Source organism: Acipenser ruthenus, chromosome 17 (genome assembly GCF_902713425.1).
Source record: "Acipenser ruthenus chromosome 17, fAciRut3.2 maternal haplotype, whole genome shotgun sequence".
NCBI lineage: Eukaryota > Metazoa > Chordata > Actinopteri > Acipenseriformes > Acipenseridae > Acipenser > Acipenser ruthenus.
This window is the reverse complement of record NC_081205.1, coordinates 2642305-2714393: the sequence shown is the minus strand read 5'-3', so window position 1 is coordinate 2714393 and position 72089 is coordinate 2642305. Positions and strand designations below refer to the sequence as shown.

Genomic DNA, 72089 nt, shown 5'->3' with positions numbered 1-72089 from the left:
ACAAACACTAAATGAGTTACAATCATCACAATAACCCCTGATCAGGCTGTGTAAAGTCCCCCCCTTATCATCACAAGGAGGTTATCTGTCCGATTGGATTCCCGGGCCTTGCTTGCTCTTTAATTCAGATTGCCTCCTTCAGCCCCTGTCTGCGCTCTGCACAGATGTTCTGTGTTAGGAAGTGGCCTCATATGATAATTTATGAGGAAACAGGCGTCTACACTTCAAGGCTGAAATGAGAAGGCAGCCTTGCTCACAGGGTATTTGACTGTCTTCCCTCAAGCCTCGGGGCCGAATACTGGATTAGTGTGACTGCAGTTAAAGCTTTAATATTAGAGACAGATGGAGTTTTACTTATTTGTTTATTCTAAGATATTTATAGAGAAAAAGCCTTTGAGTTCTGCATGCTCATTTCTAACACAGCCCAGTCCCTGGCAGTGGTGCTACCAAAAAAGAAGGGGAGAGAGAGGAAGGGGGGAAGGGGGGGGGGGGGGGGGGGGTGAGTGTGTCAAAGGAGAGGAAAGTTGAAACTCTCCACCCTCTGTATCCCCTACTCCACCACACTCTAACCAGAGGAAAGAGTCAATTCGGTATGGCTCATAATTATTATTAATTTTTTTTTTTATGTGACCTGATCCCAAAGAAGTACCTTCTTTCATTTCTAGCTGTGCATACAAAAACAAATACTAAAGCATAAAAGAAAATCACACCACTGACTGGTACAGAAATGCTTCCAAGATACAGTCACACATAGCGTGTACGCCTAGCGATGGTCCTAGTAAGATGTATGCCATACATACAGCCTCTGATGCATGGCCTTCTCTGCACATATTATCCTTACATTCCTCTGCGATCCCTGTGGAATACACTTTAAAACCAGGATCAGCTTTGCAGGAAATGGCAGCCCCTTCGGGAATAGAATGCAGCCGTACAGTACTTGACCAAAGCACAATATGGGAATTCACAACCAGCACTGTAGAGACAGAGCCGTGCTATGAGTTTGCAATCTTCAGGGCAGCAGAACTGTAGGACTTCTGCATCGATGCAAAGCTTGCACCCCTGTTTCTAAAAGAAAAACAGAACAGATTGTCTGTAAAAGGGTTACTGTTGTGAACTGTGTACAGTACAAGCATAATACAAGCCTTGGTAAGTAAGGGTGAATTGCATAGAACTTAAGAAAACAACGGTAAACTGCATCATTTACTAAGGAAACTTCTGTAGGGATTTGGAGAGCCCCATGAAGTAAATGTGAAATAAATCTCTTAAACATTTCAATTCAAGGTTTTCTCGTAGCGCTGGCTGTGATACAAGCATGAAGCCAAGAAATGCTGAGTTAAAAGCCACCAGCTATTGTATAGCCTAAATTGTTATTATTATCATTATATCTTTGGTTAAGATAAATGATCTGGATAGCTTTGGGATTATTGCCAGCCACTGCTCTCTGTACACTAAACGTGTTTACCAAGCTGGACCTTTCTGTCTTAACAATAAATGCTCAGACCTGCCTTTGACTGACTGCAGCCCCCTTTGTATCCAAGCACGGCCCCTTCTCCACTAGGATTAACATTTACACAGCAAACCGCACAGCGCCTGTAGCCTGGGATTAATGATCCCTTCACACCGCTACTCAAGAGATAGAAACCTAACCTGTGGGGTCAGCAGGAGCACGCTGTAACCTCACTAAATAACCGCAGGTTGTGAAGTCAAAGGCAGGCGTTTCACTGGTTCTGTTCAGTAGCTTTAGATGAGGATCACGGGGCAGGGTTTGATTACCTCTGTCTGTGGAATGTTCAGAAGACCTTGAGGTTTCTTGAGGGATCTGCTGGAACCATCTCACAGCTATGTCTTTGACAGCCTGACGCAGGCAGAGAGCTCATGGGCCCATCGGTCAAGCGACATGAGCAAAGGTAAGATCCTGCTGCTACGCTACTTTCCAAGAAGCCCACCGCAACAAGTGGAGAAAGTAGATGATGGGGGTTCAGCACCATGGTAATTCATGCACGGTATTGCATCCACGGTATTGCATGCACAGTATATAGCTCTTCCCCATGAATTAAAGACATGCTCAATACAAGCTCTTAACATCCTTTTCTGGCACATTCAACATTAGGAACAGCCAGCTTAAATTTCTCTCAGGAAGTTTTTAAAAATGTTTTAGCAGAAACGGGGGCGTGAAAAAGTTCCTGTTTTACTACCAATAGGACATATTTTTGAATGCATTATTTCCTGTGAAATTTACAGTGGAGTAAACACTCAACTTCTTAATGGACATTTACAGCAGGTATTTAAGATACTGCACTGAATACAGACGAATACTGCAGGCTTTCTAATTCAATAAAGTAACATCCGTTTTGTTAGGTTTAGTTGGATGTTCAAATAAACATGTATTTTAAATGCACACGAATACAGTAATGATGTACATATGACAGGCTTATAACCCTTATACATGTTTACTGTGTATACAATGGTGAAAGCATGGTAAAGCACATCAATACAGTATTTTCTTATTACAGAAATTCTTGCATACAATACAGTATGGGTGGCAGTAGATTTGGTATGAGGGAAGGTAAACATGTTTGTTTCAAATGCACTATTTACCAGCTTGGTGTGTTTTAACCATACCCCATCAACAGAGACATGTGACATTTTTATTAGTCTTATCACCGCAGCTTGGCTCTCTAGGGTTGCTCTGGCCTCTCATTTGAAACAGATTGTATTGGCGCTCAAGAGTTACCTCCATGTGAAGTGATTTAGATAAGGGCAGGGATGCTGGCCTCAGCAGTGTTTAAACTCCTCACCCCTCTCAATCACTATGCATGCCTTATTAATACATTTACAACATATTAAATATCTAAAGAATTGATTTTAGGATATATATATCCTAAAATCCCGAGGTCGATTTTGAAAGGCGCACAATTTCCTGTCAAATCAGTGGAAAATCACGAGTCTTGGAAGCAAAAAAAAACGAGCAGCAGGCTGCCGTGACTGAGCTCCAAACCCACTCTGTGGCTCTCACCACAAATTGAAAGCAGCCCTGTTGAATAAACAGGATCCACATGGACACTGAACAAATATTAGCTGTCATTATTGCATAAATCTAGGGAAGAATAGAGTATATTAACATTGCAAAGGAACTCTTCTGCTACCACGTGCTGATTCTTGCATACATCTGGGTCAGAACCACAAATGTGTCTTCTGAATATTCCGTAACACTTTATTTAAATCGGACACTATGCACCAATCACAAGACCTTTATAAAGTCTACATAACCACAGTAAAACTGCTAGCGGCATGCACTTTCAAATGCAGGTTTTGCTCTTATTAGGACTGAAGTCATTGTATTTTGTATCTTGCTCTTAATTGTACTATAATTCCTGATATGTATTTTTTGTATACAACTGTAAGTCGCCCTGGGTAAGGGTATCTGCTAAGAAATAAATAATAATAATAAATAATAATGAATACTGATCTGCATGCTTTTCAAAGTGGTTATGAAAGATTATATACATAGTTACATCTCCAAGCACTTCCACACCCCCATTTATTATGCTATACAAATAGCAATCTGAGGATCTGTTTTTATTTGCTTTTCCTCAACAAACCTTCCAAGGAAAACAAAATCCTGGTTAATGGGAGCTTTTCGCCTGTGTGGGGATTTCTCAAATGAAAGCACTGCACATAGATTGATTAAGCAACCACTGAGAAGAAGAAGAAGAAGAAGAAGAAGAAGAAGAAGAAGAAGATGGTAATGCCAATCGAAGGGGAATAAGTAGCACAAGAGTAGCTACCATGGCACAAGTCATTGGTAGAATGGTATTATATTTTCATATACCACATCAAGTACAAATTTCTTCATGCATGATCAGCTTTTACATGGAACAGGCTCTCCTCCCTCTCTCTCTCTTTCACTCCCTTTCTGTCTTTGTTGCAAACCGTGTTTTATTCTGAGAATTGTTGGACAAACACAATGGCATGTATGAACAGGGCAAATGCAAACCAATCAACTTGTAAAAACTTTTACAAATTGAAAACAACTGCCTGGCAGATCTCAGATCTGGTCCATGTATGGGAATGAGAGCACTGTTTAAGATTTACATTTTCCAAGTGCTTGGCAGGTGTTGCTGACTGTTTCTTGGACTAGTGACAATAGCAGTTGAATGCACCCTCAGGCATTTCAAAGTTAGTTACAGCCTGCTTTATTTTCTATTAGAATTAAATGGGCTATTGGAACACTGCACCATTCTTTTATTTGCATGGCAGTTAGGGTACAGTTTGCAGCCAAATGCTACGTTTTCTTTTTCATAAAAAGAACATAAATCATTTTGTTTTCCAGATTCCAAAGTGGCACAACTGTTCTAATGGATATCATGTGTTATTTCCAGTTCAAGGCTGCTATGCTAGAGCATATCACCCTTCCACTTTTGTGATGTAGTTTTATAACTTGCCTATCGAGTCCTCCCAATTTATAATCAAGTCGTTTAATATTTCTAACTCTTTTTTAATCTGCATACTGGCCAAAATATTTTAATTAGGTATGGAAAAACTGCCTTGCAATAACAGATAAACCAATACACGTAAAAATGTAAGCGAAGGTGGACTTGGACAACTGGGAGGCTTGCATTTGACTTAATCTTATGGGTTAACAAGCCCATCCTCTCCCCAAGACTGTGCGTCGCCTCCCTGCTTCCCTAGAAATTGCTGAGCTAAGGGGAATTGTATTGGATGCATTCCTGGATGTTGAGGGAGGGGTTCCAGTGTTTATTTTGAACAGAGTTCCCTGTGTCTGAATCCACTGGGTGTTAAATTCTTCCAGATTTCTGGCTCGGGCCTCGCTGGTCAGATGGGCAGGTTTGTGAGGCTCTGGAGCAGATTCACAATGCCAGAGTGTGCTGGGCACCTCTGTACTGGTCAACAGCAGCTCTGGAGGGGTGGAGCATGTGTGGGAGGGGGGGAGGATGGAGGGGAATTAAGGGGAAAGTTTTGTATGAAAGTCATAAAAGAAAAACTGTTTAACAGGATATCCCCTGACCACCTGGGGCTGAATGGCCCTCATTAGTGGCTTGACCTCTGGTTACAATCACTAGGGGAAACGATTTCAGCTGCCACATGTGTTTCCTTACTACTTCAGCATTTTATTAAAAGTTTATTTGATTTAGTTCAGGATATTGGGACAAATACATCTAGGTCTGGAGATACTGCACTGTACCATAATGAACTGTACCAAACTGTTGCTATATTAAAAGCAAAACTTCTTTGACAAACTAGACATCTTTCTCAATGCAATGCAATGCAGCTGCAGTTGAGGCAGCTGTGTTTATATGCTCCTGGCAGTTTATTGCAGCAATGGGGCTGGAAATGAAGAGTCCTGGTAAAATATCAATAGTTTTGGATAAGCCACCGGCACTGCGCTTGTTTTGGCTTGGCCTGTGCAATCCTGATATTCTCCTGCAAAGACCTTGAGAAGATTCAGACGGCTTTGGCTGTAGAATCTGTTTCACACAAGGCTGTGCCTGACAGTTACAGGTGGGAAAGGGGAAAGGGTTCCCTCCATCCATCACCTCTCCAGTTGGAGGACACCCTGGTTTGATAGAGACATCTTTGCTGGGAGCTAATTCCCATCCATCACCCGGCGATGGGAACCCCCTCGCTGCTGGTACCCATCGCGTACCCTGCATTCCTTCTCCCAAATTCATTCGATTCACTCCTGCCTGTGAGACTGCTAGGATTAACATGCTGAACACCATGCTGTGATGTTGATGGATGGAGAAGGTATAGGTCATTGATGGATGGAGAAGGTATAGGTCAACATCACACCCCCCCCCCCCTTGCACTCTATACCATACTGGGATACAGTATGGTCTAATAGCAAAGGACGAAGCTGGACTACTGATTAGACTGGTTCCAAGACAGCGTTTTTAAAACCTGTTTTACTTCTATGCAGTTAGAGACAAAACTTCCCTTGACTGCTGTTGAATACTGCAGCCAACCGCATGGATTATGTGCTTTAAACAGGAGACAGGGTTTATAGTCTTGCAATACAGATAGTGTTTCACTGGAGAGACTTGTTTAGAAACTGCAGCTTCATCCCAGAGAAATTCAAAGAAAAACAACCAGTGTTTTCAATTAACCTCTTAAAAACATGAGCACACGCATACGGAAGGATGCAACCCTTACAAAGGTATACGGGTATACATGCATACTGTAGATGTGTTGGATTTGATGCATTTAGCCACCTAGTGCTTCTGTGTTGAGGCAAAAGCCCAGTCAAAGAAGTTAAGTTAGAAGTTTTGGCCACATGTGGTGTGAAAACAAACAAACAAACAAAGACAAATCATTATGTTTCATTTGAATAAGTACACTATAAACCATTCATATATACATATATGTATATATAGTTTATAGTACTGGGTTCCCCACTTAGAAGTATCCTCTTTGTGCTCCTCAGTACCTTTCTTCACACAATTGATACTTACAATTGAAGTATTCATAGACAAGTATTAAAAAAATCCATTCATTAATGTGTTGATTTCAAAACAGGAAAAGCTGTCCTTCCCTCACCTTTAGTACCAATCAATGCTAACTAACATCCGCACTGAATGTTTTAAAAGATGATTGAAAGCAAGTTTTCCTCTCATCCGGGTCGCTGACATTTTTACTGCTGCACTGCAGTATCGAGGCTGTAAACATTAATGAATGGATTTATTTAATACCTGCCGATAAATACTTCTTAAAGGCAATTGTGAGTATGAGCATGAGTATCCACACAGCCGTACTGATTAACTGCTTAAGGTATCAGGATTCTCAGCTGTTAGGATGAAAAGTACTCATTATTAGTTATGTGAGGGCTTGTGTGGTTGTTGTTGGTCTTCAGCCACAAACTTACTGTCTGTGTCAGCATTCCCTGCTGTCAGCGGACCTCTCAAGCTGTGGGATGCTCACACAGATGTTGCTGAGTCTCTGCGGAGCCCTGTGAGGTTTGAGGTCTCAATGAAATGATGTGGTCTTGTGGTAACAGCTGAGTGAGGAGCCAGTATAGCTTCAGCCACTGACTGACCATGCGACCTTGGACACGAATCTACCTTGTGCCTCGATCCCTAAAAACACTTTGCCGACCCGAACCCTAACCCTAACCCCTCCTAAAATATTTGGCTGAATCTTACATACAGTAGTAATATATTTAAACTATATTTTTTCACCTTTGTACTAGTTGTTTTATAGCGCACAGCGTCACCCTTTTACTGAATGTTGTGATTGCTGCAGAACGGATCTCACAAAATGTAGTATTACTGCAATACAATTTGAAACCGATTTGAAACAGATATGGATCTCAAAACCTTTGTTTCTGTCAAGAGAAGCTGAACTGTTGTATGCAATACAAAGCTGCAGCTTCCAGACACCCCCCGTCTACCCTGAAAGTGACCAGGCAAATCAGCCTAGCAGGTGGATAAATAATTCTTAGCAGGAAGCTTAAGGTTTTATTTCATTCTTTTTTTTTGTTGCTTAATGCATTCCATCCTTGTGTATGCCGGTCAGGCCATTTCAAGGCTGGACTGGATTGTCTCTTACTGCTGTCAGCTCACTCATTAGCCTAAACCTCCCAGCCAATCAGGTCTGGCTTTAATATGAAGTCAATTGTTATTGCAAACATCTGGCAAGCCCTTGGGCTCATGGGATCTTGGCCCGAGCTCAGATTTTTATCAAGTGGCTGAACAGCAATATGACTGAATAGAAAACTCTGACAACAAGGGCAGACAGAGACAGAGGAAATATTCAACGAGAGAGTTAACCTTTGTTAACAGCAAAAGGGGGGGGGCTGTCAATGATTTATTCATGATGTTCTCCACAGAGCAATACCCAACAATTCAATGCTTCGACTCCAGGGTTTGCAAGGTTGACCCAAGTATGTTGATCACAGTTCATGAACTGTACATGCATTCATTTCAGTTTGAATGTCTTAAGAGAACCACAAAGACATGAGGCATTTTTACAGGTTGTGAGGGGAACACCAGGGCCCGCAAGAGCTGAGTAAAATGTCTCTTTATTCAAGAAGTGAACTATGGTTGGATGATGTCATCTTTTCACTTGCTAGAGGTGATGGACCATGACCTGTAGTCTTGTATTCAACTGGTATCGGGACAGATGAATAAATACCGGGTGTTTGGGTTGGGAGTTTGTTGCCTGTCCTCTTACCCCAGTAATTGGGCTTTAAAGACTTTGAATTGCTTTATCTGTCTTGGCAGTCACCAGTGCAGAACTCTGTTCTTGCCAGCACCTGAATACCTGAGGTGCACAGTTAGTAGTGTCTTGTTCTTCACATCCTGATGGTGCTCGGATCTCTGTTTTAATGCTCGATCAATGATGGAGATTTTTAGAGGTAAAAATTAGGCATGAGAGGAAATAGCTACCGGTTAAATTGCCAAGAGAAATTCAAACTTCTTTACAGAGAAGCAGGGCTTTCTCCTGTTCTCAGGGAAGTGAGGTGGGGACATTTATGAGTGTTGCACTAGGCTTCACCTATGCACAGTGCAATGCTAATATGCTTCCTTGTTCTCTCTTTGGATAACTGTATGAGCTGGCACTGGTGGCACAGTAATTGTGTCAGACAGTTCACAGTCAGTAATGCCAGGGGGAAGGTTTATAATCTGGGTGGTAGGAATTTCCTCTATAAAAATAAAAGCTATGTTGGCATGTGATAATCGTTTGGGACAGTATGTTTTAACAAGTAGTTTGACAGATATACAATGGAGGATTTATAGCATGGTTTTAAAAGGGTGCAAAATAAAATGTTTTTTTTTTTTTTAGACCTTATTTAATTAATCAACAGTCACTAAAATGAGGTTTGTGGTTTGTACTCACCACGATTTCACGGCCAAGCTGAGCTTCTTAATCCAATGAAAGATAAATATGTTACAAAAGTAACTAAACAGAAAAGCACAAAACTATGTAAATTCTCTAGCGACTTTTAATTTTAAGAAATTGAGAGAAAAAAATATATATCCTTTGCTCTATTTATGCACAGTGACATTGTCAGATTCCACATTCTCCAGCCCTGAATCAACTGACTACACTGGCATGATATCAACCAATTGATCCGGGGGTGGTTTCAGTACAGCTTACTGGCTCCAGTTTCCTACCTTCCAGTCGGCTTGGGTTGAAATGAATTATACACTTGCGAGAGAGAAAAAAAAAAGACTAAAATACCCCCCCCCCCCCCCCCTTTCTTCTGAATAGTGTTTTTGTCGATTAAACTTTCATCCTGGCAAGTTTAATCGAAAGGGAGCCTTTTGTGAGAGCAGAGGAGTACAATGCAGTCCCACAGACTGCGTTAATGTCAGTGTTCAGTTCTCATTTATCGAGTAAACAACAAGTTTCCTATAAATGTCCATTCTGTGAGGGCCGCTCTGTTCAGCTGTTAGAGTTATTACTCGCATATTGGGCCCTAAATAACTGTGCTGTGTAACCTCATGGGAGGTCCTGCGGTCCGAAGGCCATACTGCCTTGACAGCAACAAGTACCTTTGAAAAAATGTGAGCATATCTATTAAAGCAAGATCACTCCATTGTACCCAGTTATTCTGTTTTACCATTTTTTCAGCCAATAAAAGAACATAAAGAAAAAATCAGCTTTGGTGATCATAAGAATGTGGTCTTTGTTTTTTTTTTTTTGTTGCCATTTTAGCAAATTCCAGACCACTCCCCACATTAATTTAAATATTTTTTTTCTTTAAGGGCTTGCTTTGCCTATTATCCAGAATATTTAGCTAATTTTGGCCAACCAGAACCCACATAGAGAATGTAAAATTAGTTCAGCCAAGGAGTGCAAAGGTGGAGAAAGGATGCAAACAAGGGAACTCACTGAAATCCTGTTTATTATATATATAGAAATACACATCTTGTTTAAGAAACAAGTTTCATTCTAACTCTGAGAGACATGATTGAAATGATTCATCCAGTCACAGAGCAGTCTCACTGAATCATCCTTTCCCAGACACACTCTTCTCTAATAGCAAGAGAGCTCAAATGCACTTCAGAAGGTAGTGTATGACAGAAAATAAGCCATTTTGTATGACTTACTCTAGGTTTCAATTACTGGTTTGAATGAATGCATGTTTGCATTTGAACTATTAGGGTTCCTGTATGCATACATGCCAACAGTCCCTATATGGTCTGGACTGTCCCGATTTCCTAGCAAATGTTGTGCTCTTCGTGCGGCTGACACATCTGCTGATCACTAACTTACCGGTACACAAAGGTAAGAACGCTTCATTGTGTCTATGTTTACTGTCATGCTGGCCTTGTGGTGTTAAGTTGAGGGGATATGTCTATTATTATATGACAGATTGTTTTTTTTGTGTACGACCCCTCCCATGTATATGATGTGTATAAACCACCCCCCCACCCCCCCCCCCCAGGTGACGAACGTCCCGCTGAACAGTTTCCAAATGTTGGCAAGTATGCATGTGGACGGGGAGTTGACCTTTATGAAACACGGTTGAGTCGTGTAAGCAAGACTGACCACTGCACTATCCCTTTTTTGCTTTTGTACTCTTCTTAATATCACATGCTCTCTCAATAATGCCTTCTGAACCCACTTATTGTGTATTGTCAATTATTACACCTAGCTTTACACTCGCGGAAAGGCTGCCAAATCATGATGCTCTTGTTTTGGTTCCTTCTTGGCTTTCTCCACTGGTGTGGTTTGTAATGTGTGCAGGTAATGTGAACTGAAGCTTGGAAAATGTAACTTTTCCTCACCTAAAACCTCTTTCAACACTCTCGCTTTCCATCTGTCAGAGGGATCAATCTCACCCACCTGTAGGAAAACAAGCCGGAATAAAGGAGGGCATTAAATCCTTGGCGAGGAACAGAATATAAAAAAAAAGAAAAAAATCAACAAATCTTGGGTGGCCAGGAAGGCAGAGATCTGCAAGGGCCTGCAATGTGTTCACAAGATCTTCTGAAAAGTTATGGTTCGTTTCTCAATGATTACTACCATCTTCAGGGAAGGAAATACCAACAATGGCCTGAACTGGTGTTGCTGGGGTGCCCTGTGGGGTTAGCAGGGCTCCAATGCTGACTTGGGCTGGCAAGCCTAGCTGTCAGTGACATATTGTATGGTAGCAGTGCTTGGATGATGTCAGGCCGCCTGGGCTGTGTTGCAATGGACGCAATGTGCAGTTCAGCAGTCCCCAATAGAATGGCATCAGGTGGAATCTGTGAGCCTTGCTGCTGCCAGATCTAGATGGCTTCCCAGCTGAGATTATTTTCCAGTCAAAGGCTGCAGATGATCACGGGGAGGCCATGGCTATGGGTGTTAAAGAGACTTTAACACCCATAGCCAAGCTTTATTATTATTATTATTATTATTATAATTATTATTTATTATTATTATTATTATTATTATTATTTATTTCTTAGCTGACGCCCTTATCCAGGGCGACTTACAATTGTTACAAGATATCACATTATTTTTACATACAATTACCCATTTATACAGTTGGGTTTTTACTGGAGCAATCTAGGTAAAGTACCTGGCTCAAGGGTACAGCAGCAGTCCCCCCACCTGGGATTGAACCCACAACCCTCCGGTCAAGAGTCCAGAGCCCTAACCACTACTCCACACTGCTGCCCTGCCCATCACTGGTTTTGAATGCTGTATACCACTGTCAATGATCAGTATTTAGTTAGGGTACTACAATGGGTACTTATTGGGACTGCAGCTTTGTTTACAAATGTTTTCTCATGTTATCTTTTCCTGTCACCTAGAAACAAACTCAGGAAACAGAAGTGCGCACACCAGAGCCCTCCCTCAGTCCCAGTCCTGGCTAGCGTACACAACCTACGTTTCTGAGACAGTGAGGGGGTTACACAGAGACCATGCTGCACAGGAATCCAAGCTGGGGCCAAAGGGGAGGAAAGGCTACAACAATAACTGTACTGGACAGCAGGCAGTTTCAGGTGAATGTGAGAGTCTCTTATTAGCTTTGGAAGTGTCGCAAGGAGGACCGGCCTGCAGAGAATCTCCAGAGAGCGAGACCAGCAATGTAAACAACCAAGGCCTGCCATCACACACAAGCCCTTGGAGTGGTCCAGCTACTGACAGAATCTTTCAGAGGGTTATTTTCTGCTGAAAAAAATCCTCAGTACTCTGGACCAGCGGTATTCCTGGACCTTAGAGAACCACATACAGACCTGTTTCTATTTTAACATGGTCTTAAAAAAAGAACACCACGTAATAATGTAATAGAGATTGTTATAGAATGGGAAAAAAAGTAAAGAAACTTTTTTCAAAAGACACCTTGAAAACATTTGTCTTCAGGTTTGTTCCGTACAGAAACAAGGCTGCAATGTCTGAGTTTCGCAGCCAATGCTGTACTCAACAGCAGGGGAATGCAAGCTTGGAGGCAGCATTGCCAAGCACTTGTGAAGAATGCTGTACTAAGAGGGATGGGCATTTTTAATGACAAAGCAAAAGAGTTACTGCTGTATCAGAATGATATTAGAAAACATTTTGGTTGTAAAATACAGTGGGGTCTATCATATTACCTCTGTTCTTTAACTCTATTATTATTATTTGTTTATTTAGCAGACGCTTTTATCCAAGGCGACTTACAGAGACTAAGGTGTGTGAACTATGCATCAGCTGCAGAGTCACTTACAATTACATTTCACCCGAAAGACGGAGCACAAGGAGGTTAAGTGACTTGCTCAGGGTCACACAATGAGTCAGTGGCTGAGGTGGGATTTGAACCGGGGACCTCCTGGTTACAAGCCCTTTTCTTTAACCACTGGACCACACAGCTTCCTATGGTGTGTTTGTTGACCCACTTGTTAATCTTAGTACTTACTGTAAAACAGAAATACATTCAAGTTTAGAAATATTAGGGTGGTGGAATTTAGATACAGTTTGGTTATATTTAATATTCAAATGAAAACATGCAAAAAATGCATCAAGACAGGTTATTGAGCATTAGTGGGTTCAGATGAAATACATATACAAACAGTATACAGAGAAAAGCTGTTTCTATAACTTTGCCTTGTTGCGTTGGGAGCTTGGTATGATGTCAATGTCTGGGGTAGGCGGGCAGTAGGCAGGCGCATTGATGCTCAGACATTTCCTAGCTCAGTGTCCAGCAGAATGGTCAAGGCTGGGCATACAAACACAACGTCTCATTGTCTTCTCCTGTTGTGTACAGAGCTGGGCAGTGTGGTCACATCCTTTGTGAGCTGTAGTGGTGAGAGCCAGCCTGAGCTAGTCCGCACCCACTGAAATGAGAGAAGAGTGGGACAAAACGAGACTCTTAAAGGCAAACTCCTCCGATCTATACTTTGATTTATGTTCAATAAATTCAGGTAACCCTGTCTTAACAGTCAAGGAAAATGTATTATTATTATTATTTTGTCATGTTTTATGACTATATACTATACCGTACTAAACCACCAAACATGTTTCAAGTGCTAAAATTGGCAACTAAAAGGACTTATCTAAAACTACTCATGGAATGTTTAAGATGGTATTAAAACACTAGGCTTCCATAAACCAGAGCAACTGTCCTTTGCCATTGCATTCTGTTCTGGTTTTAATGACAAGTATGGCTACTTAATATCTCTAATAATAATAATAATTATTATTATTATTATTATTTGTTTATTTAGCAGACGCCTTTATCCAAGGCGGCTTACACAGACTAGGGTGTGTGAACTATGCATCAGCTGCAGAGTCACTTACAATTATGTCCCACCCGAAAGACGGAGCACAAGGAGGTTAAGTGACTTGCTCAGGGTCACACAATGAGTCAGTGGCTGAGGTGGGATTTGAACTGGGGACCTCCTGGTTACAAGCCCTTTGCTTTAACCACTGAACCACACAGCCTCCTATATAATAATAATAATAATAATAATAATAATAATAATAATAATAATAATAATAATAATAATAATAATAATAATAATAATAATAATAATAATAATAATAATAATAATAATAATAATAATAATAATAATAATGCTGCACTAGTAGACTGACAGGAGTGGTCCTGTGTGTATGGGGGGCTGCAGCTGTTTCAGTCTCATCTCATTTAGCAGGGGTCAATGCACTGCATTGGTGTTTAATGAATTGGAACAAGGGAAAGGGAGTTGATAAAACTGACCAAAAAAAAGATAACAATAATGAATGGCTTTAACATTTGTTTTCACTTCCCTTAACCCCCCAGTCTTAATTCGGATAGGAGGCATTTCCACCCTTAATCCCACCCTTGACAATGGGTTGCCTTGTACATTTTAGGCAAGCGTGTCTAATCTGTGGGACTCGGAATCTGTGTAGGATGCTTTCACTGCTTAGGGTAGATAAATACAGTATGAACTTATCGCCTAGCTCCTATACACTAACTCCATTTTCACACTTACAATAGGACACCCCTTATAAAAGTTTACCATAGAAAAAGCACAGCAAAGTGCAATAAAGAAAAGTGAAAGTACGACAAAACACGGGCAAGCATTGTAAAGCATAGAGAGGTATGGTAAAGCATAGATAAGCATTGTAAAGCACAGAGAGGTATGGTAAAGCATAGGGAAGCATTGTAAAGCACAGAGAGGTATGGTAAAGCATAGGGAAGCATTGTAAAGCACTGAGAGGTATAGTAAAGCATAGGGAAGCATTGTAAAGCACAGAGAGGTATGGTAAAGCATAGGGAAGCATTGTAAAGCACAGAGATGTATGGTAAAGCATAGGGAAGCATTGTAAAGCACAGGGAGGTATGGTAAAGCATAGGAAAGCATTATAGGCACAGAGATGTATGGAAAAGCATTGGAAAGCATTGCAAAGCACAGAGAGGTATGGTAAAGCATAGGCAAGCATTGTAAAGCACAGAAAGGTATGGTAAAGCATAGGCAAGCATTGTAAAGAACAGAGAGGTATGGTAAAGCATAGGAAAGCATTGTAAAGCTACAGTAGTATGAAACCCCTTGGAAAATGATTTAAGGTTCTGGTTTTTTATATGCATTCATAGCTTGTATGTAATGATCATACAGTAATATCTCCCATCTATTCTTCTTATTGGAGCAAAATCTATTTTAATATTCAGGATTCAAACTGGTTTATTGGCTAATTAAAGGAATCTGCATCAGCTGTAATTAAATCAGGCTTGAATGCAACTCCTTTGCTGACTATTAGTTTAGTTTAATTTATTCACTTTGTGCCCATTTTTCCATTTTGCATTGCAAATTAAATTGCAATAGCAATACAAACAAAAGTTTTGTCCACATTTTGTTAGCAAAAATTTGATGTAGGTAACATAAAAATAATAATACCTAATATTTAGCACTGTCTGCAATGCTTTTTATGTTTCCATATACTTATTTTCCATGTGCACTGAACTTTATATTTCAGATCTTTTGTGCAATCTCAAAGCTGTGCATTTCAGAAGTCGTATTAAACTCCCACACACTAACATCTCTGTGCTGGGACACTCATACATCTGTGAAGTTCATGGGCAATTAATTTTGGGGGAAAAAACACATTGGACCCATGTGATGATCTCACTAATCAGGAATGTGGAATACTTACTGTTCAAATCCCTCCAACCCCATTCTTTATAACCCGACAACTGTACCATTTGACATTTAAAACAAAATACATATTTTCCCACTTACAAGATGGTAGGGCGTGACATCTAGTGTGTTCTTTCATCCAGATGGGCTGCTCGTAGTTCTTGGGTGTTTCAGTGCTTTCATAAAGCACAAACCATGCATGTAACCTTTCACTGGTGTCACGTTCACAGTCTTTTCCAAGGCCCCTCTGCATTGAAGGGTTTCTCCAAAGACCACTATCAGGAGCAAACATTTTATGTATCTATACCACAAGCTATACATTTCAGATTTAGAAATCAGACAACTGTTAATGTACAAGAACTTATATGTAATAATTCTACTTATAAATTAGATGAATAGCAGCAAGTATATTAGAGGCACGGATTGAGTTTTTTTGCAATGCTGTGCTGTGTGTTTAGCAGCAGGGCAATGCGTTGGGATTGTGGTAGATGCTGTTGCATTGCTCTGGGGATAAGTCAGGGAGTGCTAACTAGGATTTATTTGCAGAGCACAGGTTGGGAACCTCTAACGGCGGTCGATGCATTGTGACTTCCAGCTCAAATACTTTTCAGGACAAGAGTGAGGAGTTCTGTGGGGAAGGGGTGTGCACAAAGCCGAACTCCAAACCATACCGTTCTGCATTCCCCCTAAAAAAGTGCTAACTGGACTACAGTATCAAATCACCTCCCGGACTGATCATCAGTCTTTAAGGGCTGCATTCATATAAAAAAAAAATAAATAAAGGTAAATGACACCATAAATTCGACAACCTACACATATTGGAGTGGGAACATGTATCTGAAATGCAGCACTGACAGTATTCTCTTCAGAGTTGCTGTGTGTGTAACATGTAACCTAGCGTTCTGTTTTAGATTCTATAATTGGCACCCTCTCCACTCAGTTCAAAATGCCTTCCCTCCAAACTTGTGTAGCACATTCCCAGCTGCTGCAGTCCACTGAATCAACACGCTAGCCCCTGTCCTGGACCATGAGGCAGTGAGAGTGCTCTGATAGAGGCACATGCAAGGACAGCCTACAACATTCACCAGCTAGGCATGCACCGTTTTTTTTTTTTAAATCTGTATCCATGCTGTTGTTTAATCTGTATTCACCAGGCACCCCCATTTGAGATATTACTGTTTAACTTTGGTTTTTAACGGAATTCCTTAAAGGGTTTTTAAGCCATTTTGTAACTCTTTATAATTTCTCATTAATCATTAATTACCAATCAATAGTTTTGTACAATATGAATTAATCAGCTTTTGATATCCTACTGAATTCCTGTACTTTGAACATCAATTTATGACATTGCCAATTCATTATAATTTCTCATATCCAGAAACTATATCATTGCCACACACCGTGAATGACAAAACGCTAATGCGGACCCACCCATAACCTCTGTGGCAATGCTTCAAGATGGGGTGGGAAGAAGTTAAGTCAGGCACCCCCACCCTGATTGATTGGGAGGGTGTGGACATCATCTTATCACTGAAGTCCAGTAACAAGGTCCATGCCTCTGCTGTTAATCATCAGCTCTAGTCCTGAGTGCTACACCCAAATAAAGTATGTTATTTACATGAAGCTGGTCCCTAAAGACCCAGGGTCAGGCAGCTTACAGTTGTAGTGCAGGGTGTCCAGTTACACTGGACATATAAATGGAAAGGGCTGATGTGCAGCCAAGTTCTCCTTTCACAGGCTCCCATGGAATCAGAGACTTCGCTGTGTGACTCACATGACTATTTTAATCCACAGAGAGCCTGCTGGCATTTAGCACATTGAATGTAACTATGGAAATTATTCATGCACAATTAAATCCCCTATTTACATATCTGTTGTGGCTACCTGTGTTACCATTATTGCAATGTGTATTTTAAAAGTCTCTCTGGGTTTTTTGGGTATCCTTCTATAGTGCTAATAATAAAGAGGTAGACTACTACAGTAAATGGGTAAACCAACAGCAAAATTATTATTATTATTATTATTATTATTATTATTATTATTATTATTATTATTATTATTATTATTATTATTATTCAGTAGCACTTTACATTAAATATCTTTAACTACTCTTTAATGTAGTTAATGTAATTGCATTTGTGGTTATTGGTAATTGCTTTGCAAATATAAAACCGCATGTGTAATTACAGTATAATTACAAAAGACCCTAGCAGCTGCCAACAGTAAATACATATGCTGTTGCATTGCAACTAAACAACTATATGTGTAATTACAATGTAGTTTAGAGACACAATGTAAAGTGTTACCTTGTTATTATATACGGTGCCATTAAACCAATGATCGCCTGGTACTGTACATGCACCTTACAATAATGAAACTACAGCAGTGTTGTAATCACATTCCCCAGCTGATAGTACTGTACATACACAGCAGTGCCAGTAACAATAAAGTGCTGTGGAGATCTGCAGGACCTTCCTTCTCAGTCGCTGCCACATACCTCCACCCTCTAAGCTGGCACCTCTGTCTGAGTCTCAGCCACTCAAGGAGATGGATGGCATACCAGCGTCCCACAGAAGCCACTGGTCAGCTAAAACTGCAGCTGCCATTAAGGGCATAAACACAGCCATTAAACAGAGCCCTTCTAAATACAGCAACAGCTCCAGCGACCAAAGCATCCCACTCCCTTATTTTATGTGCATTCTGCAGATGTGTTCTTTACAATGTAAAAATAAATCATGGTTTTGTTCCTGCCTCCAATGCCTATCTATCTATGGAGAATCAGCCTTTCTTCTACTCACAAAACTTTAACAAGCTCCCAGCTTGCACTGTGCCACCAAACCCGTGGCATTTAAAAAACAGGGAGCTCTCAAATGCTAAATGTTGAGTGCAACTATTTTGTCAGTGCAAGTAATACTGTACATGTCTTTCTACTGGACTTCGTAGTATGAATATAAAGAGTTTGAACACACGCAATAGAGTGTAAAAAGTAGCAGCATGAATAGCTTCCTATGGGTAAAAGGTTAATCTTAAACCCAGGCTTACACCCATTAAAATAACATTCTCATAAATCCACCTCAAGCTGTGGCTTGGACTGGGCTAGTGTAACTGCAAACCTGCTGGAGCATGTACAGTTAACAGGGATTCATAACTTATGTACACTGCAGTGCATCACACATTTTTTGTTTAATTTTTACTATCAGATGGTTTGCTTATTTTCTTAGTTAAAAACTTTTATATATTGCAATGGTTAACTCACAAATTGGTTTAGTAGTCAGCAAACACAAATCCTTTACTGCACCTGAGCTGTTTTAGAGCCCGTCATTATTCACTGCATACAGCGTGCAGGATGAAAGAGCTGACAAATGCCATACATAACTCTAAGCAATAAAATCAATCACTAAACAGAAAAGCATGCGTCAGAACTGTTAAAATAAAGGATTTGGTAATTGTATGTAAAATAATGTGATATCTGTATAATGTGAAATAATGTATAATGTGATATCTTGTAACAATTGTAAGTCGCCCTGGATAAGGGTGTCTGCTAAGAAATAAATAATAATAAATAATAATAATAATAATAATAATAATAATAATAATAATTTGTTCCCAGCATCCACAGATTGCAAAATATGTGCTGGGTGACCTACTACTGGATTACAATGATACCCCACAAAAAAATAAATTAAAAAAAAACACAAAATAAGAATAGAGCAGTATATAATCAGTAGTAGATTTCCAAAGGGTTTATAAATACTATTTTTGCATGTTTACAGTGTTTAAATATTGTTCCTGTAGCTGTGGAAGCTTGCTGGTGGTGCAGAGATTGTGTGACTGACCACAGGCAGCGTGCCTGGGCTCCTGTCCAAACCTCTCCCCCTAGATGAACACCCACTGTGCATGCATTGAAACGTACCGGGAGAGATGTTTATATACAGTGTGTGATTAGAGACTGGGGTGTCATCACACCTGTCAATAGGTATGCACATACGACCTGGGCACTGCAGCTTTATAAAATCGCTCTACAGTATAAGCAGTCTTAGAATTTTTGGAGTTCTATATCCATTTACCATTCAGATGTACATGTAGAAACATGATACCATACAACTGGGAAGAGAAACAGAAGTCAGTTGCCAAACATCCAGTCATTTTCCCCATATAAGCAAATAATATTGTCAACCTGAAGAGGAAAAAAAAAAAAAAAACTGCCTTTTGAGATTTGTCATTTTCAAGAGTTTGTGACGTAAGCATAGTTATGACCTGTTCCCCGGTGTATTCAGACAGTCAGTGAAGGCTTGTAAGACTGCAATGTGTTTTGCACATGATTCTGGTTCTGCTGTTTCTTAGCGCTGATGGAAAGCATCCCAAGTTTACAGCATGCAGCTAGGAGAGAGCATGTTGCATCAACACAGAGAGAGCACAACACCGCCATGTGTATCCAGCAGCTTGTTTTAATTATGAATTAAAAGTGCTTTAGAAACTCCAAACCCCACACTGCTTATTACTAAAGATCTGTAACCCATATACAGCAGGGAAGATCCATGCGATGCACCATATTATTAAAATATGAATGAAATAATAATGATACATTGAGCCTTTGTTGTTTTGGGTCACTGTAAGCTCACTGATGAACAATTATGTATGTCTTTTTTTTTTTTTTTAAGTTGGAACAATGCTTGGATTCAAAGTAACTTTTCTGTGGTCTACAGAAAATCATTATATGATTGAATTAATTGCAGGATTAGACTGTGCACAAACTCTGCGTGCCAGTCTAATCCACTCAGACTGGTTGTTTACATTAATGTAATGATATTCCCTTACAAGAGTCTACCATGATACATTTGCACAGTCATTTTTCTGTACATTCATACTTAGCAATGCGTTTCACCATCTTTTATCATACCTATTTCTGGTTTTCCTTACTTGTCTTTTGTGCAAAAACCTTTGTCAACTGCTTTAGAATAGGACAGATGCTTTCCTGCTGTTTTCAAAGCCCAAGAGAATGTGTATAAACACTCCTAAAGATCAGTCCTTAAAAAAACATTTCTTAAAACAGCCCTTAAAGGTTTCTGAATAGGGCCTGAGACTTTTCAAAATGAAGAAAATATATTACCTATAGTTAAACTGCACAATTGTAAGGGGAAAGAGAGCCTTTGAGAGAGGTATTGTACTGAGACTAATAAAGTGTAGGGAGAGAGACTAAAACTTAAAACTCTAATGAAAGAAACAGCAGTGATCTCCCCTGGAACTGTACTCTACAGAATCAGTGCTTATAGTGCCTGAGGGGTTTCAGTCCATGCAATTACTCATTCCCCTTCAGACTGGAATCACATCCTGGAATAATGCAGATCATAGCTTAGCAATTTGCTGCAGAAAATTAAATCCATATGATCTACTTCCATCTCGATCAATCTAGACATCCTACTCTGAGTGTTTTATTATTATTATTATTATTATTATTATTATTATTATTATTATTATTATTATTATTATTATTATTATTATTATTATTATTTACCGATTTGACAATTGCTTCATTCTTCCCCAGCTTGGTTGATGGGCTTGTGTTGTGCTTGCATGACATTATTGCATTTCCATTTTAATTTAGGTTTGTGATGCAGATTTAGTACCAGTGGATTGTGTCTGCATCACTGACTTTCAGCTCAGTTCCAAGCCTATATCATACACTAGATATTTATATTTACACCATACAGTGCTGGTGTTCCAGAACTTCTTGTCTGTTGACATTCTGTGACCAGAATCTCCTGGAATTCAGGATGACTCCCTTGAGGATTGTTGCTGAGATGGACCTTTGCAAGATCCCAGAACCGCCTAGCGTGGAATGTTCAAGAGTAACGATCACCAAGGGAGCCTAAAGCACAGGCCATTTCCTTTCAGCCTTGGAAAGGATGGCTTCAGATCACACTGGCAGTATATTAAGTGTCAGATACCACTTTGTTAATATACACGACATTTCTAGTGTGCACAGGCAGTGCAATGAATTCCAGTGAATGGGTAAAGTCACTTACTATACCAAACAAGGCCGCTAAGAAAAATGACTTAGGAGCTTAGGGATCCTGCTTCCTGGGCACTGCTCAGTGATTGGGAACATGGCACACATCTTCCACCGCGCTGCCCAGTTCAGGGTAGAGTTAATGCACAAGGTGCTGGTATTAAAATAACACTTGGCAGAGCATTTGAATGGATGCACTCTGTGTAGTTGCACAAGCAGTCTTCATTATAAAATGATACAGGTGGGGTGTTGCACCTAACCGAAGTAGCAATGTTTAAAGTCAAAGTTATGAATTTGTTTAAAAAATAAAACAGCTAATACCAAACACAATATTTTGATTTGAAATTAAAAAGGGGAATAATAATTGTAAAGAATTTCAAACTGCAGAATTTCAAGTAGAAAAAAAAGTAAAAACCGTAAAATGTTGGCTAACGCCTTCTATACTTTTAGCTGAAACGTTTGTCTCTTATAGTTTTACCTATGATCGATTTAAGATAAGGTCAGGAGATTACTCTGTGAATCCGGAGCCATCTTGCAAAGAGAACAAATGACCTAAGGGTGAATGAACATGGGACAAACTGAGATCAAAGACGTGATCGTCAAGGCTAATCCCAATAACATTTCCCATATGGGATCCATTCTCATATACTTCAGCTGCCGTGGGGGTCTCTGTCCTGCACAACAGCACAATTCTTCAGCCCAGAGCCGCTCCACATGGAATACCAATTTAGCTTAATGGCATCTGTTTAAGTTTACTTTTGGTTTTTTAGCGGTTATGCATTTAAGTGTGTTGATTGCAGCCTAGTCCTGACAAGAACACACAGATTCATTAGACAGACACTGTTTATTAAGGGCTGGAGGCCCACAGAGTGCTGACCCGTGTTAATCTGGTCCATTGGTAACATGGGACTCTTTATTAATAAAACAAACAAGCAAAAAACAAGCACAGCATGGTGAACATAGATAAGCTCCATAAAATAAACCAATGACACACGTGGTGAAAGACACCACAGAAAGTAACTATCTATAACTATCAGCTCTGTGCAACATTCACAATCAGCTGTGAGAATTCAGAGCCTTGTTCATGTTTTGTTAATGCTTAGTTAATATATAGTAACACATTTATAAACGATCTACATAAAGGTATACCATACAACCTGATGTAAAAAAGCATAGTGGGTAAAAAATAGGGTGTCGGGCCACTCCTGGCTCACCTGTAGCATTTTTATGACATGCTTGATCCAGGAATAATCCAGTTTGGCCAAAGCAGAGTGACTGAGTTCAGTGTCTGCAAAAACATGGCAACAAACAGTTATTAATTATAAAGTATATAAAGGCAGGAGTAGAATATTGGTAGAACACATACAGCCTTATTGCATTTTTGAAATTCCGCTAACATCTAAAGAATCTAAACTACTTTTGGCATTCTTCACATTCTTGTTGAACCCCAACAGAAGAAACGGTCAGATATCTGGGCTCTGGACAGTATCGGGGGACGCCCACTAAACCAGAAAGGCTTTCAGCCAGGGCTTTGACAGTGCTTTCTATATTGTTAGGTCTCTTTCTGGCTTCCCTCTGCCCGGTGACTCCAGTGGAATGCACTAATTGCAGCTTGAACAAAGGCAACATTCATCCCACCATCTCTCGCAGCACAGCTCCAGTTCTTTGAGCTTCCTGTGTAGAAGGACATGTGTTTCATGCATGGGCCGTGTTTATTGGTGGGCTTTCGGCTTGATTGTATCCTTACCTGCTTGGACTGGATCAAATCATGATGATACACTACACTTTAGTTTAAGGGGTTTATTGCATTATGCTATGCTTTTACCGTGGGAAACTTATATAAGGGAAAATCATTTTAAATCATTTTAAATATCCAGACACAGCCACTGACACATCACAGCAGAGTGCGGTCCTGGGACGAGAGCCGGGAAGCAAAGCCTATATAAACTTTGGCGCAGTTAATAAGACAAACATTTATTCAAAGAAAGTCCATTATACAGCCATAGATCTATGAAGCTAGAAATGAAGCAGGACTGCAAACAGGTAGACAGCGATGGATCTAGAAAATGATGTGCTCAGAGCAAACGGTCACTGCTTATACATCATGGTAGTTCCTTTACAAAAGCTTCCCATAGTAAAAAGCATATCTTCTTCTTCTTCTTCTTCTTCTTCTTCTTCTTCTTCTTCTTCTTCTTCTTCTTCTTTTTGGACAGTTAATAATTATTTAGGGCAGAAATGGAAGCCACAGAAAAAAAGTTAGAACAAAAACTTCCAGCCAGTCCAGTGCCTCTGTCTTTCATATACAGGAATGTATAGGTGTTTGAGTTTGAGTTTTAGTGCAGGCTCAGGGTAAGGGTGCACACTTTGTTTTACAGTAAAAAGGCACTTAGACTGTGCTGTTATGTTTAATAGCCTGTCAAACACCATCTCCTCAAGCCAAGAACTGTAAAAGCATGAAAAATCATGTGAGGCTTGAATTTTCCTTGCATTCTATGTTCATTCGTTTGACCCCAATATATATATATATATATATATATTCCCAACTCCAGTTAAAGTGCATTGAATTGGGAAAATAATTGTAGAGTCACACTGTGATTAAACTGCAATGCATTTACATCATGCAACTTAATGGAACAATATAACTGTGCTGTATTACTATTAGAGATGGGCGGAAACTACAGTATAACTAGCGAGAAAAAACGTTGCAATCAAACTGTAGTCTACTGTAGTAAAAAATGAATTCCCTTACATTGCAGTTAAACTGGTGTTGTGTTTTTTGCATGGGTGGGTTTTTGCCTTTCTAAAATATATTTTTCTGTTTATTTTCGTGCTTCTTTTATAACAGCAATTATGTTGTCAAGTTTTATTGTTTGATTGCTCTGTTGGCCTCCCCAGCATTCTTAACTTCCGACACATTCATAATTAACAAGGAGAGATCAGAGAAGCGGGTGGCAAGAGTAAGGGAGTGCTTCTGAGGTTCACTGTCTTACTGTGCAGTGGCATTGTTATCTTATCTCCCTCCCCATGCTGTCAGAGAGGTGCTCAGATTTTATATGATTCGCCCTGCCCAGTAGCTCTACCATGAGTGACTTCACAACTCACCCCATCCTTCAGTCAACAGCAGTGTCAGGCTGACGGTGCTACACCTCCAGTGGTGAAACCGTGCAGAGCAAAGTCACCCGAGCCTGCAGGTATCAGGTGTGCTGCAGTGGGAGAAGATTGTGCTTCAATCAAACGGTATCCATTTCAAATCACATACTAATACATCTCAACACACACAGCCCACAATTACGGTGACATTGACAGGCTTCACTGCAGCTAACCCCTGGATTATTCCGTTTGGAAGAGTTTGTCTTCCCTAAATTATTATTATTATTATTATTATTATTATTATTATTATTATTATTATTATTATTATTTATTTCTTAGCAGACGCCCTTATCCAGGGCGACTTACAATTGTTACAAGATGTCACATTATACATTATTTCACATTATACAGATTATTTTTACATACAATTACCCATTTATACAGTTGGGTTTTTACTGGAGCAATCTAGGTAAAGTACCTTGCTCAAGGGTACAACAGCAGTGTCCCCCACTGGGGATTGAACCCACAACCCTCCAGTCAAGAGTCCAGAGCCCTAACCACTACTCCACACAATTCCAAGAATAGGAATCTAGCTCTCAAAAGAAGCTTCAAAAAGATATATTCTTTTTGAAGCTTCTCTTCTGTTCTGCAGCAAAGTAAGGTCCATAGGCTTTGCACTACCGATAGTTACATTTACACAAAACAGTGTGCTACTGTGGCAAAGCGCCCCGCCCCTGTGTGCATTGGTGTTGTATGCGTGCGTATGTTAATGTTGGTGTATAGATTGGTACACGGGATATAAACGGGTCTGTGTTTCACGTATATTTAAAAAGTGTAGATTTGTATGTAGGCACGAGGAGGGCACAAATCACTTCACGTGCTGGTTAAATGTAATATGTGAGCACGGGGTTGCACAGAATTAATTCACGTGAAACACAGACCCGTTTATATCCCGTGTACCAATCTATATACCAACATTAACATACGCACGCATACAACACCAATGCACACAGGGGCGGGGCGCTTTGCCACAGCTACATATCACAGTTTCAAATCAGCCCTGAATAATAATAGTTTCTGTATATGTACTACACAGCATGCATGTGTGTGTGTTTGTCTGCACATTAAGCTTGTCTATGTCTATCTCTATGTCTAAAATGATACTGTCAATTTAGTACTGGTATGCTGTCCGCATTCGTAATATATGTGCAGTACCGTATGTTAAATTTTCATAAGGAACATGCAGTACTGAATTTAGCCCTGGAATTGAAAAGTTCAGTTTGACATCTGTTACTTAGATATTTATAGCATGTGAAGTCAGGGTAGGTTAGACAGCTTTAAAATATCTTCGAGTTGAGTCTCAGAGTTGGTTCAGAAGTATACAGTAGCTGAGACCCATGCTTACTGAATACAGTATACACCGTACCCAAAGGAAACTGTTTTTGAGAAATCTAATGTTATGTTTAGGGGTGATTGAGGCTCATTTGGACATTAGTGCTTAACAAGAATTAGAAAAATGATTGGGCACCATCAGCAAATCAGCATCCATCATCCTCCTCCAGCGCGATTCTAAAAGATTGTAGATACCTGCTGTGACTGAGCTGTGATTCAAATCAATCCAGGAAAGAGAAGGCTTGATGGAATTAGTACACTTAATTCTATGTTGATGCTGTGTATTTAATCAATTATTTCAATATTTATGTAAAAAGCCTAAAAAAATATTTTAGAACAATTCAGTACCCCATACATTTCTATTTTACAAATATCTCATCATACTAGTGTGGCTGTGCTGGTACCATTACCCCAAAATACAGAAACATTGTGTGGGCACCGTATAGCTGCTCTGCTACTTACCCTGCCCCAGAGTACAGAACTATTGCACTGTATTGCCATTGGAAAGCATTTGGCAGAGGGAAACATTATCAGTGTGGAGTAGTGGTTAGGGCTCTGGATTGACTGGATGGTCGTGGGTTCAATCCCAGGTGGGGGACACTGCTGCTGTACCCTTGAGCAAGATACTTTACCTAGATTGCTCCAGTAAAAACCCAACTGTATAAATGGGTAATTGCATGTAAAAAATAATGTGTAAAAAAAATAATATAATTGTATGTAAAAATGATGTGATATCTTGTAACAATTGTAAGTCGCCCTGGATAAGGGTGTCTGCTAAGAAATAAATAATAATAATAATAATAACTCCCATGCAAAACAGTGTGTCTGTAGTAGGAAATGGGAGTATATGAATCATAAGGGAGTCCATGTGCCTTTAATAGTGTGCCATGGAATGTATCACCGTAAAATAATTACAGCATGGCTCAGAGAGGAGAGCTGCTGGGTGACTCAGAGGGGAATAGGATGGCCTGGAGCTCCCCAGTGTTCAAGGGAGCTTTCCCAGCAGAACAATGTTACAAAGTGATTTCAGAGCGAAACAATGGGGAGCAGGAAGATATATGCTTTTTTTGGCAGACGGCCAGGGTTATGTGTACAGCAGCACCGGCAATGAAACGGATAATCGTGCACTGCTAAGAAAATATGAATGGGTTACAGTTTGGAAAGCTACATTTATTTTAATGGACAGTCAAAGGAATAGCTTAAATATGATTTGATATTGTTTAATTTTATTACCCCAGCCCTGGACTTAATCTTAGCCTTAACCTAATTATTAATAATAATCTTATCCATATTGATACTTCATATTGTAAACTAGCAATGCCATTATCTGTTAGTCTGTAGTAGCTTATTAACATTTGACTAATGGACAAGTTTGTGCATGCTGCTGGACCTTCAGCAGTTCCATTGAAACTGCTAATTGTACTGGTGCAAAACCCCAGGCTGTGACTGAATCTACAGTATATGAAACCTTTATGGGGGAGCCCGGTTGTCAATGTCTCTAAGAAAATGTAACATTTATAATGATATGCCACTGATATTTTTTTTCAGATGAAACGTAGGCGTGGCTTATCTAATCTGTAAAGGAAGCAGTGCTTAGGGATCTACATGTTGCCAGAAGTACACAGTATTCTGCACCCACCTCTTGCAGCTGTATCCAAACAAATAGCATGACTCCATCTTCATTTTCATCTGGCTTCCAATCCAAAATGGAGGGAAGGAAGATGCTATCTACCAACTCCCTGTTGTTTAAAGTACAGTATATATCAAAGGGGTTCTTTTTAAAACATCTTTCTTGGAAACAAAGGCAAACAATTTGCAAAGGCATATTGATTGCAATTTCAGTAATTCAATAAGAAGAAGAAGAAGAAGAAGAAGAAGAAGAAGAAGAAGAAGAAGAAGAAGAAGAAGAACGTGATATTGTGATTTAACCTGAAGTCTTTAATAACTGGTTCACACGTGTTTTTTTATTTATTTATTTATTTTTTTTACAGATTATTTTATCAGCTGTACAATCATTTCACACATCACTGTCCTTGCCTCTTATCAGAACAGCCAGCCGTTCTAAAATCTACCTCCACTGTGAAACATGGCATCTCCTGCTTTGTGTGATCTCCTTGGATTGCCGGAGCAACCGTTTCCATGGCAACGAAGCAAGTAAAACTTAACTTTCAGGTCCCTGCCTATTTTGTGATGATTGGCTTATACAACACTTAGCGTCACGCCTCCATTGCAATCCTATTTATTTAATTGGCTAGCTAACTTGTCAATCAAGAAGAAGTCACACTAGGAACTGTCTCAGGTTGAAGGGCTGCTAAGGTGAGAGAGTTGCCCTGTAATGGGGCGCACAAACTCAGGTATTCTGTAACCGCAGCGTTGCACATTTACGTTCAGGTAGGTGTATTATTTTTCCACCACATATTTTGTTACAGGCGTACATGTTAGGAATAGCAAAAATAAGTACTTTGTTGGGTAACTGGTATTACTATTATCCCCCAAAAGCATTTGTATATGTTAGCAAAAAAAAAAAAAAAAAAAAAAAAAGAATTGTTGTTGTTGACATAGTTTGTAGGCTATTTCATTATCCTGTTTACATTGCGATTGTGCTGTATACTTTTGTCATTATGCCAGTTGTCATTGAAATGTTATCTAATTGATCTTTTAGAACATATCTTTTGTTTTGTAAATTTATATCCACAAATATGATGAAAGTGCTATAAACATACCCCACATACACAATGTATGTGGTGTCTGGTTAACATCATCATATAATCATTATACTATCATGTTATCATTTAAAATATAAGTTCCTTTAGTAAATCTAGATAGTCCTTTACCATTTAAACAATCAGACATCTTTTCAATGAAAAAGTAGATATAATTTGGTATTTATTACCATGTTTAAATTTCACATTGCAGTTCACACACAGTATTTAATTACAGTGGCATTGGATGCACCAGGGTAATATAAAATGTTATTTTCTGTGCTTCACGATTGGAAATACACTTAAAATATTGTTTCTTATCAATGGACAGAATATTGACTGTTGAGAACAGAACAATTACTTTTTTTTTTTTTTTCGTTACAGGAAAAAACTTGAACAAACAGTTCTTCCAAGATGGAACTTTTAGGTTCTACCCATACAACCACGTATACTCGTCCAGGAATGAAGTCCACTAACTTTCTACCTGCTATTTCCACAATGGCTTCCAGCTACAAGAACCCCCACTTTGTCATGAGCCAGAGCATGTACCTACCCTGGAGGCCCAGCTCCTACCTCAGAACAGCGTCTGCCATTCCCAGCATCGGAGTTACCTCCAGAATCTCCCCGGATCTGACCAAGGCCAAGGTCAGCAGATTTCCTTCTAACCGCATGGCCCTGTTCGCCCGCTACACCCCTGTGGACTGGTTGAAGTCGAACCACAAAAACTACATGGAGTCGGAGTCTTTGAGGCACAGTGCTGAGAGGCTCAGAGTGGACACTGCCCGTCTCATCCAGGACAAAGCGCAGCTGACCAGAAAGACCCAGAGCACCACCAGCAAGAACATCGGGGAGCGCCTCAACGACATCATGTTCTGGAAGTCCGAGCTGAACCACGAGATTGAGAACATGATCGGGGAGACCAACGCTCTGGCCGAGGTGAAGAAGAGACTAGAGAGGGCTCTGGCTGAAACTGAAGGGCCGCTGCAGGTGAGCTTAATGACAAAGTATTGATTTATATTAGAAGGGGCACATCTATCAGTACCACATTTGCCCCTCAGGATACCACACTTCTTTTAGTTTTGTCTCCTAGGGAAGACTATACCAGGATATATAAGCTCCCATTTCAAACACAATTGCACACATTCTAGTCCCAGTTTTTGATGTCCAGATATTTAGCTATACATTGACTAACTCATCTTACACGGACCCACTTATATCAAGCGATGATGTCACAGTGACCCTCTATTTCATGGTAAAGCACAAGTTAACAAGAAATAAAAATACGTGGGCATTGCATATCCACCCTGGCCCTCCCTTATAATGTGCAGTACTAGAGGCGCAGGACCAGCACTTCACACACCAGTGCCCTGGCATTCAGCCGAGGGTCACTGGAGATAGTAGAAATAGTTTTAAAACTAACCTGGCAACAGCAGACAGACTGATTGAGTGTGGTCAATTATCTTATTAGGTTTCCAGCTTTGGGCCCAAGTAGTGTCATGTTGATGTGGCTAAAGCTCAGGTGACATGCACACTTTAAGGTGTACTATCAGATATCAGGACGGTTTTTTTACAGACATTTAGGTAATCAATGGCCTGAGCACCTTGATACTTTTTACATACAGTACTATTGTCTTAGGATTCTCTGTAGTTTGTCCTTACTTATTATTATTATTATTATTATTATTATTATTATTATTATTATTATTAGTAGTAGTAGTAGTAGTAGTAGTAGTAGTATTACTGGTAAAATTGGTAAAAAATAGTATTATTTTAAACCCAGCTCTTATGATGCTATTGAAAATGTTCAGGCTGTTTATTTAGCAGTTCACTATGCTTTACTACATATTTAAAAAAATGTTCTGCAATAGTGAAGTTGTGAATTTTCTTGGTAGAAGTCAGTATTTTCACAAGCTTGAGTGGAACACATGTTATGCTTTACTCAGAAGACAATGCGTTTGCACTGCTCCCCTATTTATAAGGCAAACCTTTGTTTTGAAATGACAGGTCGCTCGGGAGTGTTTGTACCACAGAGAGAAGAGGATGTCTGTTGACCTGGTCCATGATAAAGTGGAGAAAGATTTAATTCAGGTCAGAACAGGTTCCCTGAATATTTGATATGAAGAGTACCAGTGGTAGAAATGTTTATTATTATTATTATTATTATTATTATTATTATATGAATGTATTTAAAAATGACAAAAAAGCTACTGTTGACCTACAGACATGCATAGCTGCTTCACAAATTATAATATTAAATTGCAATTATTAGTTTATTGTTAATGTACAGCAGTCTTACTGAACTGTCCTGGTCAATTACTTTTAAATAAATATATTGAGTTTTTACTAATAATAGATGTGTGTTTTAATGGTCCGGCTTAATACAAACTATATCATTTGGTACAAACTGTATATTGTTTGTTGTTGATTTACAGTATATATAAGTAATTACCATATATATGTTTTTGTTTAAACAGGAGGTTGAATCCATCAAGGGCTGCCAGGAGAGAATGAGATGTTCTCTGGATGCAGCCAATAGCCAGCTCGCGTAAGGAAGCAGGCAATAGGAAACACTGCATGAGATAGTATTCCATAAACAAAATATTGAAAAAAAAACATGCATTCATTTAATGTTATTTACTAGACGGCTAAAGAAAAAAGGGACTTCAATAATCAAGCATCGTGGTAGTAAAGCAAAGTGAAATTGTGATAAAAAAAAAAATGTGTAAATGCATAGGATGTATGCATGGTAAACTAGATAACTACAGGTACTGTGTTTATTTGATTAATTTATTAAAAGCACTCTATCTACAACAAGAATTAAGAATGCCGTCACTGGGCTGCAGTAACAGTTGATTAAAAGCAACACAATAGTCATATGAGTTAACTTTCTAACTTTGTGTTTTTCCTGTATTGTCAAGTGTGCACAATGGGAAATGCTTATGAAATACTTACTGAGATCACTGACATATGTTAAGGTTAAGGTGCGTACTGTATATGAGTAAAAGAGACAACTAGGTCTCCAGGCTTTAGGTCTCCTATATTCTAGGCAACTTCACAGAGGTTGGTTGCTTGCAGGTAGAGGAGGAACTTGGTTGCATGCAATCGATTGAATGTATGGTGTGCTTGTGTAAAAAGTGAAGGCTAGTCATACATCTTTCTGTCCGTTCTTAAGACCACTATGTGATGGTTTTTTTTTATAATTTTTTTTTTAGGTCCAACAGAGCAGCTCAACATGAGTTAGATAGAGACATCAATGACAAACTGATTGCCCACAGGATTGATGACAAGTGCCACTATCTCAGAAACACCTCTGATGGCATCAGTTACTTCCGTGGGGTGGAGAATATCGATGCAACGTAGGCAAAAAAATATTTTTAAAAGGGGGCATGCATAAGGCTTACCATATGACTGCTTGGGACAGTTCAGACTTTTACACCTCAATGCATTCTGGTAAGTGTAGTCCTGCTGTGAAAGGTACATGAGACAGGTGAAATGTACCAGAATGCATTGCAATGTGAGTTAAAAAGCCTGAACTGGCCCAAACTGTCCTAGTGTACATGGAGTCATGTGGTAAGCCTAGGTTTGCAGTGTAGTCCGGGGGAGTAAATTACTCTTACTCTTCGAGTTCTCAACCTGAACATGTGTGCCTTGGAGTCTTTCTTCTCGCTAATACGCTTGGCTACTCCATCGTATGAGAAAGAAAGTGCAATTTTGTACTGCTCACGGTTCACATTCTTCTGTTCTTCTAGTTCAATTCTTAAGGGCTGGTTCATGAAACATTTTAATATGTATGGTTCCTAGAATGGTTTGCACTAATTAGTTGACATACAGGATGCAGTAGGAATTAAAGTTTGGGATATTAGGGACTGCAAGGGGTCCTGCATTATCGCCTTCACATGAGGTAATATCTGTAACCAACAGCTAGTGCCTGTTGCTTCAGGATCCTGGTGCCAGTCAATGCTGCCACATACCAGCTCATGGATAACCGATTATTCCCAGTTTGCTTCAGCGAGCTGTGCTTCCCAGGGCCAGCCACTGCTCGGGTGTGATAACACGTGTTTACTTTCCTGTGCAGCGTTTCAATGCCCGAGTCCTGGGCCAAGTTTACGGACAATAACATCCTCCGCTCCCAGAATGAGCGGGCTGCCTCAGCCAAGCTGCGGCATGACATCGAAACTCTTCTGAACACGACCTCCAGCGAGATGTGGAGTCACTTCAACAGCGTCAACGTGGCTTTTACCAACCGCCTGTCCGAGGTGGCCGATGCCAAGAACAAGCTGCAGATGCACCTGGCGAAGGTAACTCTTACAGAAAGTTTGAAATAAAAACATTTGGATCCCGCAGTAATGCCAGGGCTCCGGACCTTTTGCACAGTGAGTTTGATGTTCCCCATGCCTTTCCCTTGTTTATAGTGGGCAGTTACTGTGTTCCCTTATAAAAGTTGACCATGGTAAATTTAAAAGGAAAAAAATGATAAATAAGTAATCATCTATAACTGAAAAATCTCCTCTATAAAACTAAAGAGCTGTCCTTTCAATATATCCGCACTTAGCTGCGTTTCCACTGTATCTTGTATCTGAACAATATACAATCTTTGCAAAATGTCACCGTGTCATTTTCTGTACAGATTAGTGTAAATGTCTTTTTGTTTCACCCACGTGGCATTCCTGAGCATACATAAACAGTGTGATTAAGTTCTCATTATAATTGTTTAATGGTGTGGGTTAGGCTCTTTATTAAGACTTCTCTATTGCATGATGTCAAAACTATTCTGCCCCTGGAGTCTTATTACCACTCTCTCCCCCCCCCCCCCCCCTGCCCTCCAATTGATTAAAATGTTGCCAATTTCTTTCCCTAATGTCTAGACCCTGCAGGAGATCTTCCAAACGGAAATGCTCATTGAGGCCCTGAAGAAGGCCATCCAGGACAAGGAGAGCCCTCTCAAAGTGGCCCACACTCGCCTGGATGAGCGCACAAGGAGGCCCAATGTGGAGCTGTGCCGCGACTCTAGTCAGCTTCGGTCAGTTCAGAAGCACTCTGCAATCTATTTCAAGAGTTGCCTTTTGAAGCATGTCTGCTTATATTTACACATGTGCCCTTTCCCCCATTCCTCCCTGCCAAAGCCTGGCACTTCCACAGCACAAAAAGACACTGGGGCTGTTTAGAGTCCAGGCAGGGCGACTTAAACCTGCTGCTACGTTTGAGTATTGCCTTGTCTACAATGCCCAAATCACTATAATTTAAGAAACAACTTTTAGAAAAGAATGCCTTTTTAAATCTCCTTGCTAAATTTTCAGCTGTTCAGCTTTGATGAGTTCAAGAGACATTTTAAGAGGGCAAGAACTGTCCCATATAATTACAGCTGCATGGTACTGTAGACTGGATAGCATAATCTGCACAAGGTCAGGTTCATTAGCCAGTAATCAGACAGTGGGATTATTATACTAAACATTCGAAATCAGGAAATTCTAATGCTTAATTTGGAAAAAGCATTTGCCCCTCATTTGTCATACGTGTGTGCAGTAGAACTGTTCTTGAAAGGGAAAAAACATCATATTTGGTAGGACAAGAAATTATTAAAGAGATTATTAAAAAAAATTAAAAATATACTTAACGCTATAATTTTGTTCATTTATGACAATAAACGATGCCTGTTTTGTGCGGTTGTCTGTTCGCAGGTTGGTTAGTGAAGTCCGAGAGATTGACGACACCATCCAGAGATTGCGGGAGAGGCTGTGGGAGGCAGAGAAGACTCTTCAGATGCTGGTGAATACCAAAGTCACCCTGGAGCATGACCTGTCCATCAAGGCTAACTCCCTGTTCATCGACCAGGAGAAATGCATGTCAATGCGCAAGAGCTTCCCCAGCACCCCCAGGCTGGTGGGCTACACATGAAGGATTGCATTCCAAAAGGATTGTGTTTTGAAGAAGGTGTATGGCATTAAATATATAGGGCATTTTCCTGCTAAGATGTGATGATTATTTATTTTATCCCACTGCCCCCTCCCCCTCCACCCCCTGGGGTTCTTGAAGTGATTTTTACACACAGTGATTTCCATCACATAAAACACATGCTGTTGCTTTGTCACTTAAGCCTTGCTGTGTCACCCCTTCCACAGGGTGCAGCTAGTCTATGAAAGCACTGCATTTACATGATGACTACTTTAATTATGACTTTTTATGTTTACCAACAAATTATTAGTATATATATAATCAGCAGCTGTGACTGATTGAAATTAACTTTGGAAAGTTTAAAATTGAATGATGACTTGTGCTTGGCATGGTGACTTCTGTTGCTTGTAAAGAATGTCTCACTAAACATCTATTAGTATCATTGAAAGGATCTACCATCTGAGCTATCAGTTTTTGTTTACTTCCAAACACTTGTAAATCTCACGTATCTGTTTGTGAACCCAGTTGGAAACAGACAATAATCTGTGAAACAAAAGAAAAGAAAAATAGTCCAGAGTGTTTGCAATATTGAAGCCAAAAATCTAACACGCACACACACACACACACACACAAACATAAAACAATTGGATAGATTATTTATATTTTGGGTAAATCTGATATAAATGCCATATGCTCAAATGACAGTGTTATGTAAATGCTTCAAATCTATTACAGTCCAGGTTCTCTCTTTATTAGAGGAACAGTATATACCACATTCCTTCTTATCACCAATATTAATTTCTTTGAATGTCTTTGGAACACCAATGCAAAGACCAACACTGCAACCCATGTAAATAATTAAAAGGGCTTGAGATAAAAGTGCCAGTAATTTCACTGGATTGCATTTTTACAAGTAACTTGCTTCACCCAGTTAATGATAGCATTCTGACAGCCTGTATTTGAATCTCTGAATCCTCTTTGCACAACATTAAAAGGGTCAAAAGTAAAGGGTTCTCCCTTTAAAACAAGTTCAAACATATCTGTGTCCACTGTGAAGCTAACCTTAACCTACAGTATATGCACAAAACATAAGAACATAAGAACATAAGAAAGTTTACAAACGAGAGGAGGCCATTCAGCCCATCTTGCTCGTTTGGTTGTAAGTAGCTTATTGATCCCAGAATCTCATCAAGCAGCTTCTTAAAGGATCCCAGGGTGTCAGCTTCAAAAACATTACTGGGGAGTTGGTACCAGACCGCTGGGAAGTGTAAAAGCACCACTGTGTATGGTAATGCATTGTAAAACAAAGACACAGAAAATAAATGCATTGTGAAGAATGGTAAATCCATGCAGTAGTATATGAAGGGAAGACCATCATACACTTTTTTAAAGGACTACCTTTATGACAGTGTATACCACTAGCACAATACCTGGTTGGAGCCAAGTATTGGGTAGTAGTTGGAGTTGTTGGGGCCCCAGCCAGATAGTGCTTGTGTGTGCTTGTGTGTGTGTGTGTGCGTGCGTGCGTGTGTGTGTGCGTGTGTGTGTGTGTGCGTGTGTGTATAAAGTTACTGTGTTTAATTAAAGCAAAACAAATTCCATTGGATGTGAAATCTGTTCAAGCCAAAGGTTTTAGTTGTGCAGTTTCAACAGCTCCTGCCAAGTTTCAAGAGCACTGGCCCAAAGTCACTGCTCTCTCATGTTTATTTTCAGCTTGAGACCTTGCAGTTTACAGGCCAGGGGGAGTTGAAGTATGTTTTACTGTTCTTGTGTTGCTGCTTGAATGGCGTTAGGTAGAAAGCACAACCCACTGAAAAGTTTTTGCTAAATATATATTTTTTCTACTTTTATCATGTTTACCCCATTTCTATACTTTGATCATGGTCAATATATATATATGCACTTTGTACAATCAACTTTATATTGGGAAATTAGTTTTCAGTATTGAGCTGTATCATGTGTTGGTTCTTACAAAACAGCATAGTGACTTTTCCCCAATACTGTAATTTTTGTAACTAAGGTACATTACATGATTGCAGCACATGCATAGCAATTCTATAACTAAAATACAGTTGGAATTGAAAATAATGCTGTTCTGTTATGTAGTAAACATGCTTACACTATTGCATGTGGTAACAGTCTAATTGCTGTGCATCAACAGTCTAGAACAAATGTTAAAAGATTTGTCAATTTGGCCTCAGATTGTTTTGGCTAAGATATTGAAACTATTGAGCCCATTTCATTGTCAGCATTGAATATACCAAAGGTGATCATTGGAAGAGCCAGTGGCCCTGTCTGAAAGCATGCATTTGCTTGCACAATAAACAGCAAAGTGCAGGGCTAAGACCAGCCAGGATTCATCTAAAGAATTCCTGACGTTGCTCTTTCCAGCTCAGTCGTGGTTGGCCTCTTAAAGAGACAGGGCACCGTTGTTCTTTGTTACTTTGCAGGGATTGAGGGATCTTTCAACGCTTTCATATTATCAAGCTGCCCTACGAAACACACATCATTTTGTGAATTTTATTTTTGGAATAATTGAGAGAAAACATTCCCTGGCATGAAGACCCCACCTCACTCTTTATAGCAGCTGCATGCAGCTTTACACCCAAGCTTTTCAAAACAGTTTACTATAACAGGGTGTCCTGGCCCCCAGAGCCTAACAGGGTCTTCATGCCTTCTGGAGGACTGGCAATTCAAATGTGACACCCGATACTCATGAGAATAAATGACCAAGCAAAGAGTGCATAATTACATATAAGAAAAGTGTATGGTTTGATGGATCGCAGGTGCCCAATGAAACAAACAATAAAAATTATAAAGTTATTGAATAGAAAAATATCAGAGAAAGGAAACTATTTACAGACCGTAGCATTACCAGACATGACAACACAATGTATTTGCGATTAAAGAACCGAACATTTCTACTCATTAAACAGGGCCCAAGATGACCTTTCTAGAAACAGCAATTAGATTTTGTTCCTGGCAGCAGAGGCGTTCACTGTTATCAGTCGGATACTTGCTGAAGTTTTAGCATACATACTGTCTTTCTGACTTCCTCGCGAATACCCATAGGCTTGTGGGCTCAGAGATAAGGGGTGCTGTGTGTCTTTAAATAGCTGAGGTTGAGCTGAATGAAGCCACAATGACACATCTGGGCATTGGACTGATAGGGCTAACTGTCTGTGGCTTTAGAAGTGTAGTGGTAACCAGGGAATCAACTCGTGAACAGGCAGGCAGTGCCCGAGGAAGAAGTGACAGTCAAGCAGACCTCATCACATACCCGACCCGCTTTCTGGGGATTCCCTTTTGGAACTTGTACAACTTTGTTTGCTTCTGGTAAGTGTGCCCTTCCTCGTTTTTAACTGCAGGCAATCTTTTGCATATGCTGTGCTGCAAATTTAAATGTGAACGAAAAGATGTTGGTAACTATTGTCCCACTGTGTATCGTTTCTATGATTATATATAATATAAAGGCATTTGTCAGTTTAAACTTCTGTTCATTGCATGCATGGTTATATTGATCCACTTTCTTCACAGTTTTTGTGTTGTAAACGGGTCCAAGATTGACATATTTTCAGCTGGTCAGGTGGTTTGAGAAAGAGGTACAAAGCAGAAGGACAAACCAGGTGGCATTTATTGAGTTAATAAGAAGGGATGAGGCTAGAGCTGAATCACAGCTCAGATGTACACCTCATTATGTAACGTGTTACTATCAAAGCTTCTGGTGACAGGCATTGGGGTTTGGTCTAAGCTCATGATGTGGCTGCAAGAATACCACAGGCTAATAGCATTGTTGTAAATGTGTCTACAATTACTTTGGGACAATCCATTGGGTAGGTGGGGGGACTTTAGCAAGGATTTATTTTTCATTAAGGGCGTCTGCTAAGAAATAAATAATAATAATAATAATAATAATAATAATAATAATAATAATAATAATAATAATAATAATAATAATAATAATAATAATGCTGTATGGTCCAGTGGTTAAAGAAAAGGGCCTTGTAATATGGCAGTCCCCGGTTCAAATCCCACCTCAGCCACTGACTCATTGTGTGACCCTGAGCAAGTCACTTAACCTCCTTGTGCTCTTTCTTTTGGGTGAGACATAATTGTAAGTGACTCTGCAGCTGATGCATAATTCACACACCTTAGTCTCTGTTAGTTGCCTTGGATAAAGGCATCTGCTAAATAAACAAATAATAAATAATTAAATTATGATTATCATTTTTAATATGTATTGATTATTTTACTGGCATATTGCAGTTTGCAGACAAAAGAATATTTGGTGAAGTACTCATAGAAAGTAAATCAAATGCTATTAATGATCCAGGTGTAATCTGATTCAGATTTTAGTTTCCATTTATAACAGTGCTTAAGGATCAACTAATACTCGTATCACCCCCACCCCTAAAGTATAATCAAATGGAGTAAACTTAATACGCACATGTCGCTGGCATGATCTCTGGTCTTTCACAAACATTGGCATATAAGGGCCTGGGATAGCTGGAAGAGAAGGGGGTTTCCTAATTTGCCCCTGACGCCTGTCCCTCTAGCCTTTTTTTATTTTCTCTTGTCATGCCACTGAACCTCTCAACAGCATTGGGGTGCCGTCATCTCGGATTGCTGCAAGAAATGATCTAGCGCTGGAATTGAAATACATTGAGAATGCACTCTTCCTATACAGAATGAGAAAAGTGTGTGGTTTATTTAAGATAGGGGTTCCTATTGACAAAACATACGCAGTTATTAAACATCTGTTTAATATTCATCCAACAATAAAAGTAGTCTTGCAAAGCTCTACAGACATGGAACTTAACTTCAATTATCAAAACAGATTTCCTTTAGGAAAACAAAAAAAAAAACAGCAAAAGAAAATGTCTACAAATATGTACACCAAAATATCAAATACAAACTCTTAGCAAGCCCTCAAAATGTTTAGAAATTCCCACTACATGAGCATATTAAACACAGCACATGATGTGTAGGTTTCCAGGTGGTTATTCAATGCAGCTGTGCAAAATATGGAAGTAGACATTGCAAGGTGTTGAAAATAAAATAGATGGATTCTCTGAGCTGTTATTTGGGTATTCCATCAAGGGGAATAAATGCACAGTACCATATCACACCATGCTGTCTTTAAAAAGACCCACTAAACAAAAAAAGTTACCATGACAGCACGGACATATATTAGTACATATACCAGTGTACTATCACTGTTTCACTTCAAACATCTGCTGATATTTTAGCATGTATGCAGCGTATAGAGGAATTCGACAGAGATTTAATTATAGACAGACTATGCCAGTTCTTGGCACCAGTATTGCTGTTTTGCAGAATGGTTTCTCATGCACTATTCCCAAATGCTGGCCATGACCGGGACACGTGTTTTTATTTTTATGGGACATGAGTTTGATACTAAATTAAGCAGGGGCACCAAACAAAACAGTTTTGAGCAGTTTTCTTTTTCTGAAACTTGATACAGTACAGAGTTTAGAAAGCAGGAGGGAAAAATGTTTCGTGAAATTAGAAATTCATGCAATCAAAAGAGAATATACATGTATGTGGGGAATATATTCAATAATGACAGATCTATCAGCACATCATGTATGTGGAATAATTCCAACGATATAGTATCTTTACTTCATTAGAGGTACAAGGGGGAGGGGAGGCTAGAAAGATGGCATCTGAGAGTTAATCTGGATTGGAGACTGGAGCCCAGCATCTGAGAACGTTATCTACAGCTAGACCTCTTGGGGTGGATTAGGAACTAGCCTTGTAAAATCAGCAGTGCCCTATAATTCTAATTTGGAACATCTGAAAAATCTACAGATGATTCTGACATTCAGTCTGCAAAGCCTTATCGGCAAATGTAAATGGCTGTCATTAAATTTGTTTCATATTGATGCACATTTTGATGAAGGAAAAGGACGGCAACTGAATTAAACGTTTGTACTGTAGTTTTAAGTTTGGGTACTGAAAATTGCATAGTTAGAATAAGTGTTTCATTCAACATAAAGCATATGTGCAGAATATTATCATGATATGTACAATTTGTTTGTACATAAATTAGATATTGAATTCTTAGGCCACCCCACAGAAAGAGTTGTAAAGTCATACATCAGGCACCTGTATTTTTTTTCCCTGCACATCCCATAACGTGTTTAGTCATCTCAAACTGCCTGCTAACATGTTTCAATGTGGTCAAGTGGAATTTAAAAGTAATTGAAACAGCTTTCAATAGCGGCCTGGTTAGGAGATAGCATCGAGTTCATAACGAGACATGACTGCATCCCTCTGTTTACTGAGAATCTGGAGAGGACTCCTCGGGAGAGTTTAACAGGAAACATATTCCAATAACAACTACACTCGCTGACTTCAAATGTCTCGGGTGTGTTTTTATTTACTTACATGGGTGAAGTAAAAGACTAATGAGATTTCTGTTTCTTGATGTTTTTTTTAATTTTTTATTTTTTTACCAGAAATACATGTTTTACCAATAATAATAATAATAACCTCAATTTAGTAGTACTTCATGGTTCTTTTACCAAATTGTCTAGCTTGGCTCTTTAGGAATGGACCACGTGGAACTCATTTTCAAACCATTGCTGTGTAATGCATTTAATTTATTCCTGGAAAAATGTGAATGTGACTTTGGACTATAGAAAGGGTTACCAAGTGAGTGAGCCGTGTATGAATCATTTTCCTTGACCTGGCTCCTAAAATGAGTGCGTGACATCACTCAGTTGGAATGGGAGTTCCCAGCATTTCCATCACTGTGTTCCGTACTCATTCCTGGAAGAGGACAGCCCACCATGTGAATAGCACATGAAATACAGCACAGAGACTAGTGACAGCTACTTCGACCTCCCCTTTCTTCCGCCACAGCCCCCTCTCTGCTTGCGGACATCCTTCATTGATTTCCACAAAACTTCCAGTTTTGTCTCACAGGAACCCAGAGTTTGCAACTTGGACAGACAGACAGACAGACAGACAGACAGACAGACAGACAGACAGACAAACTGATAGCTGGGGCTGCATTTCTGCCGTCTAGTTTAATAAAACTGGATTTAAAACCCAGGCAGTGCAATTACTTGACTCAGCCCTGTCCTTGACACACCTACACAGATGTTCCATGACTAAACAGCATACTCTGCATACCAGAGGGGCTGCCTTCATTTCCATGGGGAAACGCTTTGCTGGCATTCTCTCTGACACTGGGTGACTCATTGACTCTGTGCTGCGGTCGGAGAACGCACTCGCCCACATGTTTGTGTACCCCATTCCCAGGACAACGCAGACACACAGCGACCTTGACCAGGGTCAAAGGATTGGAGTTCTATTGCTCAGCACTTGAAGTTGAGCTCCTCCTCAGTCCAGCTGTATAACTTGCTACAGGGAGGTAGCCTGAATGCTGAATGCTGCATCTCCATTTGGCTTGGAGGGTGGGCCACAGTTTCCAAGTTAACACATTCTGTATTCCCTGATTTTTATATAGAGTAGGCTACTGATTAATATATCTACACAGGTGCCCAGAAATTATCAATACATATTTCTCAATATTTCAATACATATTAATTCTCCATAGTTGGTCAAAGCTACATAAAAAATTAGATTTGTTTCTGTATTAATATTAAGCATTTTTTATGCATAGTATTAAGTTATATTAATTATAAATATTAGCCAACACAAGTATGTCTCCCACCAAACATTTATAATAATAATAATAATAATAATAATAATAATAATAATAATAATAATAATAATAATAATGAAAACATTACCAAACATATAATCGACGCACATTTGTTATCAAATAACATATTTAAAAGCATGAGCCTGTGTATAATAAGCTTGTCATTTATAGGTATGCCTTTTAATGATAAATTTAATTTAAATTTAACAAATGGTGGACCGTTACCGCGCTCCGCTTGAAACTAGAATTCGTTACACAGCAAGACAGTCCCGATCTGTCACACTGAGCAGGGTAGGGATGCTGAAGCAGCCTAGTGGCCATAACGATACCTTCTCACAATACGTGTTCTGCTGTACGTAACCTATTCTGTTTCAAGCTTGGTGTATTTCGGTTTCCATGCAACCCAACAAGTGGTCAATGTAAATACGTTCATTCATACAGTACAAACACACACTCACTCGTGTTATGAGTAACTTCCCAGCGGTTTCCCCTGGCTGTGGTTACACGCCTCTTGTTCAGCTGTATTGTAAACGGTCTGAGCTGGGGCACACCCGGACGTAAGGACGTATCCAGGGCGTTGTTCTCTCGTATTGAGAAAGTTTATAACTCCAGCGGATACCTCAAACACTCGCAGTTTGGGCTCAAGACGTGTGCTGTGGTTTCACTCTGCTGAATTGTATCGTACCTGCTTACCATACTTTTGAGGGCGATTTTTTTCTTACTATTTTTCATTACAAGTTAATCTTTATCTTGAAGTAAGTTGGATCTAGAATTTATTTATTTATATTTTGAAAGCCTTATGTTTAATATTAATATTCATGGAAATGTTATTGAAGCTTTCACCGGGGATGATTTTGGAACTAGTACTACAGGATCGTTTCCACGCTGGAGTGTGCATTTAAAATCATTTCAACTCCTTTTTTCGTTTTTTTTTTTTTGTGGAGGGAAAAAACATGATTTGAATCGCCCTATTTATTTATTTATTTATTTATTTTACTACTACTTTTTTTACAGGCTATTTATTATTTTTTGCTTTACACGATTTATTTAGGCTATTGCAATGAATTACCGTCGTTGAATTTAATCGTTGAATTTCTGTTTGCAAACCGAATACTAATCTGAGTTTATTGTGATAAAATACGTGAAATGTATCATACAGCATTTATTGCTTAGCTGATGTACAGTAGTTTACACCAACCCGCATTCTGGAATACATAATAGAACATTTTAGAATCCAGATCAAAATTCTGGAATACCTAATAGAACCTTTTAGAATCCAGATCAAAATTCTGGAATACCTAATAGAACCTTTTAGAATTCAGATCAAAATTCTGGAATACCTAATAGAACCTTTTAGAATTCAGATCAAAATTTGGGAAACATTTTCTGATACTTTACTTATGTAGGATTATTTTGCTTATATTTACTTTTTTAGATATATACATATATATATTTTTTAATAAATAAAAACGAAGTGTGTATGATTTGTCAATGTTTGAAAAAAAGAATGAAGAGAGTGATTCTACCTACGTGATACTTCTTGTTTGTGTTTCAGCGCTGAATGGGGGTGGCTTTGTGGATAACGGTCCACGCCACGAACAGACAAATATGCAAAGCCTAGGAAACGCTTGAAGTTGTTTAAGAACATGTATTTGAATTTCCAATGTAAAATTGTATTATTATTATTATTATTATTATCATCTAAAAGTGCTTTAAACAGACGCTTAAACCATGTCCATGCTCACTGTGTATTTGCATTGTGTTTAAACATATACGCTTAGATTTATAGGCTAGTTCTGTAATTCTCAGACTTGGGAAAGCTACAGAAAGTTTATTTAAAAACTTTTTTTTTCTGAACATTTCATTTCAACATTTTCCGTGGAACCCCCCCCCCCCCTGCTCCGCCCCCTGCGGTTGGAATTCGTTACTGCATTAGGCACACGACACACCCAGTGCAGTGCGCTCTCTGCAGTAGTACAGCGAGTGTAGCGGTGTAGGACACACGCCCTCTAGATTAGCCTCGCACTGCTTGCTAAAACCACAATTTATTAATTTGTTTCATTTTCGATTCTTTTTTTTTTTTTTTAGAATTATCTGGAAAGATGCTTCTCTTGTTGCTGGGAATCGTCCTCTTGCACATCGCTGCCTTGGTGCTCTTGTTTGTCTCCACTATTGTTAACGTAAGTAGAACTTTTTTCACTTGCATTTGACTAACTTCAGGGGCTGGTTTAGCACTCCCAGGAACATAACATAAAGTAACAGAACAGGACAGCTGCGTTTTATTGCCGTATCATGATGTTATGAAATGTGACCCTCTCTAGTGCGTGTGTGTGTGTTTATTTATTAGTATTATTATATTGTGTGACAGTGTTTCAGTTGTAACATTGTATAAATGCATCATAAAGAATAACCCACACGGCACACACGCAGCAGTTACAGTTTAGAATGTAAACACGGTGCATTTCTCAGGTTGTATTGCTATTAGTTCTGCCCTCAATACGCAGATTTAGTGTGTGGATATTTTATTATAGGTTAATAAAGAAGCAAGATGGAACTTGTTAAATGCTAGCTCGAAGTACTGTACTGACCTGTTTTTTTGGCCAGAGGCACTGTTATTTGTTCTCACTTCAGTAAAGGGCTCTCGATCACAGTGTGTATTGTATTGCTTCTCTTCAGTAAAGGGCTCTCGTTCACAGTGTGTATTGTATTGATTCTCTTCAGTAAAGGGCTCTCGTTCACAGTGTGTATTGTATTGATTCTCTTCAGTAAAGGGCTCTCGTTCACAGTGTGTATTGTATTGATTCTCTTCAGTAAAGGGCTCTCGTTCACAGTGTGTATTGTATTGATTCTCTTCAGTAAAGGGCTCTCGTTCACAGTGTGTATTGTATTGCTTCTCTTCAGTAAAGGGCTCTCGTTCACAGTGTGTATTGTATTGATTCTCTTCAGTAAAGGGCTCTCGTTCACAGTGTGTATTGTATTGATTCTCTTCAGTAAAGGGCTCTCGTTCACAGTGTGTATTGTATTGATTCTCTTCAGTAAAGGGCTCTCGTTCACAGTGTGTATTGTATTGCTTCTCTTCAGTAAAGGGCTCTCGTTCACAGTGTGTATTGTATTGATTCTCTTCAGTAAAGGGCTCTCGTTCACAGTGTGTATTGTATTGATTCTCTTCAGTAAAGGGCTCTCGTTCACAGTGTGTATTGTATTGATTCTCTTCAGTAAAGGGCTCTCGTTCACAGTGTGTATTGTATTGATTCTCTTCAGTAAAGGGCTCTCGTTCACAGTGTGTATTGTATTGCTTCTCTTCAGTAAAGGGCTCTCGTTCACAGTGTGTATTGTATTGATTCTCTTCAGTAAAGGGCTCTCGTTCACAGTGTGTATTGTATTGATTCTCTTCAGTAAAGGGCTCTCGATCACAGTGTGTATTGTATTGATTCTCTTCAGTAAAGGGCTCTCGTTCACAGTGTGTATTGTATTGATTCTCTTCAGTAAAGGGCTCTCGTTCACAGTGTGTATTGTATTGATTCTCTTCAGTAAAGGGCTCTCGTTCACAGTGTGTATTGTATTGATTCTCTTCAGTAAAGGGCTCTCGTTCACAGTGTGTATTGTATTGCTTCTCTTCAGTAAAGGGCTCTCGTTCACAGTGTGTATTGTATTGATTCTCTTCAGTAAAGGGCTCTCGTTCACAGTGTGTATTGTATTGCTTCTCTTCAGTAAAGGGCTCTCGTTCACAGTGTGTATTGTATTGATTCTCTTCAGTAAAGGGCTCTCGTTCACAGTGTGTATTGTATTGCTTCTCTTCAGTAAAGGGCTCTCGTTCACAGTGTGTATTGTATTGCTTCTCTTCAGTAAAGGGCTCTCGTTCACAGTGTGTATTGTATTGATTCTCTTCAGTAAAGGGCTCTCGTTCACAGTGTGTATTGTATTGATTCTCTTCAGTAAAGAGCTCTCGTTCACAGTGTGTATTGTATTGATTCTCTTCAGTAAAGGGCTCTCGTTCACAGTGTGTATTGTATTGTGTTTATCACAGACCTGGGCGGAGACGAGTGGGAGCAGTGCAGACCTTTGGCTAAACTGTTCCACCACCAATGGGGGCTCGCATTGTGATCCTGCAAACACGTCAGGTGAGTGAAGTTCTCATTTCATCCCACAACTAACCACACATAGATACAGCATGGGGGAGTTGTGAGCTGTTGCTGCTGAAGACACTGCTCGGCCAAGATGTAACCTTAGGACCCATGATCTAGCCTCTCAGTTATGTTGTTTGTCAGTGGCATACTTTGACACCCATTGACAGCAAAATAAAATGCTGTTTATATAATATTGTGTCAACTCAAAATAAACTACTACTACTAATTAATTGCCAAATAAATAATAATAATAATAATAATAATAATAATAATAATAATAATAATAATAATTCAGGTAGTTGTGCGGTTGCTAATAAACTCAATATATTTGTATTGATGTCGCCGTTGTACGTAGTTGCCAGTTTGCATAAAACGGCATAGGCCAACTGTATTTCAATATTCTGCTGCTGCTCTATTTTCAAGTCGGGAGTGTGTGCCTTTCATGTGAACCATACTTTTAATTCTGGAGGTGGGTGTGCCTGCACGCTGCGGTGGCATTTTGCTGCCATCTAGGGGCGCTTGGTTGAAAGTGCGCTTCATTCTCTGCCAGAACTCGCCCTCCCCCGTCTTCTACATCGTATAAATAGGCCTCGAGTTATATTTCCTTATTGAGCTCTTAGTGTTTGTATCTTAGTTGATAGTGTGCACTGTGGCGCTATTTAAAGTACAGTATGTATGTACGATGTATGATTAATCGTTAGATCATACAATCTATGGCTAGATATGTAGTCCAGTTACTGGACACCCAGTAACTGTCTGACAATCTGTGGACTGATTAGCGACATATCATTTGTCCAGATATCTGTCTTCCAGGCTAAGATGTTTCTTGAGTTTCTGTATCATCTGTTTGATCAAGCCCTGCCTTAAAACAAAACAAAAAACTTTTGAAGGGAATGAAGTTTATTCTTGACGGAGTGGATAGTGGGGCAGTAATGTCAGACAGTGCAGTGGTCCGGACACGGCTCTCTGTAACTTACATCACATCGCTTATTGTTACTGTAATCATGAGCTATCTTAAAGAGGACGTAGTTAAAAAGTGAACCCTCCGCACCTTGTGAATACAACGTGTTGTATTGTCTCTCCAGGAATCACTGTCAGAATGTACTCCACACAGAGGTGTGGTTTAATGGAAGCAATCTGTTCTGCAGCAGCCAGTCTGTCTCAGCCCTCCCTTGTGAAGTTTAGCGTGACTTCTCCACTGCGGAGTGGCGCGGCTCCAACCTTTGGGTAGAGAAGTGAAAAAAGATGACGGCTTTGAATCTGCACTCCGTCACATGAGTTATTGTATCTCCTGTTGGCAGAACGCCTGGTCTATTTGTGCCAGAGTTCCACCCAGCTTTAAAAGTAGGGGTAGACAGCTCTGGATAATAGAGATAGGGAATCTGGGGGATGGAATGAAGCGACAGCTTGAATGTTTTGTTTGCAGGAAAATGCATAAATAATGAAGATATGTGGCCCATTGAAATAAGCTTGAAGGCTTCTCAGGTTAAGACACACTTGGTTAACAATGGCAGATGCCTGGATTGAAGTTTGAAGTGCTGTCATACTATCTACACTAATCAATATCTATGGTAGCGCTATAATTTAGATTTTTACCCAGGCCTGGGTAACCAGTTTGTGATTATTATATGGTATCAAGACTGTACTGTGAAAATACTGAATTAAATTGCATCTCATTTTGCAATAGCTTCAGCCTAAACAAGCATGGATAAGATGTCTGGAATCTGATTTGAAATGACCCTGCTTCTGTTTTTAAATCCATTAATACATATTAAAACGTTGTTGTATTATAATGGACTGCTGGGTTTAGAGTGAATGTATTTTAAAATGTTTCCAGAGCTGACAGGTTGGTTACAGCTTCCCTAAGGGTCGTGAGTTTTGAATAAAACAGGCTGGTCTGACGTTGTGCAGCTCTGTGAGTGTCTGTTTCTGGGAAGCAGTCAGATTGGATTTCCATTGCTGGTTTAGATTATGCCGTGATACAGTAGGATGTGAAGCATGCTTGCTGCAGCCCCGGTTACTACATACAAGCCAGTTCAGTTATTTATAAAAATCAAGATTCAATTATTCTTTGGAAGAATTCATAGTTGTACGAGTGCTCTGAAAAACAGATTAACGAGCTCCTTCCCGAGGGTTCTTTTTATGACGGCTGTCAGAATGAATTGAGAAAATCTGATCCAGTTCCACAGGCAGCCAGGACTGATTTGACATGACAAGTCTGTAAGGGGTCTATTGATTGTGACTTTAATTCCTTCAGAGATTGAGGGTTGAGCAAAGCACAGCAAAGTCGAACCCCAGAGTAGACTGAAACAAGCAACTATTTGTACAGTTTATGATATGGACACACATGCTAGCCAAATGCATACTATGTGCCCTCTATCAAAGGTAGAATACATGCCAATGATGCTGTTTGCAAAACAGTCTTTTCACACTAAAGTGTTGCAGGTGGCAGGGGTCTCAACTGTTGTTTTTACATCTTGAATTCCGCAGATAAGGAGGCACTAAAGTCTGGTACTTCACAGTCCAAGTCCAGGTGATTCATGATAGTTCCAACACTCACAAAACCATTTATGAAGCTGCAGTGCAATTACCAATACTCTCAGCACTTTGTGACTGCAGCTCCATGTGTTGCTTGGACTTGGACTTACCAACTTGTCAGGTTGTGATATAAAGCATAGAACTGGGAAGTCTAAAGTCTGTATCCCTTTTGTACAATAATACTTAATCCTGACTCAGCATTGCTTTGGAAAGGAACTACATTTGGAATAAGTGATGACTATCAGATCATTGTCTGGTCCCCTGGTGGAGTAAACTCTTTGATTATCCTTTCCCTGTTTATTGTTTCTGAATGTTACCAGTCATTATAATATAAGAGAAACTTAGGTCTCACGGATTGAGGAAGCTACCTTTTTAGTATTATTTAATATTTACTGATAATGCTGGCGCAGCATGCTAGATTTTTTAAATACAGTAACCGTGAGCTTACTTGAGATAAAAAGCAGTGGAACTGACATTTTGTTCTGATTATATTCAGTTTGTTTGTGTACTATTAACCAACATATTAAGTTTATACAATGACATTTGAATCAAGCTTGCAGAGTTCTGCAGATGGTAGCATGCATATTTGCAAATGCCTAGTAATGGACGTGTCGGTTCACGCGTGCGTCAACATTAAAATGGATCTGTCTGCAAATGATGTTGAATTCTTTGATCCTTCATAGGGATTCGATACAGCCTCTGTGGCATTGGGGAAAGCAGTCCTTCACTTCAAGGCTGTGCTAAACTCGGAATGCAGACACAGCTGAACATGAGAAGAGATAGTTGTCAAAGCAATCCTGTGAGGTTGTGTGTTCTGTTTAGAAACTGGAACACACGAAGGTGGCTTGCATGGCCCCTGAGCAAGAAATAAGAACCTGTGCTTGGGTCTTGAGCCAGCTGCAACGCGTTCGATGGACTTCAGCTATAGAAAGCTACTGCTAGCTGCAGGTTCAGCCTAAGGGTGACATCAGACGATGTCACTGTTCATAGACGTGGCTCTGGTTTTGCATTTTAAATGGTTGCACTTTGCATTCGAGGCAGCAAACAAAGACTTCTGCATGTCTCTTTGTATAAGATTAAAGCAGTCTTTGAATTTTTCCTCTAGTGCACCTTAACCCAGTCAGGACTGGATGGACTTGAAGTGCAAAATAGTCAGTGATTAAACAATTGGAACTACCTTCCTCATGTGACTGGTAAAGGTGATCAGAGCAGTACGGTGTATAGACACCATGCAAAACTGCTTAATTTTGTTTTCGCCTGTCCCCTTTGAATTTCCAGACTGCTGATGTTGAAATTTCATATATCCGTTTAGTCTTTGATAGGTGAAGTGGTAGCAGTATCAGTCCAGAGATGATAGAGATTAATTAATTTAGTTAGTCCAATAAAAGGTATCACCTCTCCGTATCTGTTTAGAGAATTTAAAGAATCGCCTAGTCTAGATCAGTTTCAGTGCTCTGTGTATTAATGATTCAGACTATTTCTTGCATCAGCAGTGATGAAGGTTCAGATGATGACGACGTGGAGTTCGGTGGTTTTGGATCAGATGACACAGACTCCGCAGTCTGATTGATTACGCTTGTAACTCAGGCAGTTTTCTATTGAACATTTTAATGCTACAGTGCTACTTTAGATTTTTTACTTAGAGAGATTATTGTAAAGCCCTTTATTTTAGTGGACTGAAAATTTCACATGTTTATATATTTTTTATAAATGTAGCGACTTTTATTCTAGTGTTTTTCACCTACAGATGTGTTTTTTCAAGATGTGCTTTTGTACTGCACACTGTAGCTTTAAAGTTGAACGTTTGTTTTGTGAAAATATTTGAAATGACAAAACAGTGGATATACTGCAGCAGCTGTGAATTGTATTTCACCAGTCAATAAACATGTTACCTGCACTTTAAACATGCCTAATTGTAAATGCAATCTACCTAATGTTAAAAATACGCCCTCTGCAATAATGCTTGTAATTTCGCCTCTGCCTGGCTCTTCCAGTCCTGGTCTTTGTTCCAACCCTGTTCTGAATTGTTTAATTGAACCAATGAAACCTCCATCCAGACCCTGAAGTAGTTTTACCTGTTAAACCTGGAGTGGAATAGCCCTCCAGGACCGGGATTGGACACCCCTGCTTTAACCAAAATGACGCTTTGTTATTCCTTCTAAAATGTGCAAAACAAAGCGGACGAGATGGGTCTTGATTTTCTTATGAATGTGTCTCGTTTGGATTTCAGAATGGATTCAGGCGGTCCAGGCCACAATGATCCTGTCCGTCGTCTTCAGCGTGATTTCCTTGTTCCTGTTCTTCTGCCAGCTCTTCACGCTCCAGAAGGGAGGGCGCTTCTTCCTCACTGGAATCTTTCAGATACTTGCAAGTAAGTTCATTCGGTGCCAAGGGACTGTCACAAACAAAGTTCCAATGTTGAATCTGAGCGTTACGTTGACTTGTATTTATTTTATCAACGTACACTAGTGTCCTGCTACCTCAATAGTTTCGACTGCATTTTTACGATAGACACATTTCTATCCGGCACAGCATCCAGCCAATTCCTTATAATAACCTGAGCAGAGCAGGGCTTGGTGGATCCCAGTGTTTCTACCTTGACAGCATGACTGGGTAGCCCATTCCAGAAGACAGAATCCACCTAGATCAAAACCGTTCCCTTTGATTGTGTGAGCCTTGTGTCTGCTGCAGTTACGTAGGCAGTGAGTTTTAACCTTGGCTGAGCTGGGAGTGGGAGCTCGGGGCAATAGTGTTTGCTGTCTATTGTGCTCCCGCACCCACTGGCATCGAAATAAAACAATTGCAGCGCCTTCATATGCGTGCAGTTAGGGTCATTGGTTTTGCCAGAGGGGGAAAAAATGAACACTGTATAATGGTTATGTGAGTAAAACCTGATTATTATTATTGGTTGGCAGAGAGGAACAGTGCGAGTGACAGAAGTTAAAATGTCACTGCCACAAGCTTGTAGGCGCTACTCTGCGCTTGCCAAAAGAGGCTGTCAAATATCAAATGTTATCATAACACTGAAATATGAATGCTGACAGAACGTTTTCTCATTCTGTGCAACTTTCTGAGAACGTCTATGGAATCCAGCCGGTTTGCTACATTGCTGTGGAAATAACCTCTAAAAGCATTGTACTGCCGTGTGCGCAGTCGCTCATAGAACATGATAAGTCGTTGTGTGGTATGTGTGTGTGTGTGTGTGTGTGTGTGTGTGTGTGTGTGTGTGTGTGTGTGTGTGTGTGTGTGTGTGTGCATTTGGGTGTTCAGTGTTTGGCTGGACTAATGTTTTGTAACACAGAATCATTCGCTATTAAAGAAAATTCGATTCAGTTGAAAAACGTAGTTGAGAAATCCCGGATGACTCCCCAAAAAGTAAATCTATTCAATGTAAAAGATGTTCTACTCATCAGAGCAGACTGTCCGGCATCCTAGTAAAATATCATTTTTTTCCCTTTTCTTTAGGTCTTTTCGTGATGAGCGGAGCGACAATATACACCGTGAAAAACGCGGATTGGGTCCCGGAGTCGGCGAGCTATGGGTACGCTTATATCCTGGCTTGGGTCGCCTTCCCTCTCGCTCTGATCAGCGGATGCATCTACGTAATCTTGAGAAAACGTGAATGAGCTTTCATCAAAGGCACCAAGACATCAGTACTGCAGCGTCCATAGAATTGAAACTGATAAAAAAAGAAAAATTTGCAAAAAAAAATACTGTTAAAATTTGAAGATGTATATAGTATCTATGGTTTAAAACCTATTTATAACACTTTTTACATACATGTACATAGTATTGTTTTGCTTTTTTGACCAGGAATATCTTCTCAAGCTCTTGTAAAGCTAATTAAGTACCTGCGGAACACTCATTTGTAACGATGGAATAATCATGTTTATGTCTTTTTTTTTTTTTTTGTTCTGACGCCAAAAAAAAAATAGAAATCAGAGTTTTAGTTTGATTATGTTAACCAAAGCGCATGTATAAAATAGAAGTCTAGAGAGCTTGTGTTTCAGCTGTGTTCGTTTTAGAGAAATACATTTGCTAGAATAAATGGATTAAAAAAAAATAGCTTGATACATTTTAAATAATTTTCTGTAGTTTTTTTTTTTTTCAAACAATGGTGCTATGTATTTACCATTCCTATTGTTGATAGCTATTTAGCCCTCTCAGTAGAGAGTCAATTAACATGATATAAAAACACTTTACTTTCGTGTAATGTACCTGTGCCTACCTGCTTTTGTACACAGAGGATTTTACTAAAGTATTTCTTTTTTATTCTTTTAATAAAAGCATTTCTAGAAGATTGGAATGACATACTAACTGCTCACTGTACTTGGATCTGTACTGTACTGAACTATGCTAGGGTCTGAATTAAATCAACATTATAGTGCTGTGCTATATATTTTATATGTAAGAGAAACAAGCTTTAGAAATGGTGCCTGCTATTATTTGTAATATACACCAGTGCTGTTTTCAGAACGGTTGTGTAAGTAAGGTTAGGGAAGACAGGAGGAGGCTGTTCAGTTATTCTGCCTTGATTGCTGAATACATGACTGTAGATGACAGCTGGTAATACACATATTTAGCAGCGGAGAAAGAAAAGGCAACGTAACAAAGTCAATCTTGCATAGCGACATTATCTGGAACATCAACATTATAAAGAAATGTTACGAGCCAAGATGCTACACAAGCAAACCTAGCAGTCAATTCCAAATTTCTGCTAGTGCAGATAATTTAAGGCTAAATTATCAATGACTGCAGTACTGTATGTTGACACCAAGTACAGTGTATACAATAATACCATTGAATAGCATCACAATGGCTGTGCTCTCATTTTTATTTAATACAGATCAAAGATTTTTTTCCTTATATTTAGCATAAAACATATGGCTCGCATTGTTACATTATTGATCTTTTTAAATGTATTTCTTTAACATTTATAGATGTTTCACCCATACATAAAGGTTAAAAAACACAACTGGGATTCTGTATTTACAGTATCTGATTCATATATATATACAGTATATAATATGTAATGTAGACTGTATACTGTGTGTACACAGATATAAAGTGTTTTGTATTATAATGCCAAATATCGTGCATGTGTTTGCCATCAGATACTGTATGTAAAAAGCTTACATGTTAGGGGGCAGTTGTCCTAATGTCGTGCAAGGCTTGTGTTTGTAACCGCAGAGCTTGGTTTGTAGGAACGACTGTCAGATCGTTTGAATCATGTGATCAGTCTGGCCCGCCTCGTTGTTTTATATGTAACACAGCTGTGATTGGACAGTGACTTCAAGCCAGAACTGAGGTTGGGGTTTCATATGACCCTCTAGTTACTGGCTTATTTGGAATACCAGTTTGTCAGTTTCATGTTGCTTCACCCGGGAGTCACAGCTCCAGTCAAACCGACAGTAAAATTGCTAGCAGACAGAAGCACTGGCAAGAGAACAGGCCATCTGGGTTCAGCGTCCTGTTCACGTTGGGTCTGATTCACAAAAAGAGGAACACTTTACATGAACTGTCTCTAATTACTGTGTATTTACATAGCAGTTACTTGGTAAATACATGTGCACTTACACACGATTACAATGGTATTATGCATAGTTACAATACACTTAATGCACACATCTTTTTGCACGATATAACCCTAACCCTATCCCTAACCCTTTTCTGATAGAATTGGGTACTTAGATATATCCTGTAAAATATGTTCATTTTAACACTGTAACTATGCATAATGACATTGTAATTCTGTGTAAGTGCACATGTATTTATTGAGTAAGGTAATGTAAACGCACAGCAATCAGAGACACTTCAGGTAAAGGCTTACCCCAGGAAGATGAAGAAGGACGTCAATACAGGGCAGCACGCACTAGGCCTGGATGCTCAAAGCTCTTTACTCCAGACCGCCATCAGTACTTTTATTTTTTCAGAAAGGACACACACCCAACAAAAACTATTTGGATTAAACAGCTTTGAGTGACCAAAGCGATGTGCTTGCCAGTGCGTTAAGCTTAAGAATACAGGAAGCGATTCTTTTTTTTTTTCACAGGGATAATACAAAATGTTTGAGTAATTCTGTACATTAGTTAACGTGAACAGGCTTATTGAAGCACCCCAGAGAAATATAACCATCTTAAAAAAATATATATATTCACAATAAAAGGTTATTTAACTTGACTATAATAAAATAGTACTATTATTAATAATGCTTTAATACTTTTTTAAGTTAAACCAAACATTCCCTTAAAAAAATATGTTGATGAACAGCACTTGGTATACAATGGCATAGAAAATTAGTCTCAATAAAATCTTGCAGACACAAGGCTGTTCTTTGAAGGGTTCATGTTGTATGTCAGTTTGGGTTCTAAGCATTATGAATAAGGCAATTTCACAGTACGGTAGCAACAAGCCACCTATTGAGCCTGGGAGAATCAGGTCCAGTCACCCCTCTTATTAGAAGTGTAATCTGTGTAACCTATACAGAATGTTATGTGTACGCTAGCCTGCTTTCCTGTGGGTCTGACAATCAGGACTCAGGCAGTCTGAGAGGGGGGAGTGGGGGAGGGGGCAGCTTTTCCTAATGAAGACTGCCAGGGTTTGATAACGCTGTGGCCTGGCTAATAGAAACAAAATATGACTTGACAAGTGTTGTGTTTTTCCATAAAAAAAAATAAAAAAAATTAATAAAATGTTGCTTACTCCCAAAACATCAATGTGTATCTTTATTATATTCCCGGCTGGTCCCTGCTTTAAATAATGAATGAATGTACGAAACAAGTTGTTTCTTCCAGTCCTGGTCTTTGTTCCAACCCTGTTCTAAATCGTTTAACTGAACCAAATAAACCTCCATCCCTCCCCTGCAGTAGTTAGTTATCGCATTTGTTAAACCTGGAGTGGAACAGCCTTCCAGGACTGTGACTGGACACCCCTGTACTAAACCATAATTACTTCTGTGGGACCTGTTAACTATATTTTAGCGTTAATGCAGGTTTCATTTTGTGTGTCTGGTGTTTTTTATTATTATACTTGATAGCGTCTAACAGAATATACTTGCATATATTACAACTGTTTGAAAAAGCACATGGCACACTGTGCCTTTAAAGACAGGAGGGAAAGCATTTAAAGCAGCTGAAATACGATCAGGCATTCCCATTGGACTGGATGTTCAGTGGAGCAAGCAGCCAGCTCAGAGGCTTTGAAAACATCTGCACCAGACTGACAAAGATGCCAGAATACACATGCATGTGGTGGTATGGAAAGCACAGGCACCAAAAGCCGCCCTGGATATATTATTAACTCCTTAATAGCCAAGGTTGCCAGATTAGTCATCACTGCCTTTTTTAAATTCCTGTTGTTGCGCTGGTTAAAATACTACAGCTTATAAAGTGTCTTGAATGGTACAGAAGGAGCTGTTTTTAATGCTGATGTGAGTTTGAAATGACCTGCCTGTGTTCTGTTTTGCTGCTGTGTGTTTAGGTTCAGATTGACACGTTCCATGAAGCAGCAGCGCCCCTCAGTGGCAGACATCTGCAGGTTCATCTGCATGCTATGAGCCGAATAAAGCTGTCAGCTTCGTCTGACTGATCACCCCAACCAAGACAATGGCAACGCGATTTTTCTTATTAATTTGCACTAGTATCTGATGTTATGATGTAGACGTGCAAATAATCGTATTTTTTGAATGTGAGTTTAGAATGTCCCTACATTCTAAATAGGTTTGCGTGAATGCCATAATAATATAAACGCAGAGTGTAGAGTGCTTTAAGGGAAAAGGCAGGACATTCCGTTAAAGTTAAATAACTCCATCGAGCACATACTGTCTCTCGTGTTATTTTCATGTTGATTACCACTGTTGAGCGTGTGTCTCCATTGCTTGCTGCTGGTACAAGTCTGCCCCCTTGTGGTCCGAATTTAGAACGTCAAGCATCCAACTCTAAACTACCAATTACTGGCAGAAAAATGTTATTGACATAACCTGGCAAACTTCACTCCACAAAATATGTCAACCCACGCACAGATAAATGGTAATAACATCATCATAATAAATACTGATACAATAAATACAAACAATAAAGAACTATTCTACGACTTTATACTGAAATACAGTATACTGCACTGTAGCCACTTTGTATGTCTGTATCTATCCATCTGTGATCAAATTTATTATTAATAACTTCTGTATCTCTCTTTGCATTGACAGCACAGGAACAAGAAAACGGTTCAACTTTTTCAGGCTTGTGGCAGCAGCAGTTTTTCCCCCTGCTCTTTTAAGTGATTTATAAATACTGTTCTAACATGTCACCTTTGAGGTACATTAAACAGAATTAGTGTCGGTGACACAGATGAACCGCTGAGCCGCCCTGCTGTGTAATCAGATCCCTGGCCCTGTCCTTGTTCCTTCACCCCTACCACTCCCAGGGTTTCTCCTCTAATTGACTGCGCGTCACCCTGGGGAGGGCTTCCTCTGATCTCTATCTGGGCCCCTCTGTGCCAGACACCCCCCTGGGCGCCCATTGCTCACTCAATGGGGTGCACATTATTGCATGAAATTATTAGCCCAAGGGCAGCCGGCAGAACATTGATCATTGCACTTGTTTTACGTTCATCTGTAACTCCTTACACTTAGCAAATGATCTTCAATGGCTCTCTACTGAGGGCAGCAGCAGTGGTATTGGTAGAATGGAACTACAGTGGTAATATTTTGACATATTGATTGTATTGGTACCATTGTGTTACCACTGTACAATATATGTGTTTCAAAGTAATTGTACATCCAACTGCTAGTGCTGTGATCTGCTAAAAGCTCCACAAGGTCTTCCTGAAGAGAAATACACTGAAACAGATTTTGCTTACCCTAAAGATCACATAGGAGTGTTGATGTATTGTATTAAAGTATAATACAAATACTAATGAATATTATATGAGGGGTAACCTGGAATAAAATCCCATTTTCTTTAGATAACCCATAGCTATGCTTTCTCTTGCCAACTAAACTTTCTGAAAAGTGAAATGTTTGTGGATTATTTAGTCTTTCTTAAGTATGCCTTTTGTATGGCAGGTTTTGACTGTAATGCTTGCATGCGATTGAGTAAGGTGGATATCGTTTCTGCCGTGGCTGGCAAAATCCTCCCCAGAAAGCTTGAAGATTTATTTTTATTTGCTTCCTCTTCCTTTTCTTTTTAAATCACATAAGCAGGGCCTTATTGGTGCTCACAGGAGCACAAAAGTTAGATCAATCACACGTGGTGACAGAGTTGCTCTCCAAGCCCTGATGTTCAGATCTTATAATTGAATACATGCCCAGGTCAAGGCTTGTGTCTATGCAAGACCACTTCCAGATCCCAAGGGCTGTACAATAAAACAAAGACAAACCTGGACCACAGCTTACATTTGAGTTATCAGCACTTAGACTTGCAGTCCAACATACTAGACTTGCATGTCTGATGCATATGCATTATTTATATCACTTCAATGGAACAACTTGCTTTTTCATGGATTACAATGCAAAGGAACCATATCTTTGAAAATAAAAGCAGTGCCCAGCACCGCCACCATGCCCAGCGCCACCATCACCTCTGGAGTGCCAACACACTGCTGGCACCACCGGAGTGCACACCCCCCTCACAGAAGCCCAGGAGTCTTACAAGGGGTTAAACGGGCACCCCTGATAGAAACAGGGGAGAAGGAGGAGCCCTGTGAGTAAATAATGTGTATTATTGTGGGTAAATAAAGATTTATTATTTTGAATTTAAGTATGACAGGGATGGGATTAATTCCGTCCCTGCCAAATCCATGGGTGGAATGTGGCTGGGTCTTGTTTGAATAATTGATCATCAATCAAGTCCCAGCCACATGGTATAAAAGGGAGGCCAAATCCTTTGTTTGTTGGAGGAGTTGGAGGTTAATTCAGTGCCTAGCCTGAGTTACAAACGCTTGTGAGTTGTGTTTAACCGCTTATTTTGTGCCTGTGTTTTTCTTAAAGTGTATTAGTGCTTTACTACAGCTTCCTGGCTCTGAGTCACTCATTCATGGTGCTATCCTGTAACAGTATCCAGTTGTTTTTTGTTTTTTTGTTGTTGCATGGTATCATGTTATAGGCGTTTGAGGGAGGGATCATTAATTAACTAATGAAAAATGAAAATCAACCACTGCTTTGTTGTCTTTCCTCTCTTTTATCAATCACAATCCCTTTGAGGAGATCATATTTTTCTTTAATTTCACCTACACAATGAACATGGCTCAAGCCAGAAGGTCTTTCCTAATTAATCATGGTTCCTTCACAGACTGCCTGACAACCATAAAATCAGAGGACGAGAGGAGCAGACACAATTAATGCTCATGCAATGCAAATGCTTCTTTATTAAAGGCAGCTCTCCTGCACTGGACCATCTGCTTGCTCTCATATCACAAGGCTGAGTGAGCCGGAGTCATTTGTAGCCTTAATAATTTTATCTCTTAATTAAAATACAGCAGGGCAGGGGTGATGCTGTGTGCAGCTGGTCTAGATTGGAGTTTCATTCAGTCTGCTGACCCCAAAGAGCCCACCCAGTTCAAACCCAGCCCAGCAGGTCAAGGTGTGCTACCAGCCCTTTGAGGTTAAACAAAAGATTCCTGTCTATGAGTTTAAAACCAAATCTATTGTATGGTATTCCACTATTAAAGAACAAAGGTTTACTGTACATGCCTTCCTGGCAGACTTTGCATGCAGGGTTATCTTGCATGTCCTTCTGCACGCATGTTTAACAATAAACTATTGACTAATGGATATTATTTGGTGCATATTTTTGACGTTTTAATATGATATTATTTGATTCAATTCAATTGCATTGCTTCATTTATTTATTTTTATAAATTTGAACCACAGCTATCGGTAATGCACATACAAATATACAGGATTTGAGAAGCAGAATTCAAGGAAGTGGGTGAAGCGTCTGTTCATTGTGGTACTTTTTTGTTGTAATATCAACAGTTCAGTTGTGGTGTTTTTGTGCTCTTGTAGCTAAACTGTGTGCTGCTGTCTTCGTGGGCTCCCGTCTTTGATCTAAATGGCTTCTTGAATTCATGCATAGAAACAAAACCCAACACCGCCAACCCATGCACGCTCTGCATATTGCTCTGCAAAATCCAACACCGCCAACCCATGCACGCTCTGCATATTGCTGCTTGATGGTTTTGTTATGAAAGGGTAAAAGTTTGCCTTGTTAAATCTGCACTGTGATTCTGCAGGTCCTGGTTCATATACCACACACTTACCATTGTGTGCAAGCTCATTTTCCTTGCTTTAACTACACTATGGGGCTGTTTTTAATAAGCAAAACAGCAACGGATCTTAAGACCACCGCCCCTAAAACCTGTAAACCGCTGGACTCGTTATGCTTTATTTTTTATTGCATTTAATATTGCTTAAAAGTGGGGCTTAATAAATACAATTCTTAAGAACATAGCAGCAGGGTTAATATAGGGGTATATAGATACATAATCATTTTTGGCACACTTTACCATTTCATACTAAGGTAAAATAGCTTGCTGTTTCTACTATATTCTTAGTGTGGTGGCTAGATATTATTTTCTTTTAGACTACACACTGTGAAGAACACATTAATTTCTATCACAGTTTGACATAAGTTGACATTTTAATACCTGCCTGTGTAGAATACTACATATCTGCTCATATATAAATGAATGTACAGCTATGGCCAAAAGTTTAGGATAGCTATCTTTAAAAAAAAAAAAAGACCCAGATATGAACATTCATTTAGATCTTTTATTTAGCATCATGTAATCAAAGAAACTACAAAATGATATCGCAAAATTCTACCGGAAGCCATAGTAGTAGTGCAGTATTTCATGTTAGATTTCGAAATGTCACATTTTTCAATTATCAGTTTTAAGTATCTGGAAAACTAGAAAGCGATATGTAATTCAATATGTTAATGCAACATTATTCAGCAGGTTTCATTCGACTTAATGAAGCAAAATTAGTTCATTCTATAGGGTGATGCAAAACTTTTGGCCATAGCTGTACTGTTCCTCTTTAGGGCCCTTCCTGGCCCGTCTATGGGGATTGTACGGTTTGAGTATTCAGCCACTGGGGGGCAGAAGAGTCACCTGCATTTAAGGATTCTGTTCAACACAGGTTCAGTTCAGCCTTCCTTTGGTGGTTGGGACTTGTTTTACATTATAGTAAGAGGACTGTGACAGCACGTGATACCAATGTTTGTTATGAACAGACAATCTGAACTGAGAGTGTGCACTGCAATGAAAGCAAATAAGGGACCCCCCCCCCCCCCCCCTTCCCCCACCATCAGTACTGTATGTACAGATTGTACTCATGAGAAAGATTTCCTTCCAGTCCTGAGTGGGAAACACCGACATCTGCTGGGCATGTCTGGTTCTGCAGGATGCAAATACCTTGCAGTCGTTCAAATTTCTCAGTACTTCCCTAGCTTATCGTTTTTTAGGCAGACAGGCGGTTAATGTAATGCAGTGAATCCAATAAATTGAATTTGCACCAAGCTTTTCAAATGCATATACTGTACATGCATATATCATAATATTATATAATGTAATGAGGAAGTTAATAACCTTAAAAAACCAAAAAAACATCTACACATCTACAAGACTACATTCTTAAATAATTAGCGTGCAGCTTAGTCTTTCTTACAGAACTCCATTTAGATATAGGCATTGCTAACCTCCCATGTGAAAAAATGCAATAAACTACACCCTCCAAGAAATGTTATGGTAGTTTGCAGCTGTATTGATAATATGTGGACAGAACTGGGGTGTATTTATATACAGTGTTAAAAGCATATAGGGTGTTTTGAAATAATGGAAGCACGGTTGTCTAGTGAGATCATGGATATAGAGATAAAAAAGAAGAACCATGCCCAAAGGTGGTATACCATGCAAATGTCAATGAGACTCATTGAAGGTCATCTTGGATGCTGTACTGTGTGTGGATTCCTCATGTCTATTACTATCAGAGACAATACATCAGGGCTGCTTTGCTTTCTCACACTCAGCATTAAGAGTGCAGATCTGGAAAGCTTCAACTCTTTATGTTTTAGCGCTAGGGGGCAGCATACCTCGCTCTGCAGTACGAATGAGCTCTGTGGCAGTGTCTCGGCAATGTGTGAGTGTGTGTATTGTCATCCAGCGGACTGCTCCCCCAGTGTATAATGAGCTGTTGAGTCAATATGCCCTTTGTCTCTCCGGTGGGGGTGGTAGGGGCTGGAGGGGGGCTCTCGCAGTGTTGGTCTGCTGGGTTTGGAATGATGCATTCTGGTAAACCAGATGGGTTCTTTTTTTTTTTTTAAGACCCAGCTGTTGGGTTTGTTGTTTGCATGTTTTTATTCCTGTAGTTGAACCCCTTTCCAGATATGTATTGTGTAATATTGAGCGCACTGGAGATTGAAGACTCAGCAGTTGAATGCATTAGTACTACAATGGCATGCAATGGTTCTAAGTATAACAGGCAATGGCAGAACGAGGGCAGCTTCAGTTGTATGACCCTAATAATAGATTAGAACAGGTTGGAGACAGGGAGGCCAGTGGGGTTTTCCTAAAACTGAAGGTACAGGAACACCACTAAAATAAAGATTTTTTTTTTTTTTAACAAGAATTATTATACAACTTCCCATTTTATTTGTATACTGAACTTCTAATAACACATATAATAGGTAATGTGCTTATCTTATTTTTACAGGAATTTCCACAAACTGCCTTTCTCCATCTTGTCAGAATTCTTTACTTTACGTGTCTGTGTGCCAGTGGCTTTGTTTGTGTTTGTGAACACAGTGTTAGCTGATGTACTGTTGCTGTGGTGTTTGTCAACATTTCTTAGCCGTTTTAAAGAAGTAGTCATGTGACCTAGCTTGCCTGTTATGCGAGTCCTGGCTTGACTACACCACTGTTGCCTACAGCATTCCAGCACGTTCCGACTCACCTACACCACTGCGGGAGGCAGATTAGATGATACTGTGTGTGTCGCGGCAGTCCTTTCTCCAGAACTTTAGTTACAAATGTGCACTGGAATGGTATCCGAATGGCAGTTTTAAAAACTTTGCTGTATTCAGTCTGACATTTCCTAATTTTCCGAGATCCCTTAAAGTCATCTCTGGAGATGGCAAGACAGGAAATTTAATTTGCTAATTTATGGAGAAAGCAGGATAATAAAACACAAGACTTATCAGGATAACAGAAAGGAACAGGGCATGTATTCATAACCAAACCGTGAATCTTAGTAAGAATTGTGTCTGCTTCCAAAACGAAATCCATTATCATTAATCCACATGCCATGAACAGTTAGCCTCGAAGCTAAAATACTGAGGTGTTTCGTTATGGCTTTTTAATTTCCATCAATACATTGCCAGCTTCGCAGATACAGACTTCGTTAACAGTTAATAGAACCTGAACAATCAACATCCCATGTTCCATATGTGTTTATTACAGGCTGGCCCGACTCATTAATGTTCCAGCAAACAATCCAGCTATATTAAGATACATCAGAGTAAGTGCAAAACAATTACAAGAAAGCAAGCAAAATTCGATTGGCAGATTGCATTCATTAACACCTTAAGTAAGCATCAGAATTGATACAGATTGCTTATGAGCGTTACAATGATTCACCACCCTAGCATTCACACCAGTGTATTTATTTTTCTTCTAGACCTGTTAATTCATTTGCCCTTGTCACACAGGGACTATAGACTTTAAATAAATCGTTGCTATTAATCACTGGAGGGCCATTATGGTACTCAATTGCAGCACTAAATCAGGAATAGAATGGAACTCATAGCAATCTTCAAAAAGAAATTAGAAACTGTCTGGCTAATGTTCGCACTGCTAATACGAATTGGGTTTGAACTTTTTTTTTTTTTAACAATCAAAGACCATATGGCAAACATATTGCTATGGCTCATTTGGTTTTATAGCTGTTTTCTTGAAGAACCCAAAGGGGAGAGAAACACACAGTGTGGGTAAATAATACGACCCATTGGGTTTCCATCAAGCCTCTTTAGTCTTATTAGCAGAGCAAGCCCTGAGCTCTGGCAACATTTAGCATACCCAGGCTCTAATTATCATTATTTAAAAGAAAAATTAAAGTGACATTTCTTACTACGAGGGGCCTCTTCGTAGTTTGCCCTTCTCCGATTTTGTTTATTTAACTGTAATTCGTTCTTCTTTTTTTACACAATGTCCTGTCACTGGAGAGTGCATAGCTGCAGAACTCAGTACAAGGAGATTCTTGTTTCTAAAGAACATCCACTGATTGACTCTATGCCTAGTCTGGGCTCACGCCTCCTATGTCTATCTTTCCACAGGTGCACATTGGAACCAGGCAGACTATTGCAACACTGCCATACAGGGTGATACATTATTATTATTATTTATTTCTTAGCAGACGCCCTTATCCAGGGTGACTTACAATTGTAAGCTAATACATTTCAAGTGTTACAAGTGTTACAAGTGTTACATTTCTGCAATATATAATACTGCCCCTGTTGGTGAAAAGGTATAACGAGACATGCACACTATTAAATACTCATGCACTACAAGGACTACAAGGTAACTGGTTCATTTTCAACCTCTGCCACTAACTCCTGTGCACACAGGTAAGTATGTCAGATCCATTGCTCTCTATTATTTGCTATATCTCAGCACAGGAATCGCATTATCTAGGAAGCTTTCCTGAGTAATCAAAAACTGATTGCAGTACAGGTTCTGGAGGTGGTTCTAAACTAAGGATGTTTGTACAAAAAAAATAAAAGGAGCCTTAAAGGCACAGGAGAAACAGAAGAACGCTGCGGCTCATGTTTGCCATCCTATTGTTCAGCATGACATGTCAGAAAGCTGTGACCCATAAAGCATTCCAGTTTCACAGCACATGGTCCTTCTACAGTTTCACGTCGTGAAGTCCTGAAGGAGGGATGCGGACTCGAGTTCAGCCTCGGATGAAGCCAGATCCTTCAGATAGCAACTTTTTTATTGAGGTAATAACTTACGCTGGCAGATCCATATACAGAGAATGACCTGCATCTGGCGTGCATCTGGTGTCCGCTGAGCAAGTGCTAAACCATCTGGAGGCTTTCCTTATCCAGGGCACTGGAGAGCGGACGTTTAAAAATACAGGAAGGCTGTGCGTTACTGAAGAAGAAGAAGAAGAAGAAGAAGAAGAAGAAGAAGAAGAAGAAGAAGAAGAAGAAGACATCATTAACCACAGCCAGCACTGAAGGAATTATTATTATGGCTGAAGGCAGGTCTGCAGCAATGACATTTGCCTGACCTCTTTATTAACAGTTAGGATTGTATTGTGATCCCTGCCTAACCCCTGTAGCTACTGCTTAGGTCTCAATGAGATTCTCTTTCTTTTTATCCTTCACCTTTTCTGTAAGAGAGCTGATGAACACCATTTAAACTGAAGATGTATTTACACAAACTTCAGCAATATTACCTGGACAAAGAAGGGTTCAGTTACACTACGAGGTCTCTTGCCAATTATACGGTAGTGCCATTTTGAAAACGATTCATTTGTTTTAGCTACAGTGTAGTTAATGTGCATGCCTTTTGAATTGCATGCATTGTAACCAACACTGTTTGAAAGGAAAGCAGAGGAAGCATGGGGTGCTGTGATAGGTGCGGACCAGCAGGGGCCAGAGGACTGGTTCATAGCACATTCAAAGACACGAAAGCAGTGAGAGTGACACTGAAGCCAATTAAAGGAAAGAAATGTTGTTTTTAATAACTTTAATAATTTCCTTATTAAAAAAAAAAGCAAACAGACACAACCATGAACTGATCAGCATGACTTTAACCCTCACCTCAGCGCTAAGGACATCACAATGTTAATTTTGATGAGTTAAAGTTCTTTTAAAACCATCCTTGTGAAGAAGTGTTTTATAATTGAACCACATATTCATTCAGACACGTATTAACAGCACAATGTGATTACTACATCAAAACTGGAAAGAGACCCACATCCCAGATCTCTGTGCTGAGCCTAAACATTTTCACTGTTGGATATAAAATAACAGCGGTTAGCACCAACGTGTACCGATGGATTGGATATGTAATGACAAGTATTACTTGGATGAATGTATAATAACAATAATAATAATAATAATCATTTTCCATATATATATATATACACACACACACACACACACACACGCACACACATTGTTTTTAGTCTCCAACCTTTATAGAAATTACCATTGAGCTATCATTATACTATTATTGTTCTTTGGTATCATGGTGCTGCAATGGATTACTGGATTACTAGTCTGTATTGGTTAATACAATTGTAATGTATGCAGAAGAGCCCAAATCACAATACACAGGTGGGGGGAGATTGAGGAATGGTATGACCCAAGACAGGTGACAGAGAATTGAACCCAGGATCCCTTGGTACTTCAGTCTTCTGCTCCTTGACTAAATAATGCTAGACTAGGGAACTGAATGTGGCGCAGAGCTAAAAAACTTTATATCTGTTTGAAACGCACCATTTTTGTCACAATTCCAATCCACTCAGAGTTTATTGATAGCGACGTTAATGATCGTGTTCTGAAGAAAGTCTATGGGCCCTTAACAACCAGGTAATTAAAGTATGCATCAACCGGAATTCTAATGGCTCTGTTAATGAGATAATAATTGACAAAGTGACAAATTTAACAAAGTGATTAGCTCTGGTAATAAAGAAAAAGTTCATTTAAAAGTAGTGGAAATTAAAAATAGAATGAATGAATAAATACATAAATTAACAACCCTGCTGTTTAAGGATTAATAAACACGATTTTAAAAAAATAATTAAAAATGGAAACTTTCTCACAAATCTTTGGGCTAGATTCTCAATGCTTTTGTATTCAAATCACTGTTGCCATGATTTTTTTTTTTTCGAAAAGGAAAAACCTATCCAATAAAGCTACAAAAACCTTTAGTTTTAAGAGCTGAAAATAGATTATTATATGTTTTTTATAATTGCAGTTGATGTTTCTTTATAAAATATAATACTGCTACTAAGATTTGTAGAAAGTAAATAGCCCTAAGTTTCCCCAGACTATTGGGCCTAATATTGTGTGCCTTTTATGTCAGCTCAGAATGCTACTGCCTCTTGTAAAATAATTATAAACCAAAAACACAAACATATTTAAATCCAATACTATTAAACACTCAATAGTGCTGAATACTGCATTTTAGTTTATTTGAGTATTTCTTAATATTTAAATCCAGAAATGATTAGTAGTCAGTCAGCATAATTAGCTACTTGAAATGTACCGAGAATGAGTCACATTTCTTGAAGGAAACACGCACACACACACACACACACACACACACACACACACACACACACACACACACACACACACACGCTAAGATAATAAGTCAATTGAGAACAAAGGTTCTCAAATTAATTTTTCAAGTGCAATTCAGCGGTTAATCAGGAAAAATGACCTGCCAGCATTTGAGCTTGGGTTTATACAACTGAATCAACAACTTTTTAGTGTTTATTCACAAAAGATTAAATAGGATAGATTGTCTTTGGCTAATGAACAGTGCGAAGGGTTTTTTCAGCCAAGAATTAAGCCATTGAATAGAGACAGGACTTTATTACTACAAAATGTTAAACTGGTGTTAATTGACAATGAACCACAATACTGTTTAAATACTTTAATATAAGCAAAAGGCAATTTTTGAAATTCAGAAGCTTGGAAATTCAAAATGCTCATATGAAACCACTTGCCTTATAAATTCTTAAAACAATACATAATTCACAAGCTAGGTTCCCAAGACGGTTTCAGTGGGTACTGAAAACTCAATCCTTCACTAGATTAAGGAAAGAGAATCCGCATTCCAGACAGGTCTAGATCCAATCAAAGTCCATCAAGGGTACAGGTTACACAGCAGAAGCTTCATAATCGCTACACTTGTACCTTGTTCACCTAACCTACATAATGCAGGATCACCACAAAAACATGCTGGGTTGTGATCGCATTATTTAGGTAGTTACCCAATCCATGCTCCCTAAATAATGCATGGCCAACACGCTTTGAAACCGCATGACTGCCATTCACTTCTTTCAGTCACATTTTCAGCATGTGAGGATTGCTCTTTATTTAGGGAGAGTGGATAGGGTATAAATAAAACACCAATGATCACCCACACACATTCCAAGAACGATGAGGAATGTTTGTGTAGTTTCGTAGCCAAAGAAAACTGGTGCTTATTAAAAACACCCCCGTTTGGCATAATGGTAGGTTTCTTCCAACCACACCTCCCTTATGCAGTGGCACAGCCCACAACACAATCTGTCCATATGGGGGGGGGGGGGGGTTCTGGGTCAAGCATTACATTAGCGTGACAATAATTAACAGAAATTAGAGAGCAATTAAAATGTTAATTAGCTTTCATGTTCTGTTTCCAAATAACACTTTGTTAACACTGTTCATACTAATGGTTAATGTTTACAGTGAGATAAGAACTGTTTAATTATTACAGGGTTTGAAAATAAGCCTCAATTAAGCACAGCGCAGATACTGCTGTACAAAGGAGCCGGACAGTGTAGCGTGCACAGGGGAAGGCAGCAGCAGGGCTGGTAGGTGACGTAATCACACACTCTTTTGTACAGCGGTATTGGCACTATGCTTTAGAGTGAGAGGTCCCGGGTTCGCGCCCACCCTCCGTCTGTGTGTGGACTGTGTGATGCGCCTGCCTGCGTTAACCGAGATCGCTACAGTACTTTACCATGATAGTAACACTTCATTCTAAGGTTTTACAAACCCTGATTAACCTTAATCTTGGGCTACCTGATAGTCTAAGATTAAGGTTAATCAGGGTCTGTGAAACCAGACCCATTTGTTTACCTAATGATACCCAAGTTTTTAATATCACTCGTCTGTTACTGACTTACTTGTTTAGGTCATGTGGATGGGGTGTGAGTCACAGCCAGTTCAGTTGCTGTGGCCTCATGTATTGATGGGTGCTGAAGCAGAATCTCCATGGAAAGCAGTCGAGTCTATGGTATCATATATCATCTGGCTATTCTGAAAGAGACCATTGCTATCTGGGCCCATTAGAAACCATCGATGAGGGGGTGAATTAAAATCAATTTAGATTCATAGATTCATTTTGCCAGAGGAGATAACTTCTGTATTTTATTTATATATAAAGATTAACCATGTCTAATTACCATGCTTAGTGGATCTGTTGGCTTCTCAGCTGGTTCAGAAGAGCCTGTAATTGATGAATCAGAAAGTTTGGGATGATAATAAAGTTGTCTGTATGACAGTGTCTTGCTAAAATACTTTTTTTTAGCACAATTCATATTAAACAATTTAAGGTTAAATTAAAAGTTTAGTTTAATTGTTATATACCATAAAATAATTTTTAAAAAGTTAATTTGATATATTTAAAGATAGATAAATAAATAAATAAATAAATAAATAAATAAATAACAACCATACACACATCAGTAGTGTTTATAGGTTCACTTTATTAAATATTTCCTGTGGGGTAAAAAACAAATCGGTGAGGTTCTTGATCTCCATAACCCCATGCTAAAAACACCCATGGTTAAATGTTTGTTGAAAATAAACTGATGCTTCAATATTCGTAATCACATCTGTACAGATAAATAAATGTGCGTTGGTAGATGTAGCTCGTCTGACTTTGTTTGTTTGGTTATGTTTTTCTTCAATGGGATGCACACCACTGCCAGTGTGGCCCGGGGGCATGTGTAGTATCTACTGAGCTATAATCACCGTGCCCTGTCCCAGCAGGAGAACACACAGCGGCTAGAAAATAAATTATACAACTCTAGAGCATCATCAAAGACACATCTAAAAATCCTTACCGCTGTCAATCCAACACACCTAACAGCTTGCAGGATTAATGGCGCCCTTCTGGTTCACAGACAGGTGTACCCAAGCCAATTGACTTCCATCTGACTCATCGTCGTCACACGTATTGGTTGTAGACAGCTGTTACCTACTCAAGGATGTCATGTACCATATATACCGTTTGAAGGAGTCTGGTACCTTGGCACAGTCATATCCCTACAGTTAGTTATTTGACTTGCAAGACTTTGATGCCTCAGAATGACACATTCCCCTCTTAGCCTCTGTAGAGACAGGCCAGTGTGTGGGCAGGGCGCTGGCTTCAGCCCATGGCATTGCTGTGAAAGGCCAGTGTGTGGGCAGGGCGCTGGCTTCAGCCCATGGCATTGCTGTGAAAGGCCAGTGTGTGGGCAGGGCGCTGGCTTCAGCCCATGGCATTGCTGTGAAAGGCCAGTGTGTGGGCAGGGCGCTGGCTTCAGCCCATGGCATTGCTGTGAAAGGCCAGTGTGTGGGCAGGGCGCTGGCTTCAGCCCATGGCATTGCTGTGAAAGGCCAGTGTGTGTGGGCAGGGCGCTGGCTTCAATCCATGGCATTGCTGTGAAAGGCCAGTGTGTGGGCAGGGCGCTGGCTTCAGCCCATGGCATTGCTGTGAAAGGCCAGTGTGTGGGCAGGGCGCTGGCTTCAGCCCATGGCATTGCTGTGAAAGGCCAGTGTGTGTGGGCAGGGCGCTGGCTTCAATCCATGGCATTGCTGTGAAAGGCCAGTGTGTGGGCAGGGCGCTGGCTTCAGCCCATGGCATTGCTGTGAAAGGCCAGTGTGTGGGCAGGGCGCTGGCTTCAGCCCATGGCATTGCTGTGAAAGGCCAGTGTGTGGGCAGGGCGCTGGCTTCAGCCCATGGCATTGCTGTGAAAGGCCAGTGTGTGGGCAGGGCGCTGGCTTCAGCCCATGGCATTGCTGTGAAAGGCCAGTGTGTGTGGGCAGGGCGCTGGCTTCAATCCATGGCATTGCTGTGAAAGGCCAGTGTGTGGGCAGGGCGCTGGCTTCAGTCCATGGCATTGCTGTTCTTTTGATTGATCGAGAGCTTCAGTCTTGAGTGCTGTAAACCTGGAACAGTTCACAAGCACTACATTTCTCATTTAAAGAATAAGCGCGTATAAAAGAACCTGCTCAATGGCCCCCTTAATAAATCCATCTCACATTCCTATTGACGGCAGCCTCTGCACCTTTGCCCTCTTAGATTGGTATCTGCTGAATTAAGACCCAATTAGAGCCAATTGGGATTGCAGTCTAAAAGTTATTGCCATAAGGAACTGCTTAAAGGTTTAAGACCTTTTTTGACAAGGGGCCCTAAACAGTCCTCTGACTGAATGGTGCTCCCTGCTTTTTAAACAGGAGTGAAATGCGAACCTCAGATAAAAGGTTAGGAGGGTTATTAAAAGTCAAGGAGCAGCACCACATCCAGACCCATTTGTACTTCAATTCAGGTTATTATAGTTGCTAAAAAAAAACCTTTACTATTCCTTAGTATCCTGCAGGTGAAGACCAGAATCCGAAAGCAAGAAAATCCTACAATGCCATACAAAACAAAAACATTTGCATAAGGAGAATTCATATATTTGTCCAGGTGTCTCTCTCCTTCTTGCTTCTTCTATGATAATCAATGGCATTCCCATAACCTGCTGCAAAGGTACTTATTGAAAATGACTTGACGGAACTGCAAAGCACCGTATGGTTTCATCATGTGTCGGTACAGGCGTAGCAAAATCTCGCTTGTTATTTTATTGCACCAGGCAGTGTGCAAAATCAAGTTTTAAGCATAGAATGCATTATATGAATGTATTATGATAATTTACACACTTAACAAACTGTAGTAAATAAAAAATACAATTATGTAACATAACACACTAAATCTCACGGTAAAAGGATAAGTTGAAAAATAGTTTTGGCTTTCACTATACAGAAATCACTACATAAAGTTAGCTAACCATTAACTCAAACCCATTTTCCGCTTAAACAGGGAATTCTAAGACCACACCAATGCACAAAAGAAATAAAAAAATAAACTGTCCTTTCATTAAACTTAAGAGCAAAGCTTATGTCTTTTGTGTCTCACTTGGTCAACACAATTGGGACAATAAGAGCCCCAAATCACCTATCCATTGCTGCAATAGGGAGCTCATTAGAAAAAAGAGATGAGCAAGCATTCAAACTGCCACTAACCTCCAGCTAGGCTTTACACATGCAAGAATGAGGGGGT

The 72089-nt window shown here is 39.6% G+C and overlaps 2 protein-coding genes across 3 annotated transcripts; both read left to right on the top strand.

Annotated features, from left to right (window-relative positions):
• Positions 1–27951: 27951 nt before the first annotated feature.
• LOC117423754 (tektin-3-like) lies at positions 27952–36076 on the top strand. The gene is made up of 8 exons (XM_034039884.3): positions 27952–28431; positions 29127–29729; positions 30747–30830; positions 31217–31287; positions 31955–32098; positions 32818–33040; positions 33608–33762; positions 34421–36076. Exons 2-8 carry the CDS (start codon positions 29157–29159, stop codon positions 34635–34637), a joined length of 1467 nt encoding a protein of 488 aa, XP_033895775.3. The 5' UTR covers positions 27952–28431; positions 29127–29156; the 3' UTR covers positions 34638–36076.
• A 1769-nt stretch (positions 36077–37845) lies between these two features.
• Positions 37846–53293, top strand: LOC117423701 (peripheral myelin protein 22-like). 2 transcript variants are annotated; one of them, XM_034039790.3, is made up of 5 exons: positions 37846–37970; positions 44419–44510; positions 46358–46451; positions 51226–51366; positions 52461–53293. In XM_034039790.3, the coding sequence occupies exons 2-5, from the start codon at positions 44433–44435 to the stop codon at positions 52619–52621; spliced, it is 474 nt and encodes a 157-aa protein (XP_033895681.1). In that variant the 5' UTR covers positions 37846–37970; positions 44419–44432; the 3' UTR covers positions 52622–53293. The 2 variants fall into 2 exon arrangements, with proteins under 2 accessions (XP_033895681.1, XP_033895680.1); XM_034039789.3 differs by lacking the exon at positions 37846–37970 and adding an exon at positions 42930–43085.
• Positions 53294–72089: the final 18796 nt, after the last annotated feature.

Coding starts and splice junctions, on each gene's coding strand:
- LOC117423754 (XM_034039884.3), top strand. CDS start 29,157: ATGGAACTTTTAGGTTCTACCCATACAACCACGTATACTCGTCCAGGA. Junction 29,730..30,746: donor AAACTGAAGGGCCGCTGCAG/GTGAGCTTAATG, acceptor TTGAAATGACAG/GTCGCTCGGGAGTGTTTGTA. Junction 33,763..34,420: donor CGCGACTCTAGTCAGCTTCG/GTCAGTTCAGAA, acceptor GTCTGTTCGCAG/GTTGGTTAGTGAAGTCCGAG.
- LOC117423701 (XM_034039790.3), top strand. CDS start 44,433: ATGCTTCTCTTGTTGCTGGGAATCGTCCTCTTGCACATCGCTGCCTTG. Junction 46,452..51,225: donor TGATCCTGCAAACACGTCAG/GTGAGTGAAGTT, acceptor TTTGGATTTCAG/AATGGATTCAGGCGGTCCAG. Junction 51,367..52,460: donor AATCTTTCAGATACTTGCAA/GTAAGTTCATTC, acceptor CCTTTTCTTTAG/GTCTTTTCGTGATGAGCGGA.